Source organism: Aulonocara stuartgranti, assembly GCF_965226115.1.
Source record: "Aulonocara stuartgranti genome assembly, chromosome: 3".
In the NCBI taxonomy this organism is placed as follows: domain Eukaryota; kingdom Metazoa; phylum Chordata; class Actinopteri; order Cichliformes; family Cichlidae; genus Aulonocara; species Aulonocara stuartgranti.
In genome coordinates this window covers 35,092,913-35,153,860 of record NC_138941.1, presented here as the reverse complement: position 1 = coordinate 35,153,860, position 60,948 = coordinate 35,092,913, and the positions used below count along the sequence as shown (strand labels likewise).

The 60,948-nt window shown below is 40.3% G+C and overlaps 1 protein-coding gene across 3 annotated transcripts; it reads right to left on the bottom strand.

The window, feature by feature from the left end:
* Window positions 1–4,993: 4,993 nt before the first annotated feature.
* On the bottom strand, window positions 4,994–36,446 carry elavl2 (ELAV like neuron-specific RNA binding protein 2). 3 transcript variants are annotated; one of them, XM_082528164.1, is made up of 8 exons: window positions 36,283–36,446; window positions 22,455–22,545; window positions 21,164–21,404; window positions 14,220–14,323; window positions 11,901–12,054; window positions 10,111–10,336; window positions 9,508–9,546; window positions 4,994–7,766 (listed from the first exon to the last, which is right to left on the bottom strand). In XM_082528164.1, the coding sequence occupies exons 2-8, from the start codon at window positions 22,524–22,526 to the stop codon at window positions 7,436–7,438; spliced, it is 1,167 nt and encodes a 388-aa protein (XP_082384290.1). In that variant the 5' UTR covers window positions 22,527–22,545; window positions 36,283–36,446; the 3' UTR covers window positions 4,994–7,435. The 3 variants fall into 3 exon arrangements, with proteins under 3 accessions (XP_082384290.1, XP_082384289.1, XP_082384291.1); XM_082528163.1 differs by having other exon boundaries at window positions 21,164–21,407; window positions 36,283–36,443; XM_082528165.1 differs by lacking the exon at window positions 22,455–22,545 and having other exon boundaries at window positions 21,164–21,407.
* Window positions 36,447–60,948: the final 24,502 nt, after the last annotated feature.

The following is a 60,948-nucleotide window of genomic DNA, read 5'->3' as shown; positions in this document are numbered from 1 at the left end:
AGAAACTCGCGGATTCTTCAACTGACCGCGGCACACCTGCACCAGGGTAAACCTCCGCCTACCGCAGTCCTGCTTTACAGGTGAAAATAGAGCAACAGGACCGCTGAGTCTTTGACTTTATTTATTTTCTGCTGTGTTTTACTTGCATCTATTTGAAAGACAGTGTAAATTTTATTTTATGTGCTGGAATGTGCAGAAAATAGGTTTAAATGTTAAACTAATTTATTCCAGTCAGAGAATGTTGCATATAATTAAATTTTTGCTTGATGCATAAAGTTAAAAGATTAAAACTAATAAAACAAGTTTTAAAAAGAGACTTTTCCATTTGATTACATTTTGTATGATGGATTATGCAGAAAAAGTCGAATTGGGCTGAAAGATCTATCACTTTATCACCTCTTCAGGTTGTAAATCGTGTTTTTAAAAAGTAACTAATTAATCAAATCAAATCAAATCACTTTTTATTGTCACATCACATGTGCAGGCACACTGGCACAGCACATGCGAGTGAAATTCTTGTGTGCGAGCCCCACAAGCAACAGAGATGTGCAAACACAACAACACAAACGAGCAAAATACAAGAATGGCCAATTAATTACTTTTGAAAATAAGTAATCCGTAAAGTAACAGGATTACCTTTTGGGGGAAGTAATCAGTAATTAGTTACTGATTACTTTTTTCAAGTAACTTGACCAACGCTGGTTTTAACTTCCAATTTTCCAAATTTATCTGTATGAAAAAGTAACTCCCACCATAAAACCAAGGGAGAAAAGCATGTGTGAAAAAGCAACTTATAAATGAGCACAACTAAAAACCTGGTGAGCCATAAATCAGACGGGCAGACAGACCACATGCAAATGTGTTTATGTGCAGCTTGCTGACATCAGCAGCAGCTCTGGCCAAAACCCAAAAGCAGAGTTTTACTTCTCTCGTTTCATTACATACCAGGCTAGGCTTCACAAGTCCAAGGTGAGCAGTTGCAAGGGTACGAGCAGTAACCAGGTGTCGAGACGCTGAGAGAGAGCATGTGTGTGACTATTTTCTTCATCAACACCATCTGAAATGTAGGCTGAAGTATAGGGGACACATCGCTGGAGCTCTACTCTTTATGCACTAGACTTGTGGGACTGCAGGTCAAAGCTGCACCACATTAGAGCTGGACATCAAGGGTAAAGAGGATAAAGGGGTTTTTTTATACCCTAGAAAGCAAAGACCAGGCACACACAGCATCAAGCACATTTCTCCTTAGGCTAATTACCCCTGATGATGGGCTAACCCTGGGCATCCCACAGGGCACTGCTGCAGTTTGGGTTTTTTGTGAGGGAAAGGCTTAATTCATTTGGAAAAATAGAAACTTTATCCAATAATTACAGATTCAGCTGTCTGATCAAGTGTCAAATATTTGAACCTTAATGAAATACTATTACAATATTCTTGAAGAAGACAGAACTGACATCATGCAGCAATATTCAGAGCCCTAAATTTTGAAAAGCTGATAAGAGAATTAAATACACTCCTACATTTATCACACCTTTAAATCTATAAAATGAGTATTGTGTTATTTAAACCTTGGAGGCTGTGCTGTTCTCTTTGCAGCTCAACTGTGTGGTATCAGTTTGCCAGGAGCTAAAAGAGCCACGATTTAGAGAAAACCTGAAATTATTTGAAATAAATGTTTCCAATGTAAGGAAAATCACTGCTAATGACTTTAAAGATAAAAATTGTCTCCAATAAATAAAATAATAACAAAATAGCCTTACAGCATCTGCAGGTAATCTCGATGCATGCATCTACAATCAGAGAAATTTAACTGGAATGGGATTCATACCAGTGGAACAACTTTGCATTCCAAAAATTATGAACGTACAAAGACCGGGGATCTTGGAATATTTGTCCCTGAACAGACAAATCAAAGATAAAGCTGTACAAAGAGTGTGTGTGACAGCCACAGAGACTAGTATCCACTGACTAACATCTGCATGTCATCAGACGCTTGATGATCAAGCCACCTGCCGCAAAGTTCAATTGAACCTGAAGTGGAAGCTTTTAGTGGGATAATGATGCCAAGCACCAAAGATTGGCTCAGAAAGAGGAAATAGTTATATGGAGTGGGCCAATCAAAGCCCAGATTTGATTTGATTACATATGGATGCAGAAAACTTTAAAATCACAACTCTGGAATCTTTTTGAATTTAATTTACATGGAGAATTGAAGAATTGAGACAAAACGGCTACAAAAGGTTATTTCAGCTCAAATGTGGCTCCTACATGGAATATTTAACCCAATACTATTATTTTTAATAAATGATATTAAAAATATCAAATCATTCTTGCAGTTGTGTTCAAATGCATTACCTTCATTTGCAATGTTCTTCCAAAGCTGATTGGAAGAACGCATCACAAGGTTCATAAAAATATCCGTGAGGTCCAAATTGCGTTCAAATACTACAGATCTATAAAAACAACTGAGACATCGCCGTGCTCCAACAAACTACAGCTTTTGTTTTTTGAAATGCTTCGGTAAACAAAACCCTGCACGCTGGTCCAGTTTGTACATTTTGTTTTTCTGTAATAAAGTAGGACTTAGTGAAATTCTTTCACTGCACTTTATTCAGGCTGGCCTATGGAAGTACATCTAATGAAAGTCCATGAATAATAATAATGAATAATAATCCCCGTCAAAGTCAAAAAGCTAATTTTTAGTCCTTTGTGCTTCATCTTGCGATCTGAATGAAATCTTTGAATGAGCATTCAAAGAGAAGTCGATGCAATTTTCTGCACCTGCCAAAACACTGCTGATTCAGTGCACAGCTGGAGGAAACCCACTGAAAATGCATTACTTTATGTCAAACAACTAAAAGCACAACGTGCTATAAACTCACACCAACTCGTCTGTGACGCCCGTTAACTGCTGAAGCCTAATCCTGTTTTCACTAGCAGCATGTAATCACTGCACACAGTTCAAAATCATTTGTAGTGCCACGATAAGACCAGTTTCAGCTGCGAGAAGAGCCGCTAACATGTCAGATAAAAACCAAGCACGCCGTCGCTCAGCCAAAGCTCCCTCACACATCATCCGTTTCCAGCAAAGATCCACAAACCAGAGAAGTGTCATGAAATCTTAATATTGACACTGCTTTTAAAAAAAAACAACAAAAAAACAAAACACACGACTCCTTTCAGGGAAAGACATTTCTGCTCGCGCACGCAGGCTAATGGAACCGTAAATATCGGAGGGGAAGCTTTATAAGGAGCTCAAAGAGCAGCCTTCTTATCTGCTGGAGCCAAACAGAGAGCTAGAATGACTACATGATTGAGCATGCCATAAATATTGTTTTCATTAAACTGAGCAGTGTGCTGAAACCCCACTCCCCCCAAAAAACAGTGGATACTTCAGAAATGCTTTCTTTACAAAAGGGGGAAGAGAGAAGAAAAAAAAAAGCAACTGGCTTATAAAGCAGCTCCCATCTACGTCCTTGCAGTGCCCCTAAAATGACAGTCGGGCAGTGTGAGGTGGCTGCTCTGTAGGGAAGCGTACTTCAAAGCAGGCCATTTCATCAGCGACCGTCAGCCTCAAGTGGAGCATGAGATAAAAAATAAAAAGGAAGGGGAGAAAGAAAAAGAAATCAATACTCTAGACCAGGCTTCTTCCTTCAAGCCTTGCGCTGCTCTTTGTGTTGGAACATTCAAGTCAGCACCTGAACTGTGCCCCAATTATACCTCAACCTCCTGCAGAAGAAACCTGAAAATAGATTAGCATTTTTTTTTTTTTTAAACACATTTGAAGTTCAGCACTTTCAAATATTGTATCTAAACTACTCCAACCTCAGTACTACAGTGCAGTGAAAAGCTAAGAAGGTACAGCTACAGTGGCAACCCCTCCTCACACCCCAAAATTTCCAAAGTGAAGCAGTTGGGTGGGTTAAAAGTGTCGTCTCATGATCGTAAGGTTTCAGTAAAAGGTGGCCACTTTATTAGGTTCACTTTCAATTGCTTTAAAATGCACACGTTAACACAGCCTGCTAAAGTTTGATGCCAGACAGGTTGGTCTGGATATTTCAGAAACTGCTCTACTGGTTTCCCAACACCGCCATCTAAGGTTTAGAGAAATGTCCAAAAAGGAAAATATTGTAGTGGAGACCAGAAGAAAACAGCAAGACTGCTTTGCACTAATAGGAGGGCAACTACATCGAATAACTGCTCGTTACAACCAAGTTCTGCAGAAGAGCATCTGTGAATGAACATGTTGAATCTTGGAGCAGATTACTACAGTAGCAGGACACTGTCATCCCAGAACAGGAAACTGGGGCTACAACTCACACAAGCTTATACAGTTGGATGATAGAAGATTGTAAATGCGCGAGTCGGGGTCAGACTTGAACATGAAAGCATGGATCCATCCGGGCTTGCATGAGCAGTTCAGGCTGCTGCTGGACATTTTCGTGGCACAGCCCTTTGTACCAGTCGAGCTTGTTTGAGACGGTGGATGAACTGAGGCGCTGCACCAAGGACGAGTACTAAATAGGGAAGACTGAGCCGTTAATAACAGGTCCACTTTAAGGCTACTTCATTCCAAAATAAATCCTGTCCAATTTAATTTAGAAAAGATGAACCCTACCATTTCACTGCCAGTAAAGTTTGTGTCACCGGGCATTTAAACATTCTGCAAATCTATTTGGCTTTCTCGTGTACGTGGAGAGAATTACTACAGAAGCAGAGAGCATTAAAAGCCCGGAAATCTGCCCATCAGCAGGGAAGTGCATCATATCATTTAAACAAAGTTAAAAACTGCATATTGCTTTTTTTAAGGAAGCCTAAGTACTGAAACATTTGAGCAACTGTCAAGTGAAAAGCAAAGCAATTAGACTGGCTAGTTAATGGGGGGTCGTTTCCAGCTTAAAGCACAACAGTTTAAAACTAAACATTTCGGCATGTAGTTAATAAAACTCAGTTTCCTGTCAGACAGGAAACAGGAATGATCCAATCACAAAGCTTCATTGCCCTTCAACTTATTTATTGATGTACTGAACATGGAAAAAAAAATAAATCCAAAAGTATCCAAACACAAAGTAAAGAACATGTACATCCTTTTAAATACTTAACAAAAAGATTCTATTCCAAAAATGCTGTGAACCAAGTCAGACTATACAACTTCAAATAAATAATCACTCTCATATTAAGAATTGAGAAAAGAGGGATGGGAGGAAACATTTCCTCATGCCAGACCTGCAGCACAGTTTCCCAAGACCAAAAATAAATAAATAAATAAAAAATAAAAGGAAAAAAATAAAATAGAGAAAAAAACAAAACAAAAAAAAAAAAAAAAAAAAACATCAAGCGGTTACATAAAGGAAAAACAAAACTTATTCTCAGCAGTGGCAGGTCAGGCATGACAAATGTTGTCTCTTCCCTACAGCAGCAAGTATCACAACTCATCTAGACTTAAAGTTTAACTTGTACAAGTAACACAAAGAAGGAATAGATAAACAAGAAAAAGCAGTTGCAAAGATAATTATATAATGCATAGCACACTGCTCGTTTAAGGGAAAGCATGACTAATAATCGGTTGAAATACCAAGCAGGATGCAGGTGCAGTATTCAGTGCATCTAAGGCTCAACCAGCCTCCATTCATGTGTTTGAGATGAGCTAGATGTTGACAAACTTCTGCAACCAACTTTGCTATTGTTAATGGAACTGCTTCACCGCCCTTCCCCAAAGTGAATAAAGCAATATACACCTTTTTACGATTTTAAAGACAGGTTATATGCATTACGTATATATTTATATATAGAGATATGAGTATGAAAAAAGTAATCAAATAGTTCAAAACTGTGGTTTATATCCATTCTTTACCACATAAATATATATCTATAATGTTTATATATAAAAAAAAACCAAAACAAATGTCTATAGTTTCTTAATACCTTTTTTTTTTTTAACGAAGCAAGACTATCTACAGACCTAACAACCAACAAATCTGATGCACTAATGCTAGTCCATAGGACGACAACTCAAGTATTTCAACTGAAGAGAAACTGAAAATAAAGACCCAAAAACAAAAAAAAGACCTTACACAGTCCTGAAAAGAAAGTTGTATATAATAACACTTTTCAATGAAGTCCAAACAAAAACCAAAGTCTGCCAAGTACTCAACATAAAAAAGGACTTATTTACACAGCTCAAAGCTCAGGAGGAACCCTTCTATTTGTCACGCTAGTTGTTTTTTGATGCTGCTGCCTTCACTGGCTTGTCTTCAATCTTTCATACAAAGTATGTAAAAACCCTCATTGGTTGATATTAAGACAAAAATCAGTCTAATGATATTGTAGATACACCACAAAACACCATGAGCTCCATCTGAAGGGAATCTTAGAGGAAGAACTGATTTTTCTTTTTTCCCTTTTTTTAAATCCCCCATTTACCTTTATGATATCTCCATGTTTTTAATTTTTCATGCACTTTTTGCAGATCAACCTTTGAAGTTTTGTCCGTTTCCAAATCAGACCGGAAAGCGAGTCGCTAGCCGTAACGACCAGACGACCGAGGGGAGGGGGGGGGGGGGGGGGGGGGGGACCCACAGATGATTTTACAAATGAAACCAGCACTGCCACTGATTCTATAATCTAAAGGTAATACAAAGATCTCAAAAGGTATCTTTTACATCATAAATCTCTCCAGAAATTTCAACCACTGCAAACTTTCTTGTAAAGTTCAAAAGCTCACAAGGTGTCATATGAAGATATTTCTCAAAGTATCCAAGTCAAAATATTTTGTTCCAGGTCCAGTAAAAAGTTTCTCCAAATTTTTCTTTTTATAAAAATAGATGCTTTTAAACCCACATCAAAGAGGTTCTTAGCTCTTTGGCAAGGTACTGCTTTAAGAATCTTTTTTTTTGTCTTTTTATCTGTTAATTGTACAATAAGCAACATTATGCAGCCAACCAATAACCAACTGATATTACAGGAAACAGAATACTTACAAAATTAACAGAACCGCAAATAGTTCAACGCAAGTACTTGCTAACCACCGAAGGCATAAACGCACGTGTGGCAAATCAGGACACAGAAGTACAAAGAAAAATCACTACACATAACCTTACAAGACTTACTGTTTCAAAGCAGATGTGCAACAAAATGACAAAACCTAGAGTAACATTTTAGATGGTCCATCTGTAAAGACAGCAAGAGAAGTCAACATGACAGGCATCAAGACCTGCAGGTATTTTTCTGTTTTAAAGTATAGAGAAGATTCAAAGTGTAGCAATGGGAAAAAAGAGAAGGAAAAAAAAGAGATCACATTGTTGGACGCTAAATATCGTTTTTCTTCGCAACACTGATTTACAAAGCTCTTGTTACTAATGTAGAAAGTTACGGTCAATACGCTTCCATTTTCTGTTTCCATTTTCTGGTGAGTTTTCTAGAAACAATCTGAGTTTCAGGCTTTGTGTGTTTTGTTGGTTTTGAATGACACTTGCAGAACTCTGTCCCCAAGGCGGTATCCATTCAAGCTGGCGATGGCCACAGCTGCCTCGTCGTAATTCGTCATGGTGACAAAACCAAATCCTTTGCACTTGTTTGTGTTAAAGTCGCGGATAACCTTGACGTTTGTGACAGCACCAAACGGCCCGAACATCTGCCAAAGGATGCTTTCATCTGCGTCCGGAGCCAGGTTGTAGACGAAGATGCACCAGCCAGTGCCCGCGTGCCCCGGGATGTTGATGCCAGCCAAGCTGGTCACCCCGTCAATGGCCATCGGGGAGAACCTGCTGTTAAAACACAAAAAGTAACATGGTTCAAGGCAAGAGCCAAAATGAGCACAAAACGGGCCATTTTATAAGACAGGAGATCGTACCAACAAGCCTAACAGAGTGTGACAAGTCTCTGCAGGGATCAGCTCTACCCACACATCGTGAGCCATGGATGCTTCTATGGCCATATGGTGCTAGTGCCATTCTTTCATTTCAGGAATTACATAATCAGATTTTTCACAAAACACACTTCCTTCATCTTCTGCAGCAAGTCACCTGAGCAGCAACCCTCAGAATAAATGCACAGATTCAGTCCTCGAGCTACTCCCCACACATTTAGTTTGTAGCTTCACAACTGCAAAGGAAATTATTTCCTCCAAATCAGTTGGCAGTTGCCAAGAGCATAATAACGAGGCACAGAAAGGCTCTGGCCTTTGGTAAGTGTGCTTTTGCAGATTTAAGAAACAAAATTCAAAGTGCATGAAAAGCCTATGAATTATTGCAGCAGGTGTCACACAAGATTAGCTGCTCCACTTGGCCTCTCAGGGAACATCCACTATGACAGGTGTGCTCCCAGCATCAAGGACCCACGGAGAAATTTGGCAACCAAGACGTCAGCCAACGAGCACGGCAGAGGAGAAATCGCACGTCTATTGCTGCTGGTGACGGCTCTTTGAGCTTTCAGGGAACTGGACTTCAATCACACACGAGGAAGACATTCTTATAAAACTGAACTGAGACAAACTGGTATCCCGGCGAATCCTGAAAGACGTCTGACGCAACGAAGTTTAAAACAGGACAGGGCTGTCCATAATAGATCAAGGTAAGAGTGCAAAGCTCAATACAAACGTGCAATTTTGTGCAATAGCGAGTAAGATTGTAAGAGTCTGCCCTTTGTTATGTAGACAAGCGGCGTAGACAGTGCTTTAATCTATCACATGTTGTGACATTAGCTCTAGATTAAAGCGCTCCACTGCATCACCAGCAGCTGATTTTATACAGTTTCCTTATTTCAGAGAACACGTTTAAAGGACAAATACCTAAACCCGTTTATGTTAAACACTGAGCATGGCCACTAAAGCAGTCACCTCCGTGTCCCCAAAGATACAGAGACTCTGCTTTGTTCAAACCATAAAGAGTCACCACATTTTGCCACAAACTGCACTTCAGATTCTCCAACATGGCAGCTGAGCAGACCACATGCTGCGCTTTAGTATTAACGCACTAAATACTCAATTAGATTAAAGGATATCGACCCGGTTAGCAACCTACAGACAACGCAGTCATGTTATTTATGCTTTAGAAATTGTAAACCAAACCAGAAACGATGCCACATCAGGCAGTAAGAGCGACTTAAATCAGATAAATTTAGCAGGTAGTTTTTGACATCCTCCGCTGGTCTCCCTGCCCCTCCAGCCTATGCTCTCAGCATACACAGGTCTGCCTTTAGGCATCTGCAGCAGCTGTTCAATATTTACATCATGACTTACTGTGAAGACAAACAGCCTGATTCACCCACACCAACTGAATTGTGTGTATATTTGTTGTGGATGCACAGAAAAGCATTTGCTTTGAGCAGCAGTCTCATATTGAATCAGTGCCACTTTATGCAGTGTTAACTACCTACACAATGCTGCCATAGAGCTCATAGGAAATAAACAACAAAATGTATCCCATCAGCTCCCTCACGTTAGCTCGGAATTTCCCTCAAGGATCAATTAAGGCAGACTACAGAATCTAAAACAGAAAGTCAATTTACCTTTTGACTCCGTAGGCCATGTTCAGCAGATTGTCCAACCTTAAAAAAAGCAAAACACCAACAGACAAATTAATTTTATAAGAAAGAAACTTTTCAGGAAGCTGATGAGTTTTGACAGGATGACAAAGATGAGTAATGGGTCTGATACCACGATTAAAGTCTGCTGTTCCACTTAAATTTTCCCAGTCATCCTTCACAACACAGCCAACAGGAGACTTGCAGTTCATACAGAAAAAGGGTCAATTAGGCTGACAGGGTGGCAGCTTTAACAACCACTGACATCAATCAGCACACTGAAAATTAACACATTTTTTGGACTAACTTGCACAATTTGTTCATTCATTGCTCATCTCATTTCCACATTTGCCAAACATCTGTTTAAACCCGATTGTGTGGTAGGCCTACGTCTGCAACATGCCGCAAAGTCAAGAATGTAATAATGGGGATGATATATTCTGCCCAGAGTACCGACGAGCTCCGACACAGAATATTTTCACGATACTGCCAGTGAGACAATTTAAATGCTAATATCCAAAAACCTCAGAGGGTCAACAAAATCAGCTTCACTAGCAGCATTATACTTTTTTGGTGTGCCCCTTTTACCTGAAGCGTTGTGCCTGCTGTGCGAGGGGTCCTGGGTACCTTCGATTGGGTGACTGATAGAGCTGGGACAGCAGCGCCTGGCTGGTCTTTTGGCTCGGGTTGTTTGCAAACTTGACTGTAATGGGTTCGGTGGCACCAGGCGGCTTCTGACAGTTCAGACCCTTGATGGCCTCCTCAGCCTCAACTCGCCGGTCAAAACGAATGAAGCCAACTCCTCTGGAAACACCTGAGAGAGCCCAGTAACTCCAGATTAGTCATACTGAGCTTCACCCGACTGTCAAAACATGACCTAATGATCAGCCTTTTAAGTAGACTCGTTTAATGCCAATATGCCTTTTTATTCCCCTCCAATATGACTTTACCATTTTACCCAGTAGTACAGTGAACTGCTTTCAAGGTCTGTCACTACACTGTAAAGTAATTTCTTACTCCAGTTTTAAAAGCATGACCTTACAGCATGCGTGACCACAAACATGTGCTTTTTTATATTTGTATGTATTAACAGTGAAGTGCGTTCCACGTCTGGAAATTCATTAAATAACACAACATACACACACAGGAGGAGGACATACATCAGCAGTGACATGTATTTATGGACATCTATGAAGTAAACTTTATATATAACTAGGCTGGTAGCAGTTTAACAGCTGTAATTTCTCTGTAAAGTGACATTTTACTGCCTGTTATTAGCAGCTGAACATTAGGAAAAAGCTACATTATGTTAGCACAGATGTAGAAAAACTGATGACGCAGGTACTTGGTCTTTGACACACTCTAGAGACACAAGCTAATTATTCATATTTAGTTATTCGTTTAACTCAGTGATTCCCAGCCTTAATCTTACATATGGTTGATTAGCAATTTATAGGCGACAGCACATTTAATTGGTTTAATAACACTTTCTCCTGTACATTGATTTGAGAGGATTTAAGTTGAGGTGGGCTCCATGTGATTTAATGGCTTTTAAGTGGGCTGCATCACTCTTGACTTGCTGCTTCGACTTATTTACCCTCTTAATGCCCTGTTGGGACACCAGTGCATGTCATTCCCCTCGGTCACATATGTGACTGCTGCCTGCCAATGAGCGCAGTCTTTGCCAGTATTGGTCAATCAGGCCAGCCTCCCATGTCATTTGTGTAAGAAGTTTTTGCTGCACATTTTGCTACTTTTACATTTTTAGCTCATTAACACATTTCTGTTATTTCTATACATAAAAAAGTTGCAGGTTGCAGAAAGACTGAGCTGGGTTATTAATACTAAGGTAAGACCATTGAATCCTCAAGGAACAAGTGGTTTTATGTTTGAAAACTATGAAAACAGCCATTCCCATAACACACGCCAGAAGGAATAAGCTTCAGCAGTGGGACAGAACCACTGGGAAATGTCCCAGTGAAAGATTCTGTTTATCAGTGTTTCATAAGGCTTCTGCTTGACAGCTGAGGAAAGGAGAATATAACTGCTCTAAATGCATTTCATTTCTTGCCATAAAACAGGTATCGCATGTACACCTTGGGGATGGAAAGAGAAAAGGGAGTAAGTGCAGGCAGGAGGGAGAAATTATGACGCATCGAGTCTTGCTACTTTATACTCAATTTTATATTCCATCTATGCATATTTATGAGCATGTCTGGTGGAAAATTGCATTTTTGGGAACCTCGTAGCAACACCTCTGATGCATTTCTCAGTCCTGGTTGTGTCATTTTGCTGGCAGTCAGGAGGGAAATGGGAGGATGGGCGTGACAGAGTGAAGATGGAACAAAGACGAGGGGAAGCTGTCATGCTGTACTCACCAGTCACCTGGTCCACCAGAATGCGTGAGGTAATAATGCGTCCGTACTGAGAGAAGAGCTGCTCCAGTTCCTTCTGAGTCATAGTTTTTGGCAGGCCACTGACGTATAAATTTGCATCTCTGATGGAGGCGGAGCTTGGACGCGCATAGGAAACCTACAAGTGGAAACAGTTGTTGACCTCAGTATATTACAGCCAGTTTACGCACAAGCAGGTTAGACCATCCATCACCTTTGATTCTTATCTCCGAACAGAGGCTGTAACGGAGTCATAGCGGAGAGAATATAAACTAACTCACGTGTGAGTGAACTTGCAGGCCACACACAGAACTGCATCACATGATAAACTAAATACACCGTCTTCTGTAGACTACATTACTGTGTAGGGCATCTCCTAACATCATAGCCAGCAGACATCAAGCCTGCCAGTGTTTGTAAAACCATCTGTATTCCAACTTTAACCATCACGTGATAACACAGTGAGACCACAAACCAGACATTCAATACAGACCGTCGGCTACGTTTGAAAATGTCCCAAAATGAGCTCAACTTTTCCCATCCTTAACCCGAGGGACCCCATTAATGCAGGTGAAAGGAAATCAGGGCTTTGCAAAAAAAAAAAGAAAAAGGAAAAAAAGAAGTGGTGTACACAAACTGCAGTGACTCGATGTGTTTGTAACATATTAGTTAATATAAAGGATGTAAGTGTTAGCAGCTGGGTTTTAGCAACATTAGGGTGGTGCATTGCCGGTTTCTGCTGCTGTCTTCCTCAGTGCAAACCTAAACACTAAAACATTTTTATTATTATTAATTGGACACTGACAAACCAGCCTGTCCACAAAGAGTTTAACCTGTCACATTTTGTCCCTCAACTCCCTGACAATTTAAACGTCAGGCCCATCAAGAAAGCTCATCTTTCAAAATAAAACAAAATTTTAAAAAACCCCAAAGTGTTAAAAATCGCTCTACACAGCAACGTGGCTGCCTCTTTACCTTCATCTGAACTACTCTAGAGGTTTTGTTGCCTCTGAATTCAGATTACATCAGAAAAATCTCCAGCAACAGGCTAGAATAAATACGGGGCGCAAACAAACATCCATCCAGAAACCCAGACAAGTAATAGCAAAGAGGTAGACTCAATCCTCTACCAGGTCATGTGGATCAATACATCATTACACCCCTCAGCAGTCAAATTCATTTTTCTCCATGCACCATCTCATTTTCGGTTATGTCGAGATTTGTCTGATAATCTGCAGGAACCAAAGCAGCCGAAATTTTCAGAGCTGATGTGATAAGAAGTGTTGGAGGATGGTTTTGTGGAAGAGAATTGAGAGAATCAGACAAAGAAAGAACAGAGTGTGTGAGTGTGTTCCCCCTAGCGTCACACTCATCTTTATTCCTCTGCCATCATTTTATGGGAATAAATAAAGGTCAAGTGACCACACCTCAAAATCTGCCGTGTACCACCGGTGAAGAGTAGAGTGATAACAGTAAAAGCTAAAGCCCCCTGCCCAGCCTCCTCCATACTCTAACCTTCACACTTTATTTAATGCTAATATTTGCAAAGTATATTCCCCCACTTCACTGGGTTTATTTGCACTTCTGACAGGGCAGCTAGAGAGTTTCGGATGTGTGATGCATAAGGCAATGTTACCATGTTCTACTTTCAGGGGTATGAACTGAGACAGGCAGCGACATGAGAAAGATGGGCTCCGATTTGTGGAATTGAAGCGGTATGGCTCACAACACTACATCTTCCGCTGTCATGACATGCCACATCTGCACAATATTGAAGTGTTAAAAACAGAAATAATCAAGCGTACAGCTTACATATTTGGTGCTATTCAAACATCAATTTTCTATTACAAAATATGTTTTTGCCCACAGAAATTCTCTAATAGCTTTCTGCCTGATATGAGAAGGCTAGCTCCTCGTAAGGCCAGCACAAAAAAAAGAAAAAAAAAGTATCACATCTAATAATCTGACTCCACCATCCACAAATCCTGCAGCACTATATGAAGCAAATGAGTTTCTCCACCAGCACATTGAGTGCTACATTGCCTGATGAATGCTAATGGCAGCCACCTCCCTGTAAAGACATACAGCAGTGCTACAGCACATGCAACCATAGAAACAGTTCTGCTCTACTAGAGGCCCAAGCAAAGCCGCCTGTGCCCAGATTAACAATAGGCTCCCTTTACACCCCACACTGCTCCAGCCTCATTATGTCTCGACTCCAACCTACAGAGCCAGACATAACCGGTAAGACATTTTTATTTATTTTTTCAAACCTGTCAAAAAGGATAACATATGATGTCTTACCTTGATGGTTTTGGTCTGAAGTCTCAAGCCATTTAAGGTATTGATGGCCTTTTCTGCATCCTTTGGGTCCACATAATTCACAAATCCATAGCCTAGGCTCTGCCCTGCAATCACAATATAAATAAAATTAATGTGACATGAAATTTAAGACAAATGTGTGCAAAAACAGGTCTTTTTAGAATCAGCAGAATTAGCATAAATGTGGTTTTACCCCCTCCCCAAACAATCTCATATCTGGCACAGCACAGAGGTCAAACCATTTCCTACAAATCTCAGGAAATTTACCACAGGTTGTAAACAAACTAAACACGCTCTTTGACAAACAGGTTTTAAATTAAAAATGACAAGCAATTGCTCTGCTTTCACACCAACTCCTCTACGACAGAGCGAAGTAGCCGAGGCTCAATGTCTTCCCCTCCCGCTGCAGTTTATCTCTAAAATGTACAATAGATTGACACCCACTCACTATGTGCACAGAGGCAATTCAATTTCCTCCACCCACATCCTGGGTTTCTCTGCAATTTCACTGCCGGTCAAGTTCACCATCTCGAGCAGTTTCACCATATTAATGCAGCACATATATAAACAAGCTGAATAGTATCGGAAAGTTTTGGGAAATTAAAAATAATTTAAATCTCTGACAGTGAGGCTCATGACACCATTAACCTGCACTTTGATTAGTTATATTAAAGCAATGATTGCGGCAGAAGTTCTTCCTGCAGTAGCAGATTTTTTCTCTTCAATATAGACTTTTCTCCATCTCTCGGGTGCCCCTAATTAAATGCACGTAAAACTAGACTTTCTATTCTTTCAGTGATATATTAACTCACTCCATGCTTCAAACTGCCAAAAATATATACATTTTTTCCTACCGCCCAAAAAAGCTCTCATTGAGACATTCATGTCTAGTACACAATACTGTAACAGACACCGTCACATCTGTGCACCACTGCACAGGTGATAAGCGGAATTTAAAGTAATCTGTCAATTTAAATTTTAGATATTAAATGACTGTCCCCATTCATGCAAGTATTTTGTAATGAGAATGGACACATTTATCTCAGCATTTATCTGGTGATGCTTTCTTGCACCAGTAAGTTGTCCTTGTTGATGCATCGCTACAGTGAATAGCTGTATGAACCCATTCCTTACTACTCTGCACGGTTCAAAGACTGAAATCCCACTGCTGGTTAGTTATAGGATTATTACTGTTATGATATTAAGATATTTAGTCATATAATCAAGCATAACAATTTAATAATAAATGCATTTTCAACTGATAAATGTCCCTGATCTTTGGGTTTCTGTGTTGCACCTAAACAGGCTTTTAATCCATCTCACTGCTTGATCACAGCAGAACAAGCAGTGACTCACCAAGTTCATAAACTTAATTTCACCTCCAGGTCAGGGAACATTATCGCCAGGAGAAATATGCCAAGTCTTTGAAATGAGCTGGTGAAATGAAACATCTACTTGAGCCCTGAGGGCAAAATGCTTGCTGTACAATGTTCCCCTACAGACGCTCTATACGAGCATGCAAAGCTTTTGTGACACCTTCCTATGGAGTGTCTAACATCCATCGCATCCACTGTAAAGACAAGAGGCCCTTTAACAAACAACTTGTTGGCTTTCAGCTGTCATTAAAGGAGCAGCAGAGACATGCTGAGAAGCACTTTCAGAGAGCTGCACCCAGCTTCCAGTACAGACCTACTGCTATCCATAGTGGGAGGAAAATGACACAGACTAAGCTGCTTTCTGCAGCAGCAGCCAAAGCGTGAACATTTAAAGCAAAGAGGAAGCATGCATCTCTCTCTGGTGATTACTCAACATCTGATGTAGCAGCAGCGCACAGATGTAGGCTGGCTTAAATCCATTGCCAAAGGGCCAAGGGAGAGACAAAAGCAACAGAGTCTGGAGGGGATACGGTTTTATGCAGAGCTGAAAACGAGAATCATTCCTGAGAAACAACCGAGGTTCTGAATAACATTAAGGGTATTTTATTAAGCACCAATTCAAGCTCCCTTAAAGGGGTAAAAAGCACTACTTTAAAAGCTTATTTTCAAATCAAAAGTGCAGCTTCTATATTAAATTTAACTTGTACATTGATAGAAACTAGAGCTCAACAGTGGGGATTAATGCCCTTTTCAGAGCTTTAATTTGCTTAAGGCAGGGCTGTTTATGCAAATGCACACAGTTACCTATAATTTACCTTCCTTAAGCATGCTCTTTGACATGCATCTTCTGCCAGCTGGAGAGCCAAGAATTCACCGTCTCCAGCTGGCTGCATTTCTACTTCAACAAAAATAAATATAATTACAAAATAGCCACACTGATCTTTTAGAGTTTGCAGCAACAGACTTCATCTAAGCACTGATTCACTAAAGAGCCTGCTGCAACTGTCACTCAGTTTTATTCATAGTGACAATCACAACGGTCGCCTCAAAACACTTTGTGTTTCAAGGTAAAAACCCTGCAATGTTAAAGAGTGAGAATCCTAACAAGTTCCCCATGAGCCAAAACCTGATGATGGTAGGGTGAAAAAGCTGGAGAAACCAGTTTAAGGGAGATTGGAAAGGAGAGGAGAGGAGAGAACCACACAGCACAGAGAGACGAGCACAACAAGCACTGGAGAAGGAAGACAAAGTAGTGTCATGTAAACGCAGAGGGAGTGAAGAGAGGCGGGTGAAGGAGAAACACTGAGTGCATCGTGAGAAATCCCCCAGCAGCCTGAACCTATAGCAGCTTAACTATGGATGCAATGGTTCAGGGTCAAATGAAACATCCTTAACTGAAAGTTTTATGAAAAAGGAAAGTTTGAAGCCCAATCTTAAAAGCAGAGAGAGGGAGCGTGTCTCCTGAATCCAAATGGGAGCTGGTTCCATATACAGGCTCTGCCTCCCATTGTACTTGAGGAAAACTGAGAACCACAAGTGAGTCACCGTGCTTCCATCTCAGTCGAGTCCCACCATAGAAGAAGAAAAATAAATCTCTCCAAGATACACCTGTACATGCTATGGTTAAATGCATGTAGTGTTTACTTCAGGTAGGGCTGCTCAATTAATCGAATTTTAATCACGATTACGATCTGGGCTTTCAACGATCATTAAAAATGACTGAGCCGATTATTAGCCCCTCCCTCATTTATCCGCGACACCTTAAAGGCCGGTCCGTGAAAATATTGTCGGGCATAAACCGGTCCGTGGCGCAAAAAAGGTTGGAGACCGCTGATTAAGAGGACCCGAGGGAAGCTCGGAAAGCTAAGCAGAAGTTAGAGAGGAGAGTGACTGCTGTTGGTTGAAAAGAGAGGTAAAAAAAAAAAAAAAAAAAAAACTTCAGTGGTGTTGCACACTATTTTATATTATTTTTTTAAAGTCATTGTTAACCCTTTAAAGCCGGTCAGAGCAGTAAGCTCCGTGTTGTGTAACTATTTTTAAATCCCTGTAGAACCGGAACCATGTAAGCTAGCGCAATAATTTGTTTTGCATATGAAACCGGAGGAGTTGTACTTACATCTGATGCCATCAGCTTGTCCTCGGTCACGGTTTCCTTCCACATAAAGCTTTGCAAAAATTGCATAAAAAGCGCTTGCAGGAACAAAAACATAATATTCCAGAAACAGGCTTTGCCGATCCATCAGCTGTTCGTAACACTTCCCACAGTGAAATGATGCACCTGCTGTTTTCTTTGCAAATTTGCATCATAGGATTGTTTTTTGTTTTTCCTGCAGTATATAAAAATTGCTGTATCTCCAAAATAAAACTATGAAGACACTCAAAATAAATTTCCTGTTGTTGTAAACTATTTTTTGCAACTTTATTGTATTTAAAGTTTTGAGGGATAAACCTCTTAAATTTCTCCAAGTAGAAATATATGTAAACAAAACAAAAGCGATTTTCAATTTTTTTTGTAGTTTATTGCACTTTTTTTGCAATTTATGTAATTACTATGGACTTAATGCATACATATTATTAAAATATGGGCTATAACAGTTGTATTGATGTATAGCAACTTGAAATGCTCCCACAAATGGCACTACAGCATGTAAAAAAAAATAATATAAGCTCTGGTGGACTTGGTTCTATAGTACCCGTTGCCTACTGGTGGTGGTCAGAGGGCCCGGTGGCGCCAGTGTCAGGCAGCCTCGCCTCTGTCAGTGCGCCCCAGGGTGGCTGTGGCTACAATGTAGCTTGCCATCACCAGTGTGTGAATGTGTGTGTGAATGGGTGGATGACTGGATATGTAAAGCGCTTTGGGGTCCTTAGGGACTAGTAAAGCGCTATATAAATACAGGCCATTTACCATTTAGGTCTTAAAGGGTTAAATAAATATCGTCAAATAATCGTGATCTCAATTTCAGTGAAAATAATCGTGATTATCATTTTTGCCATAATCGAGCAGTCCTAACTTCAGGTTATATTGGTAAACATGTAAAAAAGTCCTGTCCCGGCACAGTACCGTGTTGAACTCCCTCAGCAACCTAAATCCATAAATACAACTCAAGCCGGTGCAACACATTTCCTTTAATAACATGTTTTTAAATCTCTGTAGTAAATGTTGTGAACTGTACTGAATATTACACTGAGGTCGAAGGAGGACAAAGACTAGAACACCATCAGACAATCATCCATCTGTGCTGCTTTGCACTCTGACTCGAAATCATTGCTCTGCAGATGATCACTCAGCTGTTTTACGTGTTTAAAAATGAAGCAAGGCTGGAGATCAGTCTATAGTTAGCTGGATCAAGCAAGGGTTTTAATTGTTTAATTACAGCTACCTGAAAAGGCTGTGCTAATTAGTGTTTTAAAGGTAAACTGACCATATTTAAAAACCACAGCATTAGCTAATGGCAAGACTTCTTTGAACAGAGTCTAATAAGCATGTCAAAAGTTTGGAAGAGGCACTTTAGTCTGTTCAGAGAAATCAAGTTCTGTTATCTTTTAACGTCAAAATTCAAACTATATGCAAGGATTCAGTGTACTTAATGGACACAGAACGTCTATTTGTACAAAATATTACACACACACACACACACACACACACACACACACACACACACACAAAACAATCTAGTGGAAAAGATATAAAACCAACATTTAAGAGCGCAAATCATCAAGCTCAAAGCACCTGGATCAAGACTAACGTCTATTTACGTCTTGTTTGAAGTGAAAATTACCCATACTAAAAGAAAAGACGAGGCAACATACAGGTTCATGTCTTGTCACCCAAAACAAAACTCGTCCACAGAGCGCTTCTATCGTTTCCTGAATCAAAGCCTACATTTCAGCTGCGGCATGCATGAATCAGGACCTCGTAGTACTTAAATCGTTTTCACACAGGGGCAGGCTGATTTCAAACAACACGTTTCATTTAGTGCCTCGCTCGGAAAATTAGTTTGAGTGTTGCGTTCACACTAGCTCGCCTAAATATGCAACCTATCAAACGTTGTTTATGTTCAATCACCCAAGTAGGCTGTGCTGTACACTGATTTTAAACAGGGATCACTTGTCAAGTCAACGCAACCCATTTCACACATTATTAAATACATTTATTTTATGCATGGCTACACGAGGGCATTTATCCCAGGCAAGACTAATAATTTTTCATCATCACTGCATGTAAATAGTTTAAATTCAATAAATAAATAATAAGACCCCCCCCCCCTCCGTCTTCTATGCCCACAAGTACCATCCTGGGTTTGTGGTCTACTCTTTGCTATCATTTGTTTACACCAATGAAATATAACCTCTCTGATTTAAACATCTGTTGTGGCAGTCCAAAGAATCAGCTCTACAAATACAGCTATAACAGAAATGCTTTTTAGAGAAAGCATAAGAGAATGCAGCTGGTGTAGTTGGAGGCAGCGAGAGACAATTTAGCTCGACATAGTTTGAGGATTTAACAGCATTTTTAAAAATGAAGCAGTAACTTTTGGGAATAGTAGCAACCCTGCAAAGACAGACCTGTGAATAATGATCAGGTATACACAGGAACTGAAATATTAACATGAATATTTCAAAGTGGGTGGGTGTACAGTTGACATGTTAATTTAATGTAGGTCAGAGTCACAGGATCTAAAGTCACTGCATCCCTCAGCCACCCCTCTCTCAGCCTCAAGCATCATTTCAAGGAAAAGCTCTGCTCGCTCTCTCCGCTGACTGTTGATTCAGAAGAAAATGCAAACAAAACAAATGGATTTTCATCTCAGGCAGAGAGACAGGCTGAAAGGTCTCCATAACCTTAACCACAAACAGCTAGTAGTGAGAATCCTGCAGCCTCGACCATTATCTAGCTGCTCATGTCACATAGACCGTGTCACTGTGTCTCTGCCAGCTGCATTCCTCCCATTAAAAACCTGAAATCATTTGCAAATTGCCCACCTACCCAAATACTGTACACTGAACAGGATGTTCCCACAGGGAGTTTTCTGAAAATGCCATTTCCCTACTGGCTCTAGTAGAAACCAACACATCAAAGCAGTTACAGGAACACTTTAACTGTACTTCAGGCCTCGATGAATGACAGCGAGGTTGAAAATCTTTAATGACACTGTGCAATTTTTTTAAATGACACAACTGTCAGTGGAACGCAAAAAAACAACCCTTTGAGCACCGGATTCAAAAATGAATGTTAATATTGCTCAAATGTTCCCTTTTTGCCGACTGTATAATCAAACAGTATGTATGCTCAATGATTTTCAGAATTAAGGTCTTTCTTTGTTGGTGTCTATTTTAAAAAGAAGGGGAAAAACTCACTGTGCATGCAACACAAAAGCCTACGGCACAAACAGGCCGACCATTTGTTCAAAATCTATATTAACCTGAAAAGAAAATCTAAATAGTCTAAATCGAAAAAATGCACCAATGCAAAAAAACAACAAAATAATAATGCACACATAGGTGGTTCTGCAATCATTAACCAGCGTAAGCAATGCAAACAGTTGTTACCTGTGATTTTGTCTCGAACTAGTTTACAGGACTCAATTTCTCCGATGCTCCCAAACAAACTCTTCAGTTCCTCCTGGGTCATGTTCTGAGGCAGATAGTTGACTATCAAGTTAGTTTTACTGTCCTCTACGCTCCCTGACTCTACAGGTGAAGAGCAGTTGTTTGTGATAGCTGAAGGACCGTTGCTTGTGTTGTTGCAAGTGGGCCCATTGGATAGCTGTGTTTCCATGGCAGCAATTACCTGCTAAAGAGACAGAAAGAAAAAAAAAATCAAAACTAAATGCAAATGAAACAAAAAGCATCATAAAACCAGCAGTTAAAAAAGGACGCTCTTCACACAGTAAACACTGTTTCAGTGGAATAACAACCACTGGTGAAATTTAAAGATTAAAGAAAAAAACAGTGGTAATCATTTAATGCAGCACAGCATTACAGGTAATTAACCCAACAAAAATAAAATAAAGAAACCCCACACTGCAAGCTGTCAATGTCAAGAGTTTGCCACCACAGAAGAAACTGAGTACAGGTTTTAATCATGTCAATTTAACTTTAGCTCAGGTATGAGGACAAATGTTAGATTTTAGCAATATAACCACCAAAAATACTGGAAGTTGAGATTGGACCCCTCCATATTTGTTTAATTACTCTGATATTTGTTATTGTTGCTTTTATGAGAAAACAGGAGACGCCCTGTGCAATAAGGCAATCTATTAATCTGCCATATGCACAACAACTGAGGTGAGAATATTAAAAATTATCTTTCCAGGATTTTAAACTTCCTACTGCAGTAGCAACATTTCATTCACCAAAATTAGAAAATGCCAAGCCTACAGAAGCCCAAAACCTGCAGCCATCAGTACGCTAGCATCGGGGAACAGGCCGAAACGATGCGTAATCAGTTAAGGCAACCAGCAGCACGTTAATGTATGAAGAGTCATCCTTAATTAACAGATTCACCAGAAAGCAGAGCGATGTAGTCACACCACTATTATTCTCACTTTAAATTATCGTCACACAGAGTACAAGGCTATAATTTTAAAAGCAGTGATGCTATAAGTTAAATACAGAGTAGACAGGGGCAGTAGAGAGTTTTAGACCATACCAATACAGTGAGACATTAAACATGGGAGCTTTTCATACAAACTGCAAAAAGGTGCCTACATTTAATACGTAAATTGATTTAGATTCAATGTTATAATACAAGAACTATCATTGGTATGGCCTGAGCACTGAGACAAAGAGCCCTTCTGGACAAATAATTTCCAAAAATAAAAATAAAAGTGCCACAGACCCCAGTCCAAGGCTCAGGCGCCCACGAACCACTTCTAAGCAGAGAAGCCACATCGCACAGTCTGACTGCCATGTTAGTTTGGAGTTGCCGTCTGAAAATGTGGACACAAAAAGTACTTCATGTTAGATCAACAACAACAAAAGCAACAGTCAGAGATGATCACATGTCAGCGTTTGGGGGGGTAAAAAGGAGGCCATTTTTCTCCCTCCCCTTTTTTCGAACTAGCTGTCCATGCAGATTGGTGAAAACCAAGAAGAAGCAAAAGGCAATGTTTCACTTGGTCACAATTCATCTACAGTAAGGAGAGAAAAGCAAAACCGAGAAGTGTAGAGTGTTCAGTCTACAGAGCAACCTGGCCACAACGGGGACAATAAGCATGAGGAATGGGAATTTGTATAATGGATGAGTGCGCTATACAAAGATGCTCACCAAGACCGCAAAGCACAAGTTAATTTGTCTAAGACTGCTAAGCCAACACATTCCTGCATTTTTTTTTAAAAACTCCAGGCGCACATAAGTAATAAAAGTGGAAACATCCAGGGTGAAATAATCTACATGTTTACTTTGTCTTAACATACCTGTTCTTAAAAAGTAGTTCATCAAGGTGACATGCAGAGCCCAAATGCGTAGTAGTGCATTCAAAAGACTGACTAACAGTGCGGCAAAGACACAACTAAAAATTAAAGACAAATGAGGCAAAAACAATCCAAGCCACAGAAGTTACATTTTAAAGTCCATCAAGACGCAGTATGCCAAATATCAGCAACACATGTGGCCATGTGACCCATGTCTACATTCCTATATACACACACACACACACACACACACACACACACACACACACACACACACACACACAATATTTAGACACAAACAAAAGCTCCAATAATAATGTGCATAATACAACAATCCAACAAGACATTTATAGCAGTGTAAACTGACTTTAGTTTAATTCACACCATTAAAAATACCTCTGTTAGCATCAAAGATCACACATTTACAGCGGGGCCACCTCTGATAACTTTACAGGCCACAAAGCTGCATAAGGACATTTTTCCATGTTGTGTATAATATGGTAAAATATTGTGAAATTAAAGTTGGAGACAACAGATTCTTTTGGCTAATTTTGAAAAACATTAAGTAAACGTAACAGATGACAGCTCCTCATTCGTGAATTTGTTTGTTGCATCAAATGAAAATCGGCCTGCGAGCATTCTCATGCCAATTGATTTTCTCCACTCATGAAATGAAAATAGTGCTGCGATTGTCACATGGACAGGTACAAACTAATCCAATTTCTTAGTGGCGAGCTTGTGAAGCCACACGTCAATATGCCATTAGTGTTTCACCATACTTCTAAGCATGAACTCAGTCTACAATTTAATGTCCAAATTTTGTAGTAAAGTTAATATATTAAATCTTACTTTTTCATGTGTCCTTTTATAATAAAATGCATATTATTCATGTAAACAGCTGCTTTTAAGAACTATTGGCATCTTTAATGTTTCTTTTTGCCTCAACACTGCCACGACACTGAGCTGAAGGGAATAGCTGTGTCACATGATCAGTGTTGAAGTAGAATAAGGTGATGATTCACCCTATAAAACTGCTTATGGCTTATAATTACAGCTCCTTTAGTCCTTTCTGCTCTGGTTTTCTGATATGTAGATAGCCATCCATCAGTGTCACAAGAGTTTGGTATATGCACAGGGTGCCGAGATGATGGAGGGGGAAATTAAATATTCGTTTAAGAGTAGTAGTTAGGAAGGGTTTATATCATCCACAATGTACTTCTATTTGCACAAGAGACAGAATACCCATGCAACAATGCAACACCTGTCCAAATGATGTGTATTGTTGTTCACTGCCCTAAATGACTTTGAAGGTCTGGTTATTACAGCATCTTCTGATGTAGAAATGGTCTGAATATTATTAATTATCCTACCAGCTAATGAGCTAGATTATAGTAAACAAACTTTTTATTTTTTTAAACCGGTGTAAGCATGAACTAGTGCACCATTCAGCAACAAACATGGAATAAACTACATGAAACTTAAGTGGTGGACAGATCAGTATTTTCCTACATTCAATTTTATTTTTTTCTAAATTGAAAGACTATTCAGTCCATCGTCTGAATCCAACTCAAACAGTGGTTCTGATTTGAGGGGACCCTAAAAGCAGTCTCAGGTATTAGATGTTCAGCATTTACAGCTTGTACATGAAGCCTCCTGGCAGTAACTTTACACTGAGATCTTTGAGAATTAGATTCTTTAAAGGAGGTTAGTGTGTCCATCAAGTCTCTAGATTTATTACCAGAGGAAGGTCTTACATGGGTCTAAAGAGGCAAAACAAAGGAAGAACAAAAAAAAAATACATACACAACACTGATTATGTACACAAATACACATGGACAAATTGCAGCAACAGCCCAATGTCAGTCACATCAAACAGCTGTAGAACTGCTGTGGACTCTCAATTAGAAAATAATTATGACCTCAGTCTATCCAAGTGTGAAAACCTGGAGGTGTACTGTGAATGTGTTATTAGTGCGACTGCTTGACTAAAAATGACAATGTTCATGGACAGTGTTATTTATGGGGGTTTTAAGTATATCGCTGTGTCTCTTCGTGTACAGAGCAGAGATCTTCTATAGTGACAATATTCAGGATACAAATCAACCTGACCTTTGAATATGTCGGCTACATGTTAATTTGACTTTCAGGCAGTTGCTTTCCCTCAGTTGTTGGGCAATTACTTTGCTACCAGCTAACTAAAGTCAGAATGACAAGACAGTAAAATCTAGACAACAGTCAGCTGTGCTCGAGCAGTGAAGTCTGTGAGCACCTCCTCAGAACGGGGCATTACCAGCTGAATTTAAAATGATCCTGTGTCACGCACAATATGCTCATCCCATTGTTTCCAGATATTTGGCAGATCATAATCCATGTGTAAAATCGTGTGATGCACAGTTTACTCAGAGCAAATGAATACAATGCAGTCGCAGCCTCACTTGCAGTTTCATAACCACGCACAGTGACTGGCTTTTTCTGTCTTCAGGCCAGTGATAACTCTGTCATTAGATGTTGTCATTTCTGCATCAAATGTTTATATTTCAATTTTATGCCACAGGCTGGACAAAAGAAAAAAAACTGTCTAACATTTTGGGTGATTAACTTAACGGGTATCAATTTTTATTATCAAAAAAAAAATATTATCAATTATACTCCACTAAACAAACGCAAAATCTCTTTTAGAGAGACTTGTGAGGATGATGATAAAGATTTAATATCTTAAACTGAAAGTTACACACTCAGTTCAACACCGCTTTTAGCTTGGCCAAGACATTTGTGCATTCATGTTGATTTTAACGTTGCATTGCACAAGTGCAAATAAATGAGTCATTTGATTTGCTGGCATGTCCCAAAACCAAGGTCGAAACCACTCGCTGCGTAACCCAAGCAAAAATAGAAAACACAGCAAATTGCTTTTACCAACATGACCCATTACCACAGATGCATTTCACTTAGGAGAAAAACCTCAGCAGACCGTGACAGACGATGAACCGAAGGCCGAGGAGACTCATTTATACAGTGTGATTTTGAAGTGCACAATAGGCCATATGGTTTCCAACAAAGATGCACCCCATTGCAAATCTCTTTGCAGATTTGTGTTTTAGAGTTTGATAATTAAAGGGACCGGTTAATGATTTATTTTTATTTATTTTATCGCTACATATAAGGTGTTTTTATAAGTTAAAAAACAGTCAAGGTGACAATAAGCCCAACATCATTAGCTTACTGGAGTGCAGTAAGTCTAAAACGAAATTATTCCCCAATGCTTAAGGTTACTCAGGCAAGCTTACAATACACTGGAGGAAACCCCAAACCATGACTAAAGGCATCAGCCTTCACTTTATTTCATGAATAATAACTACTGCCGGAGACGTCACAGGTTAACTTCGCTTGCTCTTGTGGACACTGCATATTTCAGGCACAGCATGTGAAAAACCAAGTTAGAGTCCATGATGATTTTTTTTTAATCTCCACAAAGTTTCAAAACTAAGACTGACATGCAAAAAGCACATTCCAGTTATCCATCTCAGAATATTTCCCATTAATTTTTTACCTTGAATGTTTTAATTATTGCGCTTCAGCAATGATGCAAATGTATAAACTCACTTCCAGCACATTCGTAAATGATTAAACTTCTGAGGTTCACAAACTGTTAATTGATCACAGAGCACACAGGGTCAAATATAGAAGTCACCAGGATGACTAAGGTGGCGAATTTCACTGGCTGACTGTGCAGATCCAACCTCTCCCAGAGGGTGAGACTGCACTGAGCAGAGGCACCGCCCCTCACAGAAGGGAGAGGGGTTTGCTGGATGAGTGTAAAGTTTATTTACAGTTTAATCATCAAATATTGATCAATAAATTATTTTTTTAAAGCTTTGAGATATACATTTGCAGTCAAAGTTTAAATTCAGTTTAAACAACAGTTCTAAGGACCCTAAATAATACAGAGAAACACTGAAGATTTTGTTAAAGACGACCAGTAATCGACTGCGTCATTGCTTAGCTGTTTTTCAGCCAGGATGCTTAGCTGTTTTTCAGCCAGGATGCTTAGCTGTTTTTCAGCCAGGATTCTCAGCCTGTGTCGTTTGCTGTGCCGACTTTCCTGATGAGCTCTACTAGTTTTGTTCTAATAAACTCTTAATCATAAATGGAATTCAGCATGTCCTATTTTAACACTTTGCGCATCACTCTGTAATTATACCTCCAAAATGCTAGTTGGCAGAGTTACTGAAACTACTATTGTGACTGAAACAGAGGGGATGATGTGGGAGGTAAATTTAATGAATGCTGTACAACAGTTATTTTACTAAAAGAGAAGCTGCTGAACCAAATGAGCCCAAAAATGGTGGCAGAGATGCAAAACCCAGGAACCTGCAGATGGTTACAGTGGCCTATTAGTGGTTTTTGCATTAGCGTTATGAAGGAGCCCACAATAACAATAATAACAACAACAGCTTACTACAAATTATATTTTGTTCTGTTGCACAAAATCAGCTGCTACTTGTTAACATCCAGGTGTGCACGTTATTCTGCAGCATGAGCTGATATGACATAATGCACTCCGATGGAGTTAGGAGCATCACAACATCAACTTAAACTGAGATTTTAGAGTACTATTCATACTGCGGCTCATTTTTAACATGGGCGTATTTATTAAAAAAAACAAAAACACAATGGTCATTGACATGAGGGATTCAAATCATCATTCATTTAATGAAGCAAAAATAATTCTGCATCATGATGTTATTGTCCAAGTTTTACTCTTACTCACATACCTGATTTTCAATAATTATACATTCGCTCAAATAGGAAGTCTGATTAGCCGGAGATCTAAACTATTTTTGCATCATTAAAATCCCTTTTAACCTGTTATTGTGTTACTAAAGATATGTAAAACATTGATACACAAAATAGTGACAGCATTAGCATTGTGTGCAGTACTGTGGGGACTTGGCAGGTTTCAGGGCCAAACACTGCAGGTAGTCAAACTGCAGGCCAGTGTATACAGCGCTACCTATTGCTTACCTGCTCTTCATTAGTGTTCACCTAAAATAATATTTTTCCACTTGTCTACTGTAGAACAACGGCAGCTTAAGAACCAATGACTAAAAGGTTCTGTTTTTGTTATTGTCAAAAGTGAAACCAGTTGGGAACTGCAAAACTTTTGCCGTTTTGTTAACGTGACAAAGGGCACACAAGCATCCTTGTGCCCTTTAATTTAATTTACCAAAAATTGCATTTGTAATTTAGTTAGCTGCTCTACAAACTGGCTCCCCACACGCACAGTAACAGAAAAACAGGCCCACAGGAGAACATATTGTTGTTAAAGAAATTGACTTACTTCAATCTCATTTTATGTTTCACCTTTTATTCTAAGTACAATGCACAAACACTGGCTACTGTCCCACTTGAGATACTGCCACAAGGCAGAAATATTTCATTAGATAAACACTTGGAACACGAAGCCTGGCAAGATGCCGCTCCCCAAAAATTTCAGTCAAGGCTTTCACTGTGTGCAGCCAGCCAGCAGCTTCCTCTTAGAGCAGAGCATCTTGTTCCCCTAGAGGCTTTGCCTCACAATTTTCGTCAGAAACCAGGCCCAGATAAAGACCACAAGGTTCTTTTTTGTTTTCCCATCATTGCTAAGCTAAACCCATTCACCTCCACAATTTTACCCCACTGAGCAGGCTGCCTTTTAGGACTCATTAAAGTGTAGCGTGTTTAGTTAGTGGGACTTTCAGATCCCACAGCCTTCTCGCAAGGGGGAAAAAAAGGCTCTGCGCACAGCACTGCTATGAGAAAAATACAGATTTCCAATTCAAATACTGTGAGTGCTTTTTTACTAGCGTCACTATGGCACAATGTAAAAAGTAGGATAATACTGGCAAGACTTGCTTTGTTGACCACCATTAACTTTTGGACAAAAGTCACATTTACTGACTGATCGCGTTTAAAGTGGCTAAACAGAAGAGCTAAAACAGTTTAAAGCTGTTAATTTCATGAAAAGTGATTTTGCTTCATTTTCCCTGACAATGATGAATAAAATAAACTCAAACATCAGTGTCATCCATGGGCCAAACTGTTGTAAGCATCAGTATCAACCCAGAATTTAGCAGTCATTCGATCCCTTGTAGAAAGTACAGGGGCTTTCAAAATGTTGTCACAAAGATGCAGGGAGTTACCTGAGGTAGTAAACTTTTGTTTCTAAGCCATTTGTCATTCTATAACCTCTGAAGCTGGTAGTGCTGGCTCTGTTTTAGCAGCTCACTGATTGTGCTAATTAATTACATAGAAAAGTGACTGAGTGGGTGTTCAGCAGCAAGATTTCACAGCTGATCAAATTCCACTGAGATACAGCTGAAAAAATCAACTACTATTGAATCAATCTCAGCATTTCCCCTCTTTACTGCAGCTTTAAAGGGTGGAGGACATCCTCACACCCATCCTCACATCCCACCCACCTCACCCCAATGGGTACAACAGAAGTTATACCTGCATCTTAAAACCAATTGACACCTATTGATAATTTAAAATCGTTAAATAACCTAACACAAGTAGCTGTGTGTCTTTGGACTGTGGGAAGAAGGCAAGGTACGCCATGCTAGCGCTGCGTCAAACTGTCGAGGATGTACCTCGCCTTTTGTGCTATAGCAGCTGAGAATGGGCTCCAGCCCTCCCATAACCTTAAATTGAGTAAACCCAAGAAGATGGACAGATGTAAATTTATAAAGAAAAGCGTTTGTACTAGAGATGGCACGATACCACTTTTTTATGTCCGATACCGATATCATAAATTTGGATATCTGCCGATACCGATATGAATCCGATATAGTGTTTTTTAATCAACAAAACTGTTTTTTAAATATCTTGCTGCATTTTGTATAAGTTCATACTCAAGTTTAAAACAACAACTACACTAAAGCTATTCTGTTATACCTGTATGCAAAAAAAAATATTTCATATTTCAGCAATACTGATCAATCTAATAAACTTAAACCTACACCATCCTCCCTATTCTGGTATTTTAAAGAGTACTTAGCATAAATATTAAGCAACCTAACTAATAGGGTTCCAACTCCCAGCAACAACAAAAATAAATAAATAAAAAATAGGGAACCACCCCTCACGCTCCACCTCATGATGCTTAATCGCCGTAATCAACCTTAATTTGATGCAGTGTGAAAAAAAATGCACAGAAATCAATTATTTTTCAAGAAATATTAAATAGATTCAACATCTTTCTTCAACAGAATTGCAGACTGCACAGATGGTACCTTCCCAAAGGAAAATGTACTATAGCTTACTAGGGTATATATATTAGACTTAATAGTTACTATATACAGTAATGGACTTCTATTCATTTTGCATCAAATTAAAACTTTGGGTGTCAGATAATTATTTATTAAAAGCTAGACATTTTAAATGAGAATAAGAAAGAAAAGTATGTCTTTGTGCCCCCTTTTCCCTGTTAATGCCCTATCGGCCCCCCTGGCTAAACTTTGCTAGATCCGCCCCTGCACAGTTACCAGCCGTCAGCTACGTAGAAAAAGATCCTGGTGTAGAAAGTAAGATTAAATAAATTCTAACAACAGATTATCAAGCTTAAACGTTCTGCTGTTGTTCAGCCGCTGGTTTCCTCTTTCTGGTGCAAAGTGGGCCAAAAGCAAACCAGAGAGACGGACTCGCGACAGAAAAGCCGATCAGCTGATCGTTAAGCAGTTTCATGATTGAAGTAGCAGCAAGAAGAGGCAGTCGTTTGTTAAGCTTAACGCAGGAATGCTTTACAAACATTCAGAGATGGACTTACACACTTGCTTTACTTCTCTCGGGATAACTTTGTCGGAGATGAAATGCCGGGTTGCTAGCGAAGCTCCACATGCTATCCAGACCACCGACAGGTCCCGCATGCCACAGCCGCTCTATCACGTGATGCATACTGCTCCGAGTGCTAACGTTCTGAGGTGAGTTACGGCGTGTTGCAAGTTTTGTGAGATGCTTTCGTGATATTTAATGGATCGGATTAAATTTTTTATTTTTCTCCGATATCCGATCCAGTAATTTAGGTCAGTATCGGACCGATACCGATACATAATATCGGATCGGTCCATCTCTAGTTTGTACACTCCTAGGATCCAATATCACAATTTTCTGTCAGGTTTCCATTTTACATCACAGCAAATTTTTGGGGAGTGAAGTTCAGACAATTAGCAAAGTGCTGTTAGCAACATTCGTGAAATATGTGTGAAGCTTTTATACCTCCATTTTCCAAATTTTTATTCAACAGATTGTTCCTTACAAGAAGACCATTTTGATAGGGCTGGGCTATATCATACCGTTCACGATAATACAGGTGTAATGTTGGGCAACGATAGGAAAATGAAATATCGCGATAGAATATGGGTAAAACGCGCATGCGCAGTGCCTTTGTTTACATACGCACATGGCGGCGACGCAGAATGAGAAGAGCAAAAGTGGATCGTTGAATGAAACGGATGAACCAGAATTGGTTTGTATAAATGCTGCAACTTCAGTGGTGTGGAACTGGTTTAGCTTTCATCCGTCAGATACACAACAAAGCACTATTTTTGGTAGCGCATGCTAGCGGGCCGTCGTTATTACCGTGTTTTTTGGAAAATACGGCACACTTAAAATCAATCCTTTGATTTTTCTGAAAATCAACAGTGCCCCTTATAATCCCGTGTGCCTTATGTATGAATTCTGGTTGTGTTTACTGACCTCGAAACAATTTTATGTGGTACACGGCGCTCGAAAATCTGTTAAATGTTTCAGTGCGACTTTGCTAAGCTACGAAGCCGCACCGCCAGTGTTTTGTCTCGTGTCAATTATATCATCAGTTATATCGTTATCGCAAATTGTCAAATATATATCGTGATAAATATTTTTGGTCATATCGCCCTGCTCTACATTTTGATATTTTTGGTAGGATTTTTCTTGACAGACTACTGAAGAACACCACAGCTTTCAGTTCTAAATTTAAATTAATCACACACACAAGTCATAACGGAAACTTGAAGATATCCAGGCTTTTGAGAGGACCTACACTTTAAATGGCCACTACTGAACATACTACATTTTGTTCACTGCATAAACAAGAATCTTAACATTTACCAGTGTTTTTTCTTTAATTAAACCTCTTAATTAATTAAACTTCCTAAAATTAGCAAAGTTTTAATCTCAGTCATTAAATACTACATCAAATACAATAAGACTGCTATGAGAAAACATTCATTGGGGAAAAACAAGCCGAATAAACCCTCGTGATTTTGACAAGAGGCAGTTTAGTACAGATCTGGCTGACCATAGAATTTCTTCAACTTGAACATGAAGCCAACATTTAGATCGGCATGTACTGATGTGACACTGAGCACTTAAAATGAGGAGGCACGAATCTCTGCTACCAACTCCACAGAGGATTAAATTGACCAAGTATGCGTGACAAGCTGCAGAGTAAAGAACTCCAGAGTGCACACACTGACATGCACAACCTGTCCTTGAAAACTAAAAGCACACAAGTAACGGTTCAAAATATCACAGCTGAAAACATAGATGAGACTAGTCTACCCACACACCAGAAGTACAAAGGATAAGGCTATAAAAGAAAATGCTGGAGAAAAGGAAAAGGTTAGTCTACTTGTACCTGGATGAGAAAATGTAGATGTTTTATTCAACTATTTTTATTTATTGGTTAGGTATTAGATGACCTGGAAAAAAATAAAAATCAAGTAATTTGTTTTCTTATGTGGGAATACTGTACGCTGCATCTCAGCTTGGGTGTTTGACATCCCTCTCACTCGCAGCAGTAATCCTCACGTCTCAGTTCACCTCACCAATGCCAACCTAGCAACTTTCTCCCTTATAATCAACAGCATACATCTATATTTAAAAAATAAATAAATAAATAAAACATGCAGCGACTTCTAAGTCCCAGCTCTCCCTCCAGAGACACACCTCTGTGTGTTTTGGGTTAGGTGAAGCAGCTGTTTGCACATGCGCAGCATTATTCATGTGGTTTGTTACTCAGAGGCTGTATGGTCCTTGACAAAAAGAATATAGCCAAAAACATCACCTACCAAATTAAGCACATACATGCATTTTACTACTTGGACATATTGCCCCTGGTCTACTTATTTCCTTGAAATCCAATCAATTTTGCTGATAAATTAACACTGTCACCTCACAGCCCAACATGATCACTCCAGCCTCTTGTCCTGCTCCGTAGTCCACATCTCAAAAAACTGCAGTGCTGCATTATGTCTTTGCTGTGTGTGTTCTTACTGGCAAACCAGCTTTCAATGCAGTTTAACTTAAGGATAAGGAGGGGAAGCATCTTTATAGGTGAACTTTTATTACTTCTGTAATGATTGTCCTAAGGTTGAGAAAAGGGTATTTATGCAGCATTTTCCCCATGCCAGCCAGAGCATGTCACAGTAATACTGAAATGTGACGCAACTGAGTTATAATTGGCAGTGTGCCTCCAAGATTACAAGCGCACAATTTCTCACCAACACTTTTGGAAAAAGTCAATAATCCTGCAATCTCAGAAGAAAACGTTATTTGAAAAATGCAGAATTTGGCTGAAATAAAATTCAGTTGGGTTCATATTGCTCAAGAGACTGCAACACATGTTCATCAGTATTGACTTATTCAGAAATCCTAACCAGAGGCATTTTTATATTTCATGCTCTGTGCTGCTTGGGAGCTAGAGTACAAACATCAATATGTCGATGCTTATGATTCTTTATATTTGCCAGTCTGTTATTACTATCTTTAGGTATGAAATTAGAAAAAAAAAAGATAGCTGACGTGCAGCCGTACAATAAAAGCAGTACAATAAAACATTTATACAAGGTACAGATTACCATTTGACTCTTTAATTTAGTTTGACAATTTTATAATTGTTGAACGAGTGGAATTAGTCTAACCTCCTGTAACAAAATATACAGTACTATAATAGGACTATCTGCCATTATATTTTAAAGTGTGCAAGTCATTATTAAGGAAAAACTGTTCCTGTGCTCCAAGAATAATCCACCATGATACTTGTAAATTAAAGAAAAACCACACACATACTAGTGAGACTGCTGAAATCCAAGTCGGTACTTAAAACCACTAAGAGTAAAAAAACAAAACACTTTAATTAAACAAAAAAATCCTTCATGAATCCAGTTCACCAATATCCAAATCACACGTCTAACAAAACCAGGCATATTTCCACCACCAGAAACAGGCCTGCAGACAATACAGTTAAATTACATAAAGCACTCAACACACACAAAAACCCCACCTACTGTATCCAGGCCTGACAAAGCAGTAACAGGGTTCAAGGACAATGCATTGCTGATCTCCAGTAATGAACTGCACATACTGGGGAGGGCCACCCTGTGGCCAACACACAGTAAGTGCAAAAGCCACAGAGCCTTAGCCTGTCTCAGCAGCAAGGGGGGTTGTAATGGGGGGGCGTTAGGCAACGAAGTCATGGAAGGGGGATGGGACGGACATTTAAGGAGGACAAAGAGGGCAAAATTGCTTTTCTCCTCAAAGCTACACGCTGTATACTAACCCAGTTCTGACAGCAGCACACATCGCCGTGCAGAGCACAGTGATATGTGGCCTTTGGAAGTTCACTCACTGTCCTGCATTTTAGTCACTCTGTCAGCAGCCTTTATTTAGAAAGGCAGACGTGGGGGCTCAATAATACATAAAGACAACCGCTCTTATCTCTTGTCCTCAGGAAGGCTGCTGAAGCTGTGGACGTTGCACGAACAGAGAGGAAGGGGAAAAATGCCTAAAAGCAGCAGCTATCTTTTACATACCTATGATTAGATCTGCCGTGACACTTCATCTGAATTAATATCCCCTGAGCGGTGTTCAACACCACTGATATCAGAAAAATTAAGTGCAATCACTGTGCAGCGAACAGTGTTCTTACAGCCAGTACAACTAAGAACAAAATAAAACGCAGCATGATTGGGGAGAAGCATTTCTGTTAGAGAAATTATGAATTCCCCCCCACAGCGTTTCATTATTTTGTAGTACTGCATTTATTCGGATGCCCAGACAAAAAGCAGCATAGACAACTGATTTTTCATCTGTTAATCGCATATAAGGTTTAATAATCACTAAGGACCTCCTTTTTATAAAATAAAATAAAAAATTTTAAAAAGGAAAACAAAAAAAACAAAAAACAAACTGAAAGCTTCAAGATGTCACTTTCCTTTTGACTATTCCCCTAGCCACAGATGTCCTGCATTTCTGGTAAATTACCCGGTCAGGCTCTTAGCTGCTGACTCCATGATATGTAATCTTTTCGTGACCTCACAGCTGAAGGTTACTCACCACGATGCCTGTGGCTTCGACAGATTCACTCAATCAATATTCAAGGCCGTACAAAGTAGAGTGAAAACGCATTTGCCGCAATTCCAAGTCTTAACAGGTCAAGCTTACAAAGACAAAATTACCAGGCTCTTTACTTTGACCGGCGTATCACCCAAAAATAATCCAAGGTTTACTAGCAATGAGATCAGGCAATAATTTAATCACTCTGAAAATACATAGGACTCCTTACAGCTAGCAATTTGCCTGTGTAAAAAAAAATATACTTATATTATTATAAGTCACTTAGATACGGAAAAAAATCCCAAAAACAATGGGTGACGGGGGTTACGTTTTTAGGCTTTGTGTGTTTATAGGCAAAGGCCACTGTTAAAACCAACTGAACTTAAATTCCTGTTAGTAAAGCATTTCTACAGTGAAGTGAAGCCATCTCACCGGGAACAAGTGAACGCAACCCAGTGATGTTAGGTTAATTTGTGACACCTGTGGCGGTGCTGAAACCCAGCTCATCCAATTAAAGACCGTGACTACTTACAGATTACGCTACGAAAGAAAGCGGTTAGAGGTGGAGCGTTTAATCCGGGTGAAACTTCCATTTTCTGCTAATTGTGGTTTAGCCGAGCGGGTTTAGCTAACACAACCTCTGCCAGTGATGGAGGGGCTTTAGAGCGTCTTTTTTTTTTTGGTCACACAATTTTATTTTGTAGACCAAACTAATTAGGTTACCCCACTAACTTAAGAAGCTTTAAGGTTAGGTTACAAGAGGCAAAGTTTACTCAAGTCAAAACTACTTCTAATGGCGCTCAGCTAGCATGTCTGGCCTAGCTAACAGCTCTGACCCCTTTTTACAGTTAGTATTTCTTTGTTTTTAAGCACGCTAACACTTTGACTTGTCTTACCTTGATGTGTTGAATCGGCGTCGCGGGAATTTATTGCGGTACAACCTGCAGACATCAAACTTGGTCACAGTCTTTGCGCAGCAGAATAAAGAGCGGTGGCGGGAACCCAGCCACCCTAAATAAACTAATCAGACTTTTGGCCAATCAGCGCAGACCCACCCTCTCTATACCGGAAATAGACGATTAATTGATTTGCTGCAGGTGTAGGCTGCTGCTTTAAACAGCGCTCAGCACAGAGGAGAATTACAACTAAGAAATAGCGACAGCTCCAAAATAAAATAAAACCAAATAAACAAAAACAACATTGTGCCACTAGGGTTCTTTGTAGGGTAATCAGCTAATTTTAACAGATAGCCTTTTCCAGCGATGACGTGAACATAAACATTTTATATATATTTTAAGTTTTCAGCATCTCCATTGTTATCCATGCAGAGCAAACATATGGGCATGGAATTTATATATAGGTGGCCTATATTTAAAGACAAAAAAGGGCAAAAGACAGGAATGCTGACAAAGGTTAGGATCGCTTTGGGTTTTTGTGTTTGTTTTTTCTAAAAAATTGGGACGAGTAGCTAAGCTCCTGTATTCTTCACAAATAAGCGCTGCATGGAAATTCAAAAATAGCATAGGAATATGCATGTGATAGCAGAACTTCATCCGGCAACTCTAAGTAGCACAACACCCGGCTGCACTTAACCTATATAGCATTGGTCTTTTTGCAGTTACGCTGCATCTTAAACCTTACAGACCATCTTACGATTAAATTAGAAAGACAGAAAAAAAATAAAGCCACCACTCATTAATTTTAAATCTCATTTGTATTTGGACCCGCTTTTTTCTCTTTTATAATTTAGAGCTTAAATAAAATCGCAAGTTTTTATATTAATGAAAGAGCTCAAGTCTAAGATCAAACAGCTTAAATTTTGTTAGTTTGTTTACTGGCTCCATCATGTATCCAGTAATATTAATTTCTATATGTAACATCAGTCTAATACACCCCACATTTCTACCTTTGGATACAGTGTAACGACTACTATGCGGATCCCACGTTTCAGCTCTCTACAAGGCCTGTATTTCTGCACACTAGAGCAATAGTGCGTCCATGCATGTCGAGGGGTGGGGGGAGGAGAGAAAAAAAAATTGAGCACATGTGCGGAGAAAGCCTGTTGTAAGTCTCTCCTATATGCCAAGCCACCGCGATTCAAGAGTTGAAAATCAGCCCTGAGTGGGGAAACATGAATGCATCACGGCGACTTTCCCCATCGCGTCTGCATGCAATAAGACAGCCTGAGACTACAGTGAATGCATGATCTGCTCTACACACTGTCCTCAGCGAACAGAAACAGGCTTAGTAATAATAATAAAAAGAAGAAGAAATCGATTTCACATGTTTCAGGTGAATGAGCAAATGTGTAAAAAATATCTTACCGTTTCTACAAATGAAAGTTAGGGACGTCCTTAGGCAAACAATCTCTGAATGAAAACACCTGGCCAATAGCGTGTAAAATGACGAATTCCGCTCTCTTTAGTTCAAACTTGGGAACATAAAAAGCCAACACAAACAAGATAAAATGAGGGAAATGAAATATTTATTAAATCAAAACACAGAAATGAGTTCCTTTCAGCAAATGCATGAAACAAAAGGGAAAAAAAGATAACAGAAGAAAGAAAAGGAATCAAATAATTAAAAAAGCCGGCTTCTGCCTGTCTCGCTCTTTACAGGTGCGCCACACAAATACGCGACATCACTGAGTGGAAGCCAATGCACGGAGGAGGTTCTCTTTAAAAGGAAGATAGTCCTGCCGGCAAATATATAGGGCCGTATCACAGCATGCCTATACCTCTCCGCACTCCCCGTTTCATCCATTCAACCTACACATGAACATGCATTGGACGCGGAAGTATACCCGGAGAAGCTCCATCCACCGCTTATGCGTGCACAAGCCCTCCAATGCTATTGGCTCCGAGGCGTTCCTCACTGAGCTCGAGCGTCTCTTCCCAGATCACAAGACGCCATTCGTCCTCGCCCCAGTCACTCAAAGCGACCGAGCATTTTTCCTAAATATGGCATTTGAAGTCAAACATCGCCTTTTTGCCGTGGTATGGGTCTGTGGAGCGGGCGGGAATAACACCACGACTCGAGAGTAGCATAGTCCGCTCTTTTGCCCCCCCTTAACAAAAAAAAAAAAAAAAAGGAAGAACAAAAAGCAAAGAAAGAAACCTGAGAAATTTGTTTAACAGCAGATCACCACACTGTCACCATCATCTAAGAATCAGCGACCTTACTGAAGTCATGTAAGAGACGTGTGCTGCTTTCACGTGTTGCAAACGGCTCGTTTTTTTTCCTCTCTCTTTTCTTTATTCCACTCCAGCCCTCGCAGACACAATAAAACTACTCCGAAACGCCTTTCCCCTCCACTCTCTAGCAGGCCAGCCGCACTCGTTCTCACCCTGCTACTGTCTGCGCCATTTCCCTGTTTGCACTGGTGCTGAAAGCGAATCCCCGCGTTCATCAGCAGGTTTCAGCACCGCGGACAGCGCACTGCTCTAACACAGTGACTGTAAAGGCAGCCTATATGCCGTCTGACTCGGAGCCCTCCAGTCAACGGTCAGCCCTCAACCCTCGACCTACAGGTTAGAAACAGATGTGGGCGTTAATTGGGGCTCCCCCGGCACTTTTTCATGTTTTATTTTATTTTATTTTAAAGACATACTGATATTACCGTAATTTTTACCTTACTGGATGTGCACTAGTGAAGCACACTCTACAGCAGGAGTTATCTCATACCTTCTTTGTCGACTTTCAGAGGGTGGAGCAACAGTTAGGCTAACGTAAATGCAATCAGAGGGGAGATCGGTTCTTTTAGGCGGTCAGACAGTTTCAAACAGGCACAGTATATAATGTAACTCCTAGCAAAACACAAGAGGACCTGACACACAGATGTACATGCATACCAGGGCATTTTGCTTTATGTGTATGTCCAGTAGATGCCAGATAATAAATGGAGCTTAGTGTAGTCTCTTAATAGGATGTAAAAAACTCAAACACATGTTAGTGTTAGTCATGTGTGTGTCATCAGCTGTGACAACAGACATTTTATCATAATTGATGGTACCTACATCACTGTCCTCACCTCAAAAACAAATAAAGAGGGATACACAAACTCCTATGAAAAAAAAAGGCAGCCTTCAGAATATAGCATCTCTCCAAATTTGTATTATTTGTTGTTAGACACAGGAAATAACATGAGAACTTTGCATCAACCACTCCAGCCCCAGTTGTGACTGAGGACCCACTGTAACAAACTGGATTCACTTCTAATGTCTTCAAATCTATAAAAATAAAAAAAATAAACAAGCAAGCCTTCAACCACACAAGTGCTTTTACATTTTCTTTAAAAAAAAAAAAAAAAAGTCATGAGGCTTAGTGAACATTTTCCAGCATCTTCATTTTTGGCATCATACTAGGGAATCAACCACATAAAAAGGATTTCACGAATTAAAAATTGAAGTCGGGTCGCTCAAATTTCAGCATGTTGCTGCTTCTATGTGTCGAATGTATGATCTGTTCTCAGGGTGAATTCACAAATTGGGAAACATGTGTAGCCCAAAAAAAACAAAACATGGCTGGACTGTAAAGAAAAAAAAAAATGGATGAGTGACCCGAGTGATGCCGATGATAGAAAATCTCAGAGTGTCAGTGAGAAGAGCAAATGAATTTGCCTTTTGGCGTACAGCTCCAGGAAGAAATCCTCACAGCTGGAAAATAGATTGGGAGATATCCGCCGGTGGTCTGACAGCTTCAGTGACGGCTCTGAACTGAAAGAAAGGAAACAAATAAATATTTTAGAGAGCAGATTACTCCATATTAGAAACAGCTGTAAGCAGTCAGGATGTGAATGACGTCCGCCGGTGCGCGCCAGGCTTCATTTCCTGCAAGCACAGAACAATGTCAGTTTTCCTTTATGTGGACCTACAACAACAAAGCACCTTTAATGATGCTTAAACAAGCACTGGGCTACTGAACATACATTTTTTTTGTTTTGGAAAACAACATTTCCTGGGATGTAACGTTGGCGTGCAGCACTGGAAATCGCTTAGTTTGATGTAGCTCCAGTTTTCTGGCTGAGGCTACTTATAATTAGCATAACTTCAATGTCATCAGTGTGTAAATCCTGGAAACAACATTTGAAAGACTTGTTTTGATGCCCCCCCTCCAATATTTTAAGCTTCTTTTTTTTTTTAAAAAAAAGACCCCTTCCAAATCGATCCTCTCAACAATGTTTCCAGGCTTTACATCTTGATGACAGCAGACTGTAGTTTCTGGCTTTTTTGGGGAGGGGGACGTTATTCATGCCTTCAAATATCAATTAGCTCATTAGCATTTAGATAGCACAACGAATTCGTTGGCCCTGTTTTTAATGGTGATTTGTAAAGGTGTGTCCCAAAAGAATGTCAGGAAGACTTTCTCCACTAGGTAGATTATATTTTAAAGATCAGACACAAGAAAGGGTCAATATATCAGGATAAATCAGGCTGGAGGCATAAGGCTGTCAGCATCTTAGTGCTAGTAACAGAATTGGACAGTAAGAACATGAAGGCAGCAAATAACCACCTAATAAGAGGGGGTGCTTAGGACCCCACCCCCACACACAAGCACACACACACACTCTCTCCTGTCGTTTGAACAAACTAAATAAATCAGCTCTTTCACTTCAGGTACAGCCAAGCTTACTCTCAAATCCATCAAGTTAAATATCCCATTACTGCAGTCCACCGGTTGCTGGTTTTGGCTGAGGGGCTGAACAAATAAATACTTGCTGAACTTAAACATTACCTGCTTCCCATGTGGCAGTCGAGGCAACAATTATTAGCAAATCTTACCAGACTCCTGTAGCTTTGGTCCAGCACTGTCCTCCTGCTTCTGGTCAGCTACACCTTACCCAGAGAGCAGGAAGACAAACCCAGCACAATGTATTCTTTCACACATTTGGCTTTTTTAAGGACTGCATGAAAGATGCTAAAAACCTGCACCTGTAGCTTTAGGGTAAAAGCACCAATGAATCATTTGAACTTAGCACACAAGAAAGCAAAGTATTTTGACAGGCTAACAACTTCTTCTTCTTCTTCTTCTTTTCCTGTGGCACATTCAGATTACTACTACTCATCCACACCTCTTACCCCTGGTTTGCATTATATTTTTTACAGACTGTTTTAAGAGTTTCGTGCTGTCTACCATTGCTTGTCTAAATTGGACTTCCTGTTCTGATATTACAGAGAAACCTGTGGCTGTGGCAAACAATTTGCTGACTGTGCAGAGGGCGTGGCCTTAAAGGGACACTGATGGAAAAAAAAAATCAAAACCTCCAAATGCTCCATTTATCATCATGTTAATTCTTAACCTCAACAACTTAAAGTAATATAAAGATATAAAAATATCCAAGCAAAAATAAACTGCATGCAAAGTCCCCTGCCTGACACAAGTGTTACAGTGAAGGATAATCAATATCAAGAGATTATGAACCCAATATTCATGCAGCCATGATTACGCCAGGTATTATAGTATTTAATGACCTTTGGCTGAAAACTAGCAAATATGGTTTCTCGGGGGACTCTTTATTGTAAAACAATATAGCTTTAATTGAGAGAAAGTGCAAACGGAGCCATCTATATTTAAGGGCCCCAAAAAAGGAGCAGCTGTGTAATATCTGCACCCCTCAGAGGGAAGGCGGGTCAATGCGGGGTCCATTAACCTAATCCATCTCTGAAATGTGGAGCAATAAGGTCCCACATCAACTGGACAGTAAAGAAGGAAACCTCTGGGTCGCTAATTGAGGCGCTGACTCCTTACAGCAGGGGGCGCCCCTTTCTGTTGCAAAGCGTCACTGTGGGCTGTAGCTAGTCATTGAAATTCATTCATTAAGGAGTGCATTCAGCCCAGTGTGCTGCATCTGCTACACCTGCAGCACCCAAACAGGGGTTGTTTTAAACTTCAGATGAGTTTGTGAAGAGAGATCAGTTTGAATTTTCAGTTCTTATTGATTGTCTGTATTGTACGTCTCACAGTGTGACCTGTGGTGCATGTGTATTTCAAGGGCCTATACTGTGATAGGTATAATAAATGAATGTGGGCTATAAATGTTGTCATTGGCTAAAATTTTACCGGTTCTGGACTTTTGTGATTTTTTTTACATGAACCTTATGCTTTATATCACTTCCTGTTTGCCACGCTGTCAAACTCAGTGCTGACATCATTCCTCTAGTCCAATCACCCTCTTGCCCACCTTCTTTGAGCCAATCAGCCTCCACTCTGCGTATGTTAAATTTCAGTGCTCTTACGTCATTCTCCTTTCCAGACTGTGATTTCTTAAGCTCCAGCCAAGCCTCCATCTTCATCTTCACCACCACCACCAACCACCAGCATCTAGACTTCTGGGTGTCCTGTCCTAATGCCTAGTGCTGGATTCTGCTCTGCTATGATGGGTCATCTGAGTCTAATTGCCAAATAACTGAATTTTGAATTCTATCAATGAATCATGTTTAATTCTTCCAAAGAATCTCTCCTTATTAAACTGTAGTACAGCGCTTGTGAAATGTAGTATTTTCCCCCAGCCTCATGTAATTTACCACCCTCTGTCAGATACTTAATAATACCAAACCCCCATTCAATGGTTAAGGGGATAAAAAGTGCACGATTGTTATTTATATTTGAAACTTACTCAGCTCAAATATTCCCACTTCAGCCTCCTTCCCATTTGAATCCACTGACTAATCCACTGGTCCACCTCCAAAGGTGAGGGATCTTGACATCCCAGCACACTTACTGGCAACCTGCAAGGATGAGCATTTTTTTCACAGACAGGCATTTTTGTCTCTCCAATAGATCCTTCCAAAAGCACTAAGATGTCAATAGTGGTTCCTTTGAGACATTAACGGTCCCTTTGCTGGAGCTGCTTCTGTGACAATGGTCCCAGTGTTGCATGGAGGTGATTATTAATGCTCCCTGCTGGGAGTGGACAAAAAGGTGTCGAGACGAGCTTCCTGAAAGGCTGTAAAGGAGGGTAATAAGCAAAACTGCCATAAAAGATTTCTTTGAATGCGACTTTTCTTCCTTGAGCTCAGAGATTGCTATGATCAGAAAGAAGTGCAGATGCCAAGCGCTAAATGAACTGGAATGTCAGGAATATTATTGCAGAGGATTCCTTTGGGAGCGAAACCACAGCTTAATTATTTCTTTGAATATGTTAGAGGAGTTCTTTAGTGCATAAAGAAGCTTTAAATTCTGCACCATGCTCGGTATTACAAACAACAAAGATTCCCTATATGTGATTTCCAGCTTTTAGAGAGAATTCACAAAGGTCAAGTTAAAAAGACAGGTTTTCAGATACATAATACAAGTTTTTTTTTATGAAAAGCTTTAAAGTAGATTCTAGATAAATGGAGTAATGCATCTCCAAAAATAGTATCACTAACAAGAGGACTTCAGAGCTCAGATGCACGCACAACCACAGAATAATACAGCAATACAATTTGTGAATGAAGAAATGTGGTGTGAAACCAAACCTGCAGATAAAAGAAGAATGAAACATATACACAGGTAACAGACAAGAGCTCTGATATCATATCAGGAATACTAGCACTTTTCTACTCTACCTCAGCACTCACTCATGCCACATTCACACAAGCACTTTTTTCTACAACACTGCTTCAAATATTTACAACCCCAAGTTGCTCTGTGATGAAGTCACTGGAGAGCAACTTGGGGTTTAGTATTTTGCCCAAGGATACTTAGACTTGCATCCTGGATACTGGAGCAGCTAAGGGTCGAATGACCAACCTTCTGATTAGCGAAAGGCTATTAGTTGATCTATAACCTGAGCTACAGCCACCCCAAGAGGGAAGAGACTGTCATGCAAAGGACTACGAGCGCTGAGGACTCTAATAACTCTGTGGAGCATTGTGCCACCTATAGGTTTAATACAGTTTAGATGGGAAAAGATCACAAAATAGGTGGAAACCTCAAGCTGAAACATGGTTTGGACTTTCCAGACGTCAAACCAACTGCAGCTGCAAGCTTTTTAATAACCTTTAAAACTGGCAGCAACTGTGTTACCTCCATCACGTGGATAAAACAAAACTGATAGAAACCGTTAACAACTTTTGGTGACCATGAAAGGGGGTTACATTGTTTAGCCAGCTTGGGTAAAGTGCACTTTTTTTCTGAGCAGAAAAACCCAAGATTTATGCTTTGGTGTAAGCCGCTTGTTTACGATGGTTTGGTGCATTGCTTTGAAGATCTTCAAACAAGCTTTTGAATCTATTTAAATACCTTCAAGTGGGAGCAACCTTTCCAAAAAAGAAAAAAACTATCTGTGTCAAGAGAGGTCAAGCTTCAACAAGCTGCCTTGGATCATCAAGGTACATACAGCATATCTTGATAAACAAAATATAAATATATTTAACAAAAGCAACACTGAGAATGGTGTATGTAATGGAAAAGCTTCAGTAGACACATTTAGGCATTGTCTTCTTTGATATAGCCTTGATCATCCGTGGCTACAGAAATGTCTCATTTAATGTAACCTGATATTTTTATGTTAGAAGTGACAGCAGATGGAAAAAAAGAAATACAGCATTTTTACATCCTCAAGATCACTTAATGTCACTCCCTTATGTGATGCTAATATCTTTCTGTCATGTAACCTGCTTTATACCAGATGAAAAAAGATACAAATAAATAAAAGCCCTGGGGGCTCTGAGATCACTCCCACTTCTTGTGTATTTCCCCGTGGTATTGAGCTTGATGCTTGTGCATGATGTCACTGATTGTAGACCATCTAATGTGGGGCCTGCTGGGAAGCTGGTGCTCCCACTGTGACTGTTAGGGATGTGTAATGTAAGAATGGGTGATGTCATTGTGAGAGCACAGGGAGCAGAGTGGTAGAGTGACATAGTGGTGCATGAAGCAGCAAGATAAACAGACATGGGATATGGCGGAAAAACAGATGTATTGAATATGCATTATTTGATGCATCTTATTGTGTTACTGTGGTTTTATGCCAAAATATTAAATGAAGATGTGCTTGCATGCTCCTAATGAGATGACAGAAGGTGTTCTGGGGGATCTGGAGCAGGGCATCACTGAGCTCCAGGATAGTCTGAGGTACAACCTGGCAGCGTTGAAAACATAATGTCCCAGAGCTGTTCTCTTGGATTTAGGTCAGGCCAGCATGGGGGTCAATCAATGATATCAATTCCTTCATTCTCCAGGAACTGCCTGCATACTCTGACCACATGACTCTGAGCATTGTTATGCACCAGGAGGAACCCAGGACCCACTGCACCAGCTTAACGTCTGACATGGCTCCAAGGATTTCACTCTAATGCCTGATGGCAGTCAGGGTGCCAATGCCTAGCTGGTAGTAGTCTGTGCATCCCTTCACCCCTCCAGACCCCTTCACATCTGTCAGATATGCTCAGGGTGCTCTCATCTGTGAAAAGCACAGGGCATCAGCGGTGGACCTGTCAGTTCTGGTATTCTAAGGCAAATGCCATTTGGGCTCCCAGCTGCCGGGCAGTGATTGCAGGGCCCACTAGAGGACATCGGGCCCTCAGGCCACCCTCATGAAATCTGTTTCTGATTGTTTAGTCAGGGACATTCACACAGTGACCTCACAGTGTTCATCCTGCTCGTCCTTACACGAAGGAGCAGATACCGGTCCTGCTGATGAGTTAAGGACCATCGAGAGAGAGGTCACAGTGAGCATCTACAGCCATCTGTATAACACGGTGGAGGCTCTGTCGTGATTTGGGGCTGCATTTCAGCCAGTGGTGAACTACTTAAAGCAATCACAGCAATCCTGCCTACGAGATTTCAGGCTGTGTGTACAAACTCCATTTTTGTCTTATGTTTTGTGTTTCTATGTTTGCACATGTGTCAATAATAAATCTCTGCAGCTGTTTTTCATTGTCGAAGCAAAATATAAGACTACTTCTTTTTGTCATTCTTTATTTTTCTTTTTTTGCAAAAATCATGACAAATCTATGCATGTAGTCAAATGAATTATTCTGATGGAAGAAACCGAAACTTTATTGGATTTCATTTTTTCGCTACCTGTCAGACAAACCAAATCAACCGCAGTCACTTTATCTAAAAAAGAAAGAGAGAAAGAAAGAAAAAGAAAGAAGGGGGGCGGACTTTTATTGAAAAGCTGCTCTAGCACGATGAAAAAAAAAAACCCTTAAAGGAACAAAAACCAAATAAAACCTGAAAACAATTTCTTTCATCTCAATCCTCAGGGAAATACTGCTTGCAGTAGAACAGAGCGAGGATTCGGATCTTTGAGAAAATAGGGCATGAAATCTCAATTAGACATGTCAAGATCCTGGGAAATTTCAATGCTTTTCTTCTTCTTCTTCTTTTCTTTTTTTTACATGCACTCGTCTCTCTGAGACACTGAGGAGTGCTTGACCACCCGGTGCCTCATTCTCTGCCTGAAATAGCCTGGTCTAAACAGCCTGATTGGAGAGTGGGACGGGCAGCGTGGGCCTATCTCTTTTGGGGGGCTGTGGAGGAGGGAGGTGAGCAGGTGCAGGGGAGACAACGATCGATTTGGTTGTCCACAGATAAAATAAGAAATCAAGGGGGTTTTATGTGGCACCGCTACCCTGGCAAGCCTTCACAGAGTCCAGGAGATTAAAAAGTGAATTTCCCAGAAAACAAACACAGGGCATCATTAAACAGCGACTCTGGACTGCTCACACTTTTCCCGTTAAGTGCAATTTGAGCTTTAAATCCACATGTCGGAGAAGAAAAAGGAGTTTCTGAGCTCTTGTCTGATTGAATGCCAATTGTGTGTGCCTTCAGCCTCGGCCTTTGCACGAGGCAGACACTGACTTCGGTGAAAATAAGCCCTTTGAGGAGCTCTCTGTGTCCCCAGGAATTATTTAGCTTTCTATAGTGCGTGCTCATTATAATACCGGTGGAACAGTAAAGCTTTAGCACATTGTTGCCTTAATTGATGACACTGGCTTGTGTTGCTTCATCGAGAGCATCATAGCGCACTCACACTGAAGACACAGGGGTCGGTGGAAAGCTAATTATGAGCAAATATATTTCAGATCAGTGCATTTCTTTAAGCTCTTTAAACAATTCTTGGTCAACACTCTAATGAATAGCACAGTCCCTTAAAAGGCTATTTGCTCGCAGCTGCCAACCTGGCTAACAAAAACCCAGGTCAATTTACAATCTGCGTTTTTAAAACTCGTGTTTGTTTGTCACATACTGCACAGCCAGCGCTTGTATCATTTTACCCACCAATCAATTACAATAAGAAGAAAAATCAATCTAGGAAAATGAGGGACACATCGGAGCACAGAGGGTGTTTCACTTTGACTTTATTAGGGCTTAGAAGCATGAAAACCCCCATTGTAGTGCAGGCACACGCATGATTAGTCGTGGGTGTTGTTTGCCAAAATCTATTTTAACCTTCGCGTGCTATTGTTGTGGTGTTTTGGCCGTTGCCATGTGAAAGCCTTGGACTGCAGCTTCAAAATGTCAGCTTTTCACAAACAAACAAATACAAAAAAGGTCTGTTTTTAATACTGCAAATGCAATAAATGAGTCCAAGTATTTCTGAAAGAACCCAGAGGTGGAGAATAAATACAGTTTCTCAAATAATGCACTTAGACAGAATTACGGGATGTTTCTAGTTTCCTTACACGTTTCAGTGTGTTCACCAAATGTGTACTTTTTCACTTTGTTTCAGATGGCGTGCGTCGCTAAATACAGCTGCTTCAAAGATATACATGCAAAAGATATCATGCGTTTATATCATATAGTAATTGACATTTGAGATTCAGTGATTAGTCAGTGAGTAATCAATTCATTGATTTGCAAGCAAAAACTGTGGGCTGTTACGTGGCTCCAGTTTTTCAAATGCAGGCAGCCTACTAGTCCTGGTATTGTATTGCAGTAAACTGAATAGCCTAAAAGTACAAATATGATAATCCTGTGCTAGTAACAGAGGCTTTTCTATAGTTCCTCGAGGGAAAACAGTGTTTGGAGGCTGCGGCACAACCAAAATTATTGCATCTTCGAGCAATGAGCTTGCGATCTTGTTACCTTTGAAATAGCTGCTTCAAAGACAGGGACCAGATCTCTTGCCACTCAGTCAGTCTGTCTTCAAAGTGACTTTGGTGTATCAAGAAGGAAATAAAATGGGAATGACATGGAGCTGGTCTACTACTGAACAGGATCAAGCTCTTTGTGATAAATTGGCAAAAGTCAGAATTCTGTTGCCATCTGCATAAAAACAAGTTAATTTATATAATTAAAGAAACATTCGCATTAACTACTTACATCCAGAGTCAAGCCAGAAACGCCACAAAGAAATTTAGAAATCCCTCCACAAATAGTGACATAGTCAGTAATTTAATTGCAAAATGACAGGTGATGAGCAACCTTGCTTGTTTCTCTGGAATACCACTACTTGGTAACCAGTTGAGTCAAATCCCCTGTTGCATTGCAATCAGTGCAGAGTGCCTCAGACTGATTGCAATATGGCGGCAATTTGTCCTGGTTGTAAGTTTGGTGGCAATTATTTGTAAACCTTGGACAGTCTGACTGAGAATGACTGCAGTTGCCAGATACCATGATTGTTTGGAGACACGTTGTCTCCCACCAGGTGACCATTGTAATTGCCTTGCGATCATAAGTTGTTGCATACTCCACCTCTAGGTAGCTAGTTGGTCACTCCCCTTACTTGGAATCAATTGATGAATGAGGAAAAAGATTCATTGTAATCACTTGGCAAGCACTGATTATAGCAATGAGGTTGTCATCGTATTTTAAATCTACTGTGACTGAGACATTAGTTGGTGGTGGCCGATGGCGAGCAGCTCGTCTGCTAATCTGGAGGTTGGTGGTTTGATCCCTGGGTGCTCCAGCCCGTACGCCAAATATGCTCGAACAACATACTCAGCCCAAGTTGCTCTCTGATGCATCCATCACAGTGTGACTGTCGGTGAATACTAGACAGAGAGCATGTAAGCATGGAAAAAAATAGTGCTTTTATGAATGGGTGAATGAGACATGCTGTATAAAAGGCTTTGAGTGCTCAGGTTGAGTAGAAAGGTGCTCTACAAGAACTGGTGTATATAGTTACTTTTCCATTGTGTTGCTACTAGCTGAGCAAAATCAGACAATAATAAATGTCTTGCACTCTATCAAAAAATACAAAACAGGTCAACAATAAATTGCATGAGTAAGAATAATTATAGTGAAAAGAGCACCATCCAATATCAAGAGGCGATACTTTTTTTAAAGTAACGGATATGGAAACTTTAAAAATGGTTGAATATTATGTTTTACACACAAAACGTACAATTTTCACTAATGCTCAATGTGTCCCTCAACAGACGCACTGTACACGTCCACACCACAGTATAACCACACTTTTGAAAGCACTGCTGTCCTTATGCTACGTACCTGGAACCAAACTCACGAATCCGTGTTTTCTAACGGTACGCATTCCGACCGAGCAGCTGCAGAATGAAGCACTTTGAATTCATCTGATTCTTTTTGTTACATTGTATGCTGCATAGTGTAACAGTCACTAAGCATGAGTACTCATTTCAAATACATTGCCAACAATTTCCATATCTGGCCTTTTACCCACGTAAAATTTCCTTTTAATATTACCTTTAATGCAACATTAACATTGCAGTGTTGCTACTTTTATTTAACTAATAAGTCACATGACAGAAGCAGGATCGTGTCAATAGTACACTACACTAAAACTACACTACGCTAAAAAGCACAACTTAACAATAAACTTACAGTTACTCCTGATATGTGTGTTTTAGATGAAGAATTTTACTTTTAGTTCTTACTTCCAAAAGGCCTCAAGGTTTTTCTGACCTTCTATATCAAAAGTGCATAATAACTTTAATTTATTATGCATTAACCAAATCAAGCCTCCACCACGACTTTGTTGGGCTGAGCATGAAGAACCAACATTTTTCTCATCTCAATGTAAGGATTTCATTAGGCTGGAAGGAGCGAGGAATAAATGTTATACATTTAGACCAAACAAACAAGTGATGGGATGATTAATTATTCAGCCAGGGCAGTTTACTGAGATAATGGCTTCTCCACCCTAATGAATTTAACTAAAGAGAAACACGTTGGTTCTTATTTTGGTTCACCATTTGAGGTATGATTCAGCTCAGCAGTGTCACATTAGTGCATCACGGCTGTTAATTGCTTCCACCCAAAGAAATATTTGTACAAATTAGACAGCCCCGGCTTTTTCGGGAAGATGAATTGAGCGTGTATCGCATTCATTATTGCAAAGGGATTTACTGGGATGTGATTGGAAACGCATTCATAGAGGACAAAGAGGACTTGCTTTCTTTTCTAGTGCTGCTTTGGTCAAAGATCTCATGAAGCGTGGACTATTTATTTATATTCATTCATTCACGATCACGATAGAAGAGTAGGGTAGAAAGAGGAGACTGCGAAAGATATTAAACTCAAAGAAAAACCTTTTCTCACTCAATTCATATTTGTCCAGTTTAGTTGTATTTATTTTAATAGAAAACAACGAAAACTAACTTTATCCCAGTAACATGGCATTGACATAGTCTCTCTCTTGATATCGCTCTCTCACACACACATAAACACACATCTATAATCATAGACATTAATCAATAATATCATATCATCCTCCCAACTTTTGGCAACAACTACAGTTTGAGGTTCGGGCACATTTATGTAAGCTTGTTCTATAAACTCACATCATGATCTTCTACTAGGCTAGCATAAGCCCAGCACAGGTTCAGTCTTGCTACATCATCTTGTAATGTCTGTAAGCGTGGACCAACAAGAGAAAAGCCCATTTACCCCTCACAAACTGACTGGATGGGGTCACTGTGCGAAACAAGCACAGTCATTTACACTGCCAAAGTCCTGGAGGTTTACTCATCCTGCTTTCTGTCCTCTTTTGAGCACCATTTACTTAATTTCCTTTTTTTGTGCTTTGGCTCGCTTAGCATAATTTATAATATAGCACAGTGGTATTCCACTGCGCTATATTATAAATTATGAACTAATTGGTGCTAAGTTTGGATCAACGGGTTTGCAAGCATCTATCAGAAATGATTAATAGCAAGGTCAGAATGTACAACTAATATTTTGCGTTAATGTTTTGCACGCCTATTGATATTTAATCAATGGATGTGCAAAATGATAGGAAATACAGTACTTGCAGCCAGAATTTGATTTATAAGGAAAATGTGTACTGCATAAAGAGAGTTAGGCTTTGGTTCACAATCATGACTTAAACATATACTATAGAGCAGCGGTCCCCAACCCCCGGGCCTCGGACCGGTACTGGTCCATGAGTCGTTTGGTACCGGTCCGCGAGAATGGAGGCTCAGGTGTGAAATGTATGGTTTTCAGGGTTTTTATCGGTTTTCAGCGTTATTTTGTTATCGTTTTTATCGTTAACTCGGTTTTCCTGAGTCTTTTCAGGTGTGTTATGAATAAATCTTCTTTTTTTCGGTACCGGTACTAGTTTTATTTTGTTGCATTTATCCGCGACACCTTTAAGGCCGGTCCGTGAAAATATTGTCGGGCACAAATCGGTCCGTGGCGCAAAAAAGGTTGGCGACCGCTGCTATAGGGGAAATATCTGTACAGTGAGAGAGAGGTGTGTTTGAAGGCATGTCCACAGGGACCCTCCTATATTTTGGGCCCTGGGGCACTACCAAGGCTGTCCTGTGGAAAGTTCAGCCTTTGGCCTCGACTTCATACAAAGTTGGCAGAAATGGAACAGATTTAAAATGGGTTGGGGAAAAAAGTCAAACAGTTTTGCACTGGTTGAATTTATGGTTGTGTAGGTGACGGGCAGGAGGATAAATACAGAGCACTAGTAGATGATTTTGTGTAGTGGTCTAGGAGGAATGATCTGTTTCTAAATGCTACATTACCTGTGTCTATCCTCAGATCAACCACAGGCTGAACTGGAAGACAAACACTGAGGCTGTATAGAAAAGCAGAATGATGGAGATATTTTGTCAGTTGTGGCGAGTACAGTGACTTTGCTGTGATCTGCTGGGGGAGCATCATCAGAGCTGATGACACCAACACACTGAATAAAGTGATCAGGAAGGCTGGATCTGTGATTGGCTGATGGTCATCAAACTGTTATTCATCGTGGACCACCTGACCACCCTGAGCACCAGTTACTGAACAGGCAGTAGATCACCTTCCCTATCAGGCTGCCATACCACATGCTTTTACCCTATATAGAATAATTTATCTGATTGGAGAGAGATCTGCCTGATATTTGTTTTATTAGTATTTAATCATCATTTTAACTGTTTTAACAAAAGATCTCCCTAAACATGGGATAAATAAAGTATTCCTCATCTCATTACCTCATCATTTCATCCAGCCAGGAGCTGATGGTAACGCATGCATCAGCTGAGGAAGTCACTTGGATGAGTCATGAAACATTTCTCACACTGAAAAAGTGAACTGAATCAACTTTCTGGGATTTCCTTACCTGGATTATTGAGAATGCATCACGACACACATCAACCTTTGCAATATTTCACTAAAACTAATGTGACGCTACAGGAAAAATCAGAGGAATGGGCTAAGGTGAGTCCTCTAAAACATTCATATCTATTTATTCACTATGTCGGGAACAGGGATCGAGAGCTTTGGCGTGGAGGAGGTTCTAAATAAAAAGGCAAGCAATCACCAGAGCTGTTACGATTAATTCCAGCGGGACACTGAGCATCTGCGCAATATTTCATATATCCATTTGTTTCATTTATTTCTTAAGATATTTCAGTCAAAACTAAAATGACAGACTTCCTGACGGATGCAGCCTTCCCAGGAGCTTAGCTGCTAGTGTATGCAAATATGTCATATCCAAGCTTGTCCGCTGAGGCAGGATGTGGAAGAAGAGGACAAAAATCCATTTCGATTACAGTCTCAAAATGGAACAGCCAGGCAAGTGGATAATCTCAACCAGCCCTCTGCAGGGCTGCAGACACTGATCATATGGGCCTGCGTGTGATTACAGGGAGCTCAATTAACGTAGGCGCGGGGGACAGTTCAATCACAGAGACAAACATTTCCCCAACATAGCTTACGTGACCTGCAACCAATGGTGCATCTTAGCTCCACTGATTGAGTTCAACAGGTTTGGGAAGGCGGGCCTTGCAGAAGAAAAGGAGAAGACAGCTTTGTTGTCACTGCAGAATTACAGTCAAGCGCTGAAGTAATAAAACTGAGAGAATCGAGATATTTCTTACAGGTTTAAAGCACGTAGCCATCTTCAGTCAGCTGAAAACCCAAATCCGAGGCCTCCAAATACAGGTTTTCCCTCTGATTTTACACTTGAGGTCTCATACAGTCTCATGTATGCTCTCATATCTATCCCCCGTTCTCATGCAATGTTAAATACACCTGGTCTTGTAGCGAAAAGAGGATGAATGCTCTGCGGAGACCCGCATCGAAAATCCATTTGATGCAATACTTTCTATGCAGATCATACACAGAGGTCTCGTGAATGACTCCCTCTCCTAGCGCTACAATCAGGCGTTTTACACCGTCGGCGTCTCATTTAAAACGGAACCGTAATTGAATCGGAGATCACGCGTTCCCTGATACGGTTGCACGTTCCCCCTGACGCAGGGCATATCAGAGGCATCCTACGTTTCAAAGTGGCTTTCATGTGTTTTCATGAGAATACCGCACTAATATGGTGCGCTTAGGCAGATCACAATGGGCGTAATCCTGCGTTTAGAAGACTACCTCACAGCGGCGCGCAAAGTGATAAAGAGCCCCGTGTCCGCGACGAACCGAACGCTCGAGTCGCTCTGATTTGTTGTGACTGAGGCTGAGATTGTAAAAAAAAATGTGACAACCAGAAAAAGACAATTGTTTTCGTCTTTGCCTGAGCTACTGTACACTGTGCATCGCTCGTGGGCAACAGGAGACAGCATAAGCTGAAGTTGGAAAGGGGACAGACTGGAGTCTTGAAATAGAAATTTTGCACAGACTAGAGAGCATCTTGATTTAAAAAAAAACAAGAAAAACAACAACAAACAAACAGGAAGAGTTCCTCGACGTCTAAAAGGTACATTTATCTTTCAGCGCCTCGCTAATCTCTTAACTTGAAGTGACAATTTTATTTATTGCCGCGTTTGATTCTCCTTCTCAATCGGTAACCTCTTTAGCGCAATCACTTGCTGCCCAATTAAGTGAATGTTAGTTCACGCCGCTCGTGTTTTAGGCCGTGTCTCACAAAATGCAATTTAGAGCAGCCCGGCATGCCGCTTGTGCTTCATTCAGCTTCTGCCCTCCTGGGAAGACAAGACAGGCATTTTTGAGCAAATCAAAATCAATAGCTATCTAAAGAAGAGGGGGGGGTGGGTGGTGGTAGTGGTGGTGGTGGTGGGGGGCAATCTCACGACATTAATCTTCTGGATCCACCAGTGATTCTCACTGCAATTAATCAATGCTTTAAACTGGAAAAAATTTGGCAATTAATCTTTAATTCTCTAATGGAGAATACACACTGAGGCGAAAAAGCAACTAACAGTGAAGCTAAGTTACGCCGGCTCAGAGCTTATTCAATACAAGTCTAATGAGGTCTATTATGAGTCAGATGTGGTCTTTTTGAAGCAGCTGAGTGTGCAGGAAGAGGAGCCTGTGAAGTGGAGGGTGCAAGTTATTATGCTCAACATTTTCCAATTGTGAGGGAAGATGACTTCAATGAGAATAGCTCATCTGGTCCCCATGGAGATTATCTTCCCTTTAAAAAAAAAAAAACCCAACCAAGCTTAAAGAGCATCACATGACCAGTGGCATTTGACGAACTTTCGATGAACTTCATTACAGTCTTTTTTAAAAAAAAGTTTATATATCTGTATAAATATGATTGTTTTTTCTTATTTGCTGCTTCTTTCGCTTGTTTAGGTCAACGAGTGATCTATTTCTTTGGCCACAGGACGCCCACAGAGGTCCAGCCACACAGGATCAGACACGCCGTTCACTCTGCATTTGTGCGAGCTTTTTTAAACAGGTGAATCCAGCGTGGCACCTACTCAGCGCCAGCCTGAACAACAACGCTACAGAGGAGAACTCAGTCAAGCCTGTCGCATTGACCTACTTGACAGTGGTGAGCCGAACAGTGAGAGCTTGAGAAGTCAGTGTCTGTCTCTTTCCCCTCTCGCTGTCTCCTCTTCCTCGCTTCCTCCCCTTGGCCGTTTTTGCATCGCGCGAATCGCAGCGTGCACTGAAGCAACAGGAAGAAGGCAGAATAAAGAGGCTGGCGAACACAAAGGACAAAGTGGCATTTTAATTTAACTGGAAATCAAATCTCACGAGCCTAATTAAATATCACAGCTCTCGTTTTGTTCATTTAGGAGTCAAATTAGACAATATCACTGACTACGAGGAAAAGAAAGCAAAGTTAACCACTGAAAAAAACCTCTTTACTGTTAAAACGATAATGATATGCATGTGATTATAAAGACTAGAAAGTTTAACACAGTTTTTGGCGTCACACTTTAAATAAAAAAGATAATCTGACTTGACCTGAGATAGACCAACATTAATAGGGGAAGCATCCAGTCTTTGCTGTCACTCAATATATGGCTGCCATGGTAACTGCTGGTAAGGCTAAAAGCCCCATTAAATACGAGTTCAGCTGAAAATGTGAAGGAATAAAGTTAAAGTTTTGCCTCTCTTTTTGTTTTTTGTTTTTCAGGCGGCCTATACCTGGATATCTTGAAGAACAAATGAACACGCGTGACACAGTTTGCAGAGCGATTTCTCGATCTCTGGGATGTGTGAGCGAAAAAGTGTCGAGGCAGTGGGTGTTAAATCCTACAGATTGTTTGCGTTTCATGCTACTTTGGGAACTCTCACTGCAGTGGTGACATTTATGAATTTCACACGAGCCAGATCCAACAGATAAATTTTACATAACACCGATTTTTTTTTCCTTTTCCTTTTGTTTTGCAGCTAATCTGCAACTTTTCTTCCCTCTAATCTGTTTTCAACACTCTAATTAAAACAAATTTGTTATTTCTGTTTGGTATCGCAGGTAAAAGAACAGTGGGATCATTTGTTTTGTTTTTTATAAACGCAGTGAGAAGTTCAAAAACTGTATCTGTTTGGTTTTGGCTTTACGAAGAAAAATATCATTCTCACAATTTTCACATGCCATACCCATTCTCTTGTTAAAAGCAGCTTGTATTTATATTTATTTGTTTGTGGTGATAGATGCAGTAAAGCATCCTGAAGAAGTGCCAGGTTTAACACCAAGGCAAGAATATGGCAATCCATGCTATAGCAGTATATACCATTGTTCTGCAAGACAGCAGAAACACATAACCAGAATGCCTTTGATCGTCCTTCCTGATAAAAGCTATTTTTTATTTTCTTGTTGTTCATGTCCTAAAATTTCTGCTCAAGGGCAGCAGTTCAAACGGAAATCTTTCAGGTAAATGTTTGTTTAGCCTAGCTTAGCATGAATTCTGCAGGCTGAAACTGTTAGCTTGTGGTAAATAAAAGGTCGCTCTCAATTCATATACATAAAATGAGAGACAATAATTCATTCTCTCCTGCTTGAATTACATTAAGGTTTAAAATCATTAAAATGCCAAAAACAGGGCTGCTTTCACTTGTGAGCTTAGCTTTTTCAGCTTTTGATTACTAATCCTAACCAAGCTAGCTAGGCAGCAGTAGCGGTAGCTATTTGCTTAGCTACTTTCATCTAAATACAGTTCCAAAAAACAAGACGATAATGGCCAGAAAGGACATTCATAAAGATATAACTATGAACATAAGGGATTCATGTACACTAGGAAGACAACAACCCCCCCCCCCAAAAAAAACAAACAAACAAACAAACAAACAAACAAACAAACAAACAAACAAGAAAACACCACAAACCAAACTAGGAAGCAATCTCAACTATGAAAGTAGCTTGAAAGCTGGAAAGAAAAAGAAAATTACGCAGTTGGGGGTGTTATATATTGTTTAAATCTTTGAAGACTGATCTGCTTATTGACAACAAATATTGCATATTAATCCCTGGCAGTACTAGCAGACTCCTGTAAAGACAAGCAAACTAACAAACGGGCAGAGGAAACAAAACTCAAACATGCATAATTATATAAAAACAGGAGCTAGATTCTAAAAGTATCATAATGAATATCCCAATGATAAAAAGTTGTTTAGCTATTTCCCTCTTTCTTTTACTAAGCATAGCTTTAGCGCTGTACATAATACACAGATATTCAATCAAAAATAACACTATGACCACTGAGACTGCATAACCACACATGGGTCAGGGTGACCACCACCATCACCACCTCTACTGCTGAAAGTACCAATAATAACCTGCTGAATCACATTTTCCAGGATGCGCTATGGGAAGAAGCCAAGCTGGTGGAGGCAGTGTGATGATTTGGGCAATGTTCTGCTGGGAAACATTTACCTCTGCCATCCATGTGGATGTTACTTTGACATGTAACACCAACCTAAAGTTGCAGACCATGTACACGCTTTCATGGAAACAGCGCTCCCCGATGGTGTGGCCTCTTTCAGCAGGATAATGCCACAAAGCAGGGTTCAGGAACGGTTTGAGTTGTTGACTTGGCCTCTGAATTCATCAGATGTCAATCCAATCGAGGACCAACAACTCCAATCCATGGAGGCTATGGAGTCCATAACTCCATCAGTCAGGGCTTATGTGGTAGCAAAAGGGGGAAAGACACAATATTAGGTGGTCATAATGCTATGCCTGATCAGTTTAAGTTTGACAAAAATCTTCTCAGCTTACACTTAGAAGGAAAGCAAATAAAAATGCACCATTTTCTTCTTCTGAAATCAACAAAATGGAAAGAATCCCTCCTAGACTGAATGAAAAAAAAAAGAATACTCTGGCCTTTCACACGCCATGTAGAGAGAAAACCAATGCTCGCGTTGTTCACTACAAACTCTACATTTCACTCGTTTTATTCTCTGTCATGGCAGCTACTGCCGACGTGGGGGAACAGTTTAGAATCAAACTGCCAGGAGTCGACAGCTCTGGTGTTTAGGGAGGGAGAGAGCGAGACAAGGAAACAGAGAGGGGGAGCTATAGAGGAAGAAATATGGGGGCACGACAGGTACCTCTGTCAAACTCTGGGGTTGCTGATCCCTGCCTCTCATTAGAACAGAAGGATGACACGCAGGCAGTGAAGGCAGAGGGGAGGAATCTGGGAACGAGGCAGAGGGGGAGGAAAGTTACAAGAGAGGAGCAGAAAGAGGAAAGTGGGCTCCTGAAAACCCATCCACTGACAGGCTCGGTGTTGCTCGGTTATGTTTCAGGTCCTGGTAAAACAAAGCTTCAGTGCAGGGCTGGTTGGGTGAAGACAAGTAATTGCAAGCTGTGGCATGACAGGCTGCTGGGTGAATCCCCCCTGACCCAAGTGATGCACTCGCAGGCCTCTTTCTGGAGGGGATTGGAAGTGCTGAGCAGGCTCAGGTAGGCATCGCCCCCTCAGTTCGGAACAACAAAACCCAGTGTGAGTTTGGAGAGAATGAATACACGGGAATCCTCCTCCTCCAATATGTATAGAGCCATAGAGCCACCGCATATATATATATGGGTATATATGTGTGTAGATATATATATGCACACAGTCCCGGAGATGGTGGGAGTTTGCAAATCGCACCTCGCACCTCACAAAACTCCACATTTGACAGTTTTCCCAGGAAGGGAGGGGGTGTCCTACTAACCCCTGCTAAGAGGCACACAGTCACAATCTGTATGCACGGTGAAAGACCAAAAACCAGCGGCTGGCACGAAAGTGCTATCATCAAATGCAGAGACAGTGTGAGAGGCTGTCAAACACCAGGTACTGTGCCAAAGTCCTGCTGTCTCTAACGACAGAATGTTTCGCTCCGGTGAACATGCAAGGACCACCATGTCACAGTGTCCACGCACACACAGACGCAAAAAAAAGAAAAAGAAAGAAATATTTGACACATACCGAGAGGAAACAAAATGGCCTCCTGTCAAGGCAGGTCAGTGGGAAGAGACTGGCCACAAGCTTTCCTGTCCCGCCTCAAACAACTGAAAACAGGATGGAGCTCAGTAATCCGAGTACACGTGGAACATTTAGTACCATTAGCAATTATGGCAGATGAACACATCGATTCACAACCTAATTTCAGCGGCGTGGACAACATGGAAGTGAGTCATAGCTGTATGCTTTTTTTTTTTTTTTAATACCAGCAAGGTGTTTTCACACAGTTCTCTAGCACAATAAAAGCTGAAGATAACACGTACACGGAAAGGACTTTTGGCACGGATTCTTTGCCAGGAATGGCAAGACGGGGGGAAATGGGAAAGCAGCTATAAATTATTAAACGTCTGCCCGACTAAACCCCCCTCCAAGATAACAGAGGGAGAAAAACCACCAAAATGCCATGTCTAGACACAACATTGTGTTACTGACGCTTGACTAGTTGGCTCACCAGCAGTCAAGTATTTACATAATTAGCTCAGCTTGGTGAACACTTAGAAAGCAACTGATTTTATGTAGGGTTTTTGTAGGGACATATTTAGTATGTCTTTCTCAGTTATTCAGCTTTTTTACTAGTTCATAAGTCAAAAAATACAGTATGACTACTATCGAACTGGTGGCATGTTCGGGTTTTACCTTTGGTCTTATAACCCCCCCCCCCCTAGAAAATACAAACATTGGTAGACTAACAAACTGTTTTAGGCAAGGTCTAACTTTCTGAAGAGAATCAGAGCTCACATAATTTCATAATTATGAAATAATTTCTGCAGCAAGCAGTTTGCGGTAAAGGGAGGGAGACAAGATGAAGACCGCTGTGGAAGAGAGACAGAGATTAATAATGACTAATGATTAAATGCAGAGTGGCTTACAAACATGTGTGGTTGCTTTTTGTATTCAATTCAATTTTATTTATACAGCGCCAAATCACAACAACAGTCGCCTCAAGGTGCTTTATATTGTAAGGTAGACCCTACAATAATACATACAGAGAAAAACACAACATTCATATGACCCCCTATGAGCAAGCACTTTGGCGACAGTGGGAAGGAAAAACTCCCTTTTAACAGGAAGAAACCTGCAGCAGAACCAGGCTCAGGGAGGGGCGGGGCCATCTGCTGCAACCGGTTGGGGTGAGAGAAGGAAGCCAGGATAAAAGACATGCTATAAAAGAGAGATTAACAACAGGCATGATAAATGCAGAGAGGTCTAAGCACTGGTGATGGATACACCAATAGGATTGTCTTTGATCTATCATTGTTCCCGTCATTTAGGCTCAAATCAGTTTGATGTTTGGAAGCACAGGATGCTGGGAAATAGAAACTTTCCTAAAATGTGTCTAACCTAAGGGTTTAAGTCTGTTTTGAAAATGTAAGGAGTAGAAAATAGAGTAAAATGTAGAAGCAAAAAGTTGTCAGAAAAACAAATACTCAATTAAAATACTGATACATGAAAATTCTACTTATGTATCCTGAAATGTATCCTAAGACGACCGCGGTCACTCACAGCTGAGATGAGCGACCACATAGTTTTTCCACATTACATTCATGTTTTAATAACGCT

Excerpts from the sequence above, each read along its gene's own strand:
- elavl2 (XM_082528163.1), bottom strand. The coding sequence starts at position 22,526 with ATGGCAGTCAGACTGTGCGATGTGGCTTCTCTGCTTAGAAGTGGTTCG. Across the intron at positions 21,408-22,454 it reads CGCCTGAGCCTTGGACTGGG|CAGGTAATTGCTGCCATGGA; the intron begins GTCTGTGGCACT and ends CTGTCTCTTTAG. Across the intron at positions 12,055-14,219 it reads TTCAGACCAAAACCATCAAG|GTTTCCTATGCGCGTCCAAG; the intron begins GTAAGACATCAT and ends TTCCACTTGTAG.